The sequence below is a fragment of the Thermobia domestica genome, chromosome 18 (assembly GCF_964235325.1).
Source record: "Thermobia domestica chromosome 18, izTheDome1.hap1.1, whole genome shotgun sequence".
NCBI classification, from domain to species: Eukaryota; Metazoa; Arthropoda; class Insecta; order Zygentoma; family Lepismatidae; genus Thermobia; species Thermobia domestica.
Window position 1 is genome coordinate 90,513,896 of NC_137471.1, and position 72,089 is coordinate 90,585,984.

At 34.6% G+C, this 72,089-nt stretch overlaps 2 protein-coding genes across 3 annotated transcripts in view; one reads left to right on the plus strand and one right to left on the minus strand.

The window, feature by feature from the left end:
* LOC145675168 (uncharacterized) overlaps positions 1 to 1,492 on the minus strand; it is a 3,549-nt gene extending 2,057 nt beyond the window's left edge. Inside the window, exon 1 of the mRNA XM_081745540.1 lies at positions 1 to 1,492. This exon is cut by the window's left edge and continues 2,057 nt beyond it. Within this exon, the coding sequence (XP_081601666.1) occupies positions 1 to 1,492 (1,492 nt within the window).
* Positions 1,493 to 9,512: 8,020 nt separating this feature from the next.
* Positions 9,513 to 54,766, plus strand: HDAC1 (histone deacetylase 1). Of its 2 annotated transcripts, none has more exons than XM_081747090.1 (9): positions 9,513 to 9,669; positions 22,695 to 22,807; positions 26,572 to 26,689; positions 39,067 to 39,422; positions 41,561 to 41,762; positions 44,402 to 44,651; positions 47,572 to 47,630; positions 51,230 to 51,386; positions 53,701 to 54,766. In XM_081747090.1, the coding sequence occupies exons 1-9, from the start codon at positions 9,624 to 9,626 to the stop codon at positions 53,825 to 53,827; spliced, it is 1,428 nt and encodes a 475-aa protein (XP_081603216.1). In that variant the 5' UTR covers positions 9,513 to 9,623; the 3' UTR covers positions 53,828 to 54,766. The 2 variants fall into 2 exon arrangements, with proteins under 2 accessions (XP_081603216.1, XP_081603218.1); XM_081747092.1 differs by lacking the exon at positions 9,513 to 9,669 and adding an exon at positions 10,040 to 10,318.
* The last annotated feature ends 17,323 nt before the right edge of the window (positions 54,767 to 72,089 follow it).

Sequence of the window (72,089 nt, forward strand, 5' to 3'; positions counted from 1 at the left end):
TTACCTTTGGCAACACTAACGCTTCTACAGAAAATTCTAATTTAACATCATAGCTTGATGTAAACACAATATTAACAACACCTTTTGCCCGAGCAACATTACTGGAACTCAGTCCCGAAACATGTACATACACCGGCTGTTTTTGTAAACCGAGTCGTTGTATGCAGTTTTCTGACACGAAGCTTTTTTCACTGGCTGAATCTAACAAGGCTCTCACAGGTTGTAAATTACCATATGAATCCTTCACCATCACTACTGCAGTTTGTAATAACACTGCATGTTGCACATTAGTTTCACTTGAAAAATGAGTCCCCACTGAAACACCTGAGTTCTGTTTATTTGGAAAATGAAGTAAAGTATGATGACGTTTGCCACACTCACGACACGATGCTGATTTGCAACTGGACAGTTTATGATTAGATTGTAAGCAATTAAAGCATAATGCTTTGTTTTTCACTAAGGAATGACGTTCGTCAACTGACAGCGAAAGAAAGTCATCACATTTATGCAAAGGATGATTTTTGCTTTTGCACTGGCAACACGAAAATTGAGCTGAAGCATGATGCGCTATTGTTGATTTTTTATTACTCTTGTTTGGCTCACTGGGTGGGGTTGATCTTGCATTTGAAGTACTACTTGCTAATGCGCGACACCTATGATCTATGAATTTCACCAACTGGTCAAATGTTGGTAGTTCACTGTCTGACAATGAAAGTTCCCACTGCCTCTTTGTTTCACTGTCTAGCTTCTCTGTTATATGAAATATAAGCAAAGGATCCCATTCGTTCACTTTTATGTCCAACACTGATAACGATCGCACACATTCAACACTTGTATCCAACAACCGACGTAATGCGCCAGCTGATTCTTGCTGCACTTGACCTTGACTTACAAACCGCCGCAAGATAGACGTGACTAATTCTCGTTTATTTTGATACCTTAAATTTAACAGGTCCCAAGCTTCTTTATAGTTATCGTCAGTTATTTGTATAGATTGAATAAGTGTTGCTGCTTCACCTTGCAGACTAGTTTTTAAGTACTGAAGTTTTTGTGCACCCGTCAATTTTTCATTATTATGCACTGCTGCGATAAACAAATCACGAAACGAAAGCCAATCATTTAAGTTCCCGCTAAAGCATGGCAACTGCAATTTTGGAAGTCGAATTTCTGTTGTGTTCTTTTGATTATTCTCATCACTAGAAGAAGCGTGAGATATTTTACCCTGCACTTCCACTAATTTCACGTTAAGCTTTGTAAGTCTATCTTCAATAGCAGCAAGCTCTTCTTCTTGCGCCAAATAAATTTCTTCTTCGGCACACAAGTTACTGGCTAGCAATAAAAGCTCATTTGTTTCACGTGACAGTTCACTCACTTTGTTTTTGTAGACCTGAACTACACTAATATCTTCCTGTTCTGTGATATTGTTTATGCAGTTTTCAGCACGATTGACCTTTCCTTTTAAAACACGCTTTCGGGAATTGTAAGCTTCCATTGTCGCCCACACAGTTTTGTCTTTCTTGTTAACACACAAGCCTTAGCACGTAGGTCACATAAAACACATAAACACGTATTAGCATCTAGGTCGGAGGACCAAATCTTTATGATGGACTGTATCACACAAACACTGGTTCGTTCTTTAATAATACGGTTTAATAATATTGTTAATATTTCTTACAATTCCCGAGTTAAATAAAATGCACATTGAACACTACGATGATGCAGCTATAGGCTACGCGCTCACACACACTGCTGCTATACACAGTTTCAACAAGCAACTACCCTTTCTTCTTCTTCTTCTTCTACAGCTAACAAGTTACATTGAACAAACATCTTTAAACAAAACTAAACAATTTAAATAAACAAGTTAGGACTAAACACTGAGGATAGTGCGAAAAACACTTGATGTTGCATAAAATCATATAGGTTAAAGCACGTGTAATATTTTCGCATTTCTAAACATAAAATAAAGGTTTCCTACACTGTGAAAAATTACTCCGGAATATTTATATGGGACAGAATCCTCTTTAATATGTACTCTCATTTTAACTGTAAAACCTAATATTTTTATGATGGACTATTTATTCTTAATTAATGCAATAAAATAAAAGTTACTCGAAAATTAGCTGAATTACGCAAAACTTAAGCATCGGACCAATACATACGATCTAGATTCATACAACATAGATTCATAAAAATAAAGGAGGGAAATGAGACAGAAGTAACAGTAAGTAGTCATTCCATTTATTTCTACAACCTTATTCATTATAGTTACACCAGCAGGCCCCACCATAAAACTACACACATACATTCAAGTAACCTAACAATTCAATCAAGAAATATTAACAAATGAGCAAGAATATTCATCTTTATATTTGATCTGTACGATACACGAATTTTCGATATGAAAATTTCCTTTTTTCTCTTGGATGTCACAAGGAAACGGGAGAGACGAACAGAAATAGCAAAGTCTCCCTTTCTTTTGCCCTTGCTTTCAAGAACCAGTTGCTATGTTAACTCATTACTCCTTCTTTCTGTAATAAGAAATCCGGGGTTGGAAAGCCAACACGTTGCGACTGAACTCTTAGCGCAATTAAAATAAATTGCACTGCCTTTAGAAAATTCTAAGTCCAACCCAATTCCATACTCGGAGACAGATATAGTGTCTAAGGAATGAAAGTAACAATTGTGAACGGAAATGTAGAATATTCAACTTTTGGTACTGTTATGAAAATAGGTTACAAACACATTAAATAGAAACCTTTTCCATAAGTAAGGACTTGTAAATTAGATTTTGTAAACCCGTACTGGTAGAAGCAGCTGTGAGTTAACGAATGACTATTCCTAATGCTTTCTCAGATTTGCCCTTAAAGAGTGTGAAGAATGTAGAATGGTACTAGTTAACATTTGTGTGTAACCCCTGGTAAAAAAAAGTAACTTTAGAATGGAAGAAGAGAGCAGCTGCTTCCTCCCAAACCAAATGTTATGCATTTTGTGTAACACCTGTATAGAAACAGGTATAACCAAATTCCTCTCGTAAAAGTATAGGAACGCTGTGCGCAAAACTAAAAACTCAGAAGAAGCGAATACGCCTTTCTGAAATCCAATGAGAAGAAGAGTAAACTTGAGCAAATATGCAAATTAGCCAACTCCCAATTCTAAGGGTAGTTTAAAACTTCAGAGACGCCCTCCAAACGTCAGTCGACGTTTAGGCATTCAATTTTGTAGGACAGCGTGTGTGTGTGTTTGTTTCATCGTTGAACTTAGCGTTGTTAGGATTGCCTTCCACAGAACTTAATTCCTCGTCTTTCACAAATTTTTCGACTCGCAATTCAAAATTCTTTCAATTGCTCTATCGGAGTGATCGACTCAGTTCAGTTTACGAACTGAAGTTTCAATTCGATATTTTGTAGATATTAGCGATTACATATCATTTTGTATAAGTGAACTTTTCACTACAACAATTTGAATAAGACTCTCTGCTATCTCGTGAAAATTATTATTTATACGATTAAGACGTACAGCGTTCATAAACCGGAAACGACAGTGTTCTTGTATTCAATTTAATCAATAAACTTTATTTATATATTTCTACAAAATAATAACTTTCATTTAAAAAACAAATCTGCCACAAGCTCTAACAATCGGAGTTGAGGAAAGCCTCGAAGATTGCCAGTTTCCGCGATCTCACATACCGTTCGATCGCATGATGCATTCCAGATCGTTCATAACGGATGCGAAAGTTCTAGGCAACTTATATGACCAAATTAACACCAAAGAAAGTTTGATACAATATTTGATGAGAAACTATGACGATGTATAATGGGCTTACTCTTTATCCAAGATCTTAGTCTGGTTGCCACTGTTTGAATTTTGGTTACTCTTTGTAATTGCTCTTTCCTGATGTTACGAAAATGATTCTTTAATCGTTTTATTCTTGCGGGTCAATCATGAAAATTATTATGGGCTGTATTCTCTTTCCTAGCTGAACAGACCTATGGAAGGTTGGTAACAATGTTTTTACACCCTGAATATTATTTTGATCCTTTGCTGACAACTCATGTTCTAAGTAGCACCGATTCTGTGTATGCCCAATGTGACTGCTTTTCTGTGTTTGTTCCAGGTTTATTCATGTTTCCTGTACTTTGGATTTGTCTCGGGCAATCTTCTTGGTCTTAGTTTCAGTTTCACTTTGTACTTTTGCTGCAGCTTTGCTTGAGACCTTGTTTGTACAAACTTAGCCTCATTATGTACGCTGATTCCATTGTCATTGTTAGCGTTTGGATTTTTCCTGTAATCTTGTCTCCTTGTCCCTATATGGGTTTCATGTTTTTGAGGGTTTGTACTAAAACTCGAAAAGCATGACATACAAACACGAGCGAAGTGGTTAAATCCAAAACACCGGAAACATCTACCAAAAGCTGGACAATTCTCTGGTTTATTTGTAAGCCTTATAGAACATGCCTTACATATTTTTAATACTACATTGTAGAATAAGTTTATCCAACATATGAAGTTCATTTGGCAGCCTTTGAATGATCGCATCTCGTCTAGCTAGCTCTTGTGCAATCCAAATTTCGATGTTCACTTTATCTATCTAATTCATCTTTAAGCATATCTTCTATCCTTGATTTGACTGCACGAAACTGTTAGCTTATGAAAATTGTAATACTACAAGCTGTTGCTACTACCAATCCAGAACTCCTATATGCAAAAAAAAACTCAATATCTCATATAACCCTTTATTCTTAATCTTCACCGTATCACTCTTCTAATGCTATTACATCTATAATCTTTATTGAACTCACATTTGTATTTCATATTATCTTAACAAGATACTTGTTCTTATCTTTATAATCTTAAAGCATAATACATCTTGAACGATCTGTCATAAATCTATATCATATCTAGCTCTTATATGCACAGGCTACTCTAATTTACTTGGTAACAGCAAGTATCACGTAAATACAGTAATCACTTTGTGCCCAATAATAATAATAATAATAATAATAATAATAATAATAATAATAATAATAATAATAATAATAATAATAATAATAATAATAATAATAATAAACAACTTTATTTGTTAATGATAATAATGATAATAATAATGAACGTAGCCAAATCAATCTTCATGGAGAATAAAGTTTCTTAAAGGCTGAGATGATTTCATGCTTTTTTGCGGATATTTTCATTCATCGGGGGTGAGTAGGTAGTAGTACTTCAACGGGGAAATCCACATTCAGCACGATCGAAAATCAAATTTCACAATTACTTGGTAGTCTTGGTATCAGAACGAGCTTCGCTCATAGTCACTCATGAATTTATTACTTTTTCTGAAGTCGCGTTTTATCAGTGGTAGAATGCTTACTTATGATGTGTGGGCTCCCTGGTTTGTTACTAGCTTACGTCTAGTATGTTTTTTCGTGAACACTATGTACGTGTATTTGCATTGTATTCTCCGTTGTAATTTAAAAAATCCCCTTCTGAAAGATTTATCCCCTGAGTTTGGTAATCTCTCTTTTTGAATTAAATATTCATTATGTGTCACTGTTGGGCAGGGCATATCCAGTGGTGGTATTCAACCGATTCAATAGAACCGGTTGTTGTTAAAATATTTGGAGTTCGTTGAACCGTTTCTTATATGGAAACATAACAGTAAATTTTAGCCTTTTATACCCAGGAACAGTAAATTTTAGTTCAACTATCTTTGTTTTTGTTAGATGAACTATCTATCAACTAACAAATTCTTACAGCTACAAGGTTGAACATATGGCTTCTCAGAACTAGATATAAGCATTTATTTCTTAATTTCAAATGCTCAGATATCAAGAATGAGAACTGAATCACATAAGTGTAGTGGTGAGGGTTATTTATATCTGAAACGCATAGCCTACATACCATTATCAGCAATTATTAATCCATTGCTAGAGTAAGGTCTTCCCAATACTTTTGGACAAACATCTATCTCCTATAATTCGTTTCCAAGATATTCGCAGCGCTACCTAATTTCGTCACCAGCTTGTATTAGGATGCTGTGTAGCTCTCTAATTGTCACTTTCGGTATATTTTAAAAATCTTGCTTCTATGGCTTTTTCCTAAGATATTTAAATCTATCTATCTACCTATTTGAAGAATAACTATTAGCTTGTATCAAAAAGCTTTCTAATACCCGTTCTGTAGGTATGAAGTTCCATCACTAATTATAGAAACGAGTGTACATTTGATAGTAAAAGAACTATGTTATCTTGTAAATGTATCTTTTGAATAAGGCATTTCCCCCGTCAGATTAAAGACTGCGATAGTTGTACCTCTGCACAAGAAAGGAAATTCTTATGATATTCAAAACAGTAGGCCTGATCCTATTTTATCTGATTTTTCGAAGACTTCTGAATCACTCTTCTTATCGCGCTTGAGAAATTTTATATCCCACCATAACTGATTTCGACTTCTCAGCATGAATTCCAAATTAATAAATCAATCATACAGCATTGTTTCATTTAATTAAAGAAGATCTACAGTACTTGATAAGAGAAAATATGCAGTAGATTTATTGGTTGATTTCTGCAAGGCATTCGACAGTGTTCAACATTCTCTTGTACCGACAAAAATCCAAAAATATGGTATTAGATGTGCAGCACATGATTTTCATCAAAAACTGCTGTTATCTCTGCTGGTGTTCTTCAAGGCTCAATTCTTGGGCCAATTCTTTTTTTATTGTACATAAATAATCTTGTTCAATTTATGTATTCTCAATATATTGTACTATCTGCTAATGATGTAAATGTCCTTATAACAGCGGAGAATACAGAAAGTGAATTAAAATAAACTGTGGATCGTTTGACAAAATGGGCATCTTAGAATGAAGTGATGATAAATGCAAAGAAACAAAAGCGCTAATTCTCATTACTCGTGTACATCTCGAGTAGTACCTCCCATTGTGATAAATTGAACTTTTGTAGATTATTCTAAGTCCACTCAATTTTTAGCAGTTACAATAAGCAATAGTCTTACATGGGATGTGCATATTACTGATTTAAATAACAAATTAAGCCGTATCTGTTTTGTGATTTATAGGCTACGCTGTTCTATGTCAAAAGAAACTCCCTGTTGTTGTACTATTGTAAATTTTAATCCTTGTCAAGTTATGGAATAATTTACTGGGAAGCTTCCTATTTCAGTGCTACTATTTTTCGTTTACAGAAAAAGATCTATTTTTAATCTATCACCAAGAGCCTGATGCAAAAGGATCTTTCAGTCAAATAAAATTTTAACTGTGTCTTGCCTGTGCATATATAAAAGTGAGAAATGATAGTAGTTTTCTAAGTGTTAACGATGTACTACAACACACGAGGAAAAACAACATATTTACATCATATCAAATCTATACGTGCACCAAAAGAAATGTTCTTCCTATTTCCACTAAGTTGTATAATAGGCTCCCGACTTACTTGAAGGATATGAAAACCATGTCGAAATTTAAAAATGAACTGTTCTGTTTTTATGTGTGACATTAATGAATATTTGGGTGATACTTTGTAAAACTAATGTAATATCAATTATATTGAAATATATTAATATTATTTGACATGTCCTATGTACTGGTCTCTGATTAATAATGTACGAAAGGGATGAAAAAAAAGAATGAATGAAAATGAGTTTCCACCTACTCTCTCTCCTCTCTGTATATATATATATATATATATATATATATATATATATATATATATATATATATATATATATATATATATATATATATATATATATATATATATATATAATTATATAGTGGTCGAAGTGAGACAGTATGCGATGGTATGACATACCGTCACTGGAAAGTAGATGCTAATATACATTTAATAAATACATTTTCATACACAGTAATTGACAATAGCGTTCGCAGGAATTATTTTGAGGGGGTCCAAACTCTATATGAGGGTATTTTATATTAAAATTCCTAAAATTGCCCCTAAAATTAGGCTAAATTTACACAAAAGTTGAAATTTTGGGAAGGGGTCCGGACCCCCAGGACCCATCCCCTGCGTACGACCCTGGTAATTGACGAATTGCTTTGAATGTCAAAGATTTTATTTCTTATGTAGAAACAATTTTTAAGTTAGCAAAACCAACATTTTAAAAATATATTTTTCTTTCTTTTGTTTTTAAAATGAGGTGTCTACAAAGAAGTTCACCCCTTGTTCCTATGCAAGAATTCATGTTAGTTGTGTTGGTTGCAGATAAGGGTCACATGACAGAAAGGAATCAATCATGGGCCCAATCCAAATAAAAAGGCAATGTATTGAGGTAACTCGTTTAAACTGAAATCGGAAAGTATTGTTACCAGTTCGCCGGGACTTCTTTTGTGTCTACATTGATAAAGAAACACATAACTGAGTTCGGTATTTACGAGAATATATATATATATATATATATAGTTTACGCAATCAAAAAATATCCCTTCTTTCGCCTAAGTGCACAGTTATTGTGTAATGTGTCACGACAATTAAATTAATGTAGCTTATATACTTTCATTAAAACGATTTTTGTGCCTTTCTAATAACTGGATAAGAACCTTCCAGGAGTCTGGAATACCCCTCAGTCGAATGGGGAGTTTGGCAGTTTACCTGCGAGAAATTCTTTAAAACTTGTTAATATTTTTAAAAAATCTGTTTTAGAAAATTTTCATGCAACAAAGGAGGATATTTGTTAATTATTCGGAGAAAATTGGGGGACGGGGTGCAAAGCCTCTCCATGCCCCACTCGTAACTACAAAAAATTCTCCTATTGTTTTGAGTTATTATGCCAAGAGAGATGCAATCTTTTAGGTAACATACCATCACTGTATTTCAAAATTTTGATAGGCGGTATGTCGAGTGAAAATTGTAATAAGACATACCACCTGTGTTTTTTTGCACTTCGAACACTATATATATATATATAACAAATCGAACCATATTTATGAATGTCCACAATATATTTATTCTAAGTTTAACAACACAATAGGTAAAATCTAGCAAATCCTGAATCTTTTACACTGATTAATGCAGCAAAACAAAATGAAAAACAAACAAATGGAAAATATTTGAATGAACATAAGATAGTAGCCTAACATTAAATAAAACCATAATGGAATACATATATTCTTACAGTAGGAATACATATAAAATCGATTATTAAAAAAAAATAATAACACCACTGGGCATACCCATTAGCAAATGGTGTTCCAGTGCATCCCCCATTCTGTTTTTGCACTCCCAGATAACACTGTGGAAGAAAGCCTGATGGGGATGTATATACAACGGGTCACACCTAAGTTTTTTAATCTTCATTAGGTACAATTTCCAAGAGAAATGAAAATAATTCACAGCAATTTCTGATTGCTGATCCTGGCCAGATGTTCATTGGCACCTGATCTTTCCATTTATATACAGATCGAGTTGATAAATTTCTACTGTCAGTATTGCAATGAAATCTACGACAATAAAAAAAAATCATTATGTCATTCATAATAATTATATATACTTAGTTGGCAACCCTGACTACGCTACCCTCAGTGTACAGATAGACGAATACAATATAAATGTTGTAAGTGGCGAAATTCAGAAAAAATCGTAGGGAAAATGACACAACCACACAGCAAAAAGCGTGTCTGCTACTATTATGACAGTAAGTATAATTGTTTTATTATTCATAATAATGATTCCATATAAATTTATCTTTTTAAAAATAAGTTCTAGACAATTTAAATTTGTCTGCTTACATGCCAATTTAGAACTTTGTTCTTGAGTTTTCTGAATACAGATTTACTCCTAAGTTTTAGAAATATAAATGAATTATCACTTTTTTATATATAAGATTATCAAATAACGTTGTATATCGAATGTAAATTGAGTTTGATAATTTCACTATGCTGTTTGATACTGAAGTATCCGACAAGCGATAAGTTTCTTGGGAATCGTATCTGTTGAGCACCGTACACCAAGAGAGAGCCAAAGGAAATTGCCATTGACTACATTCGTGAATATAATTATACGCTGAATGTAGTTAAGTAGGATTTATATATGACTCAGTGATGATTTATTTTCTCATTTTATATTACTCTAGCTTATTTCGTACGAAATATGCTCATATGATTATCTACATACGTATTTTAAAGTTTATATGAATGTTGTGAAAAGTCCGCGTCTTTATGCCCACCATGACGGTTGCGCGACAGATAAATTGGTGAAGTTCTGTACCCAAATAATAGTTAATGATTATTTTTTATTTATGTAGCTCGATGAGATCCATGTATAAATACACAAAAGTGAAATTGGTAAATATAATTTCTTTTACATAGAGTTTTGATGCGTTTTTATGATTTCTAAGCAATCTAAAGGTATATGTGTATATATCATTCGTAGATATGCTGTATCTTGAATACGATTTTTATTTCGGCGGTCAAGTTTTACCCAATTCGTTCCCATTAATAAAATGATAAACAAAGTTCTAATCAAACTTCTGCTGTTGTGACACTACTAATAATTATTTTTATAGAGATAATAATTTTATATATATACTTACAGGCACATGCGATTTATTTTGGAAGCTAATGACCTTGAGTTATATTGTTATTCAATTGCTTTGATGCTAATAAATATCAGTAATGTGAATCGATTGTTTTTAAACTTGTGATGATCACGAATTTGTAAATGGTACACAAGTTATTCTTTAAAAATATTATTATTTAACATCATTTTGTGTACGTTACTGCTTTTAACGAGAAGTGTAACTACTTAACAGTTAATAATTATTTGTTGCGAAAGAATGTACATAGAATAAAGTTTTTCATAAGATTACCCTTTTCATAGGCATAATATGATGTTATTAACAATATCTTAAAGAATTAAATGCATATTGTTAAAATTATACGACTTCGGAGAACAATTGTAAAACTTAATCTTAACGAACCTAACAGCTGGAAATGTAGTAGTATGAGCTATCCACTTATTTCCAGTGAAAGTGTAACATTTGAGGCAGTTATGTATAGGCTCTATAATCCTTACTAACAAAGTCATAAAATAGAAATAATATACCAAATAACCTTTTTGCTGTATATAGTATATTGCGTATAGATTTACAATACAAATGTAAGGATGAAATTTAGTATCTCCCGTAAATCCATCGATGGCTCCGGAGCTGGTACTGTTACTTATAGTGAGTCGTTAAAAACTTCGTTTATGCGTATACCTACCGTCACTACCGCGCCTGTACCCTACAGATGCAGCCCTCGCTGCCACTCGGCCCCCTGCTTCGCTCCTCCCCAAGCTCTGTTAGATGGCATTTGTGCTTTTTAGTGGCCACCTGGCACAAGTTTGGTCTTGTTTTATGCACTGTACTTTTTATTCCATACGTCCACACTGTATTTATGCTGATTACAGAAATAACGAACCGTAATCACTACCATGGTGCCAGAATCACTTCCAAGTGATTTAGGGGAGAAACTAAATAATGCCAAACATTTTTGTTGTAAATAGTATGTTATATATTCTAAACTAATTTCTTTCGCGACTTCTTTTGTATCTAAGCAGTTAACATATGTGCCTTTGACGTGGAAGGCCCGGGTTCGATTCCCAGCGGGAGTGCATATTTTTCGGATCCCACGTTAAGGTATAAGTTTAGTTCTTGTATAGTCTTGCTGTTGAAAGAAACGCTAAACTGAAAATCAAATAAAGTCAAATCTTTTTGTTAGTGCCTGCCCCCTAGAAAAATAAACTGATCTCTTTGGAAAGCATTAATTCGGCTGTCTACTGGTGAGTATTACGAGCTATACGTGCACAAAGGGAGCAACCCTCAGCGCTATGCTTACGGGATGTTTGGTATTCGAGCCGACGGGAGTAAAATAGCGAGCGGACTCAGACAAGTGGCACAGAGGGCTTATGCGGGTGCTATAGTCCGCGACACCCGAATTGGCGTGTGGCATCAGCCAATAAACTCGCAGTACGCTGTTACTAAACCTTCCAGGGGGGAATCTAATCATTCACGATTATGTTCGTATTTGTGAACAGTTGTGAATGATTAGATTCCCTCCTAAAGGTTTTGTAACAGCGTACTGCGAGCTTATTGGCTGATGCCACACTCCAATTCGGGTGACGCAGCCACTATAAGCGTACAAATCTACATACTTTCCTGATCTTTACATGCGTTCCTTCTTTATCTACAGGAACGCCGCAATGAGATACATTTCTTAGCAAATCTTTACTGTAGGCAATTTATTCATTATTGATTCTTTAGATAAGTTAGATACTTTAGCTGTTGTGTTGTGGAAGGAGCCGGACATTAATTGCATAAAATGTGAAATTTTCACGATATGTTACTATTTTAGTTTAGGTATCCATAGTTGAATTCATGTATTATGACGTCTTTCTACAGCAAATTGAGTACTAGTTCTTTATAAGTTGATTTTTTATGCAGGACTTGTTTTCATGGCTGCATATCCATTGTAGGAGTCCATAAGCGTTATATTCCGCTTGCTGTGCGGACGTATGCCATAAAAAGGATGATCTAGAGAACACGAACCAACTTTCATTCGGTTGCATTTTAAAGCACGAATACTGTGTACTGAGTCAGTGCTGCGCTAATCTGGAGGGCTGCGCGGAAGTGTATTCAGAGGATCCAGGCGCGTCAGCGATAGTGGGTATGCATAAGAGCGAGGATAGTGGATGCATACACTCTTTGATTCATATTATTACTGGTGATAATGCCGTTTTTTTGCTTTCGGACTTAACACTATTACGTTTACCGGTTAGTACAGGTTTGTACAGTTTCAACGCAGCCATAATGCAGTTGTCAACTACTCTTTTCCTGTTTAGTTCTATAAAAGCCCTGCTTTAAAATGCGCATTTTTTGTTGATACGAATAAAAAGGAAACAAATTATTACGTTTCTTCTTAGGCGATTTGGCCCATTTGGTTCCCTGTTTGAGAACAAATTTTTTTTACTCGTGATATGATTATAATCATGCATAAAAATGAAATTATGGATTTGTTTTGGAGTCATTTGGTATCACAGAATTGCTAGTTGTGTATAACACTAGTTAACAAATTTAAACTTTTTGTTTGTTACATGAGAAAAATCACCTGATCTTAAAGGAACTTTTTGCACTGAATTCGAATATGCACTCGGTTTCTCTCCATCACGTACAGTTTTCCCGTAACAGAGGGATTTTCGGGAAATTCCCTCAAAAATTTCCCTTTTTCAGATATTTTATTCCCCTAGCTCCTGTCCCCTTACATATAGTAACATAGAAATTATACCTAAGTATACCTTGATTTATATTTAATAAACCCTAAAAGTTTCGTAAAAATCGCTTTGTTCTTTGTAGAGAAATAAATATATTTGTATGTATACTGTGTGCACTGTTTATTGCACCTGATAGTAATGCTTTCAGATCTCCTGAGTTGGGTAAAAACGATTTGCTTTATTACTACAAACACAGACATAAAAATAAATATTTACAATAGTCAACAACACACTTGTATTGCTCTCTGTAAATTAGAAACGTGTATAAAAATAGAATGTAGATCCATTACGCCATCGGTGAAACTAGCATATTATATATATTTCGGATGTCGTGTGGGAGATCAGGACAAAACTTGGGCACCCAACATAATTTGTGCGTCGTGCTACGTCACTTTACTTGCATGGGCCAAAGGGAAACGGAGGTTCATGAAATTTGCTGTACCAATGGTGTGGAGAGAACCCACCAACCATCTGGATGATTGTTATTTTTGTCTCACAGTAGTTAAGGGACATTCTAAAAAAAGCAAATACACAATAAGTTATCCCAACGTTAAATCCGCAATTAGACCTATTCCGCATGGGGATGAACTTCCACTTCCCGAGCCCCCTACCAACTGGGAAGAGATATGGCCAAAAGACTCTGATGATGATCATGACCTTGATGAACCATCGACATCAACATGTACATCCAAGGATCCAACGTTCATCCCTGACTGTGTTCGCGAGCCACATTTCATCCGGCAATGTGAACTTAATGACCTAGTCCGTGATTTGCACCTGACAAAACAAGAGGCGGCACTTCTGGGATCAAGGCTCCAGCAGTGGAACTTATTGGATGCAGAAACAAACATATAAGTGTACAGAAAAAGGCATGTTCAATTTTCAAGCTATTTCTCAATGCAAGATAATGTGTGCGTAAGTACGGATATAAATGGGTTGATGGCGGAGCTAGGAATTCCTTACGTTCCAGAAGAATGGAGGTTATTTATCGACGCGTCAAAGGTCAGTCTTAAAGCTGTCCTTTTACATAATGGAAATAAAAAACCTTCTATACCATTTGCGCACTCAGTGAAGATTAAGGAATCCTATGACACCGTGTCAACTTTGCTAAATCTTATAAATTACAAGGACCATTGTTGGCAAATATGTTGTGATCTGGTAGTTGGTATCATTATTAGGACTGCAGTGCGGTTACACGAAGTACCAATGTTTTTTATGTTTATGGGATAGCCGAGATGATGACAAACATTATGAAGTGAAGGAATGGGAACCTAGAGTGAATTACGTACCTGGAGAATGCAACGTCAAATACGCTCCTTTGGTAGATCCTAATAAGATATTACTACCGCCACTTCATATCAACTTAGGACTTATGAAAAACTTTGTCAAAGCCATGGACACATTTGGTGAAGGTTTCAAGTATTTGCGAGATAAGTTCCCTAACCTGAGTGATGCTAAGATTTCAGCGGGAGTGTTTATTGGTCCCCAAATTAGGAAATGAATGCTTGATGATAGCTTTGACAGCAAGTTAAACAGTGCTGAGCTAGCTGCCTGGACAGCATTTAAGTGTGTTGTGCGCAACTTTCTGGGCAATAACAAAGCTGAGAGTTACACAGAAATCGTACAGGACATGATACAGAAATACAAAGAGTTGGGTTGTAGGATGTCTTTAAAAATCCACTTTTTGCACTCCCACCTCAGCTTCTTTCCTGCTAACCTAGGTGCTCTTAGCGACGAACAGGGAGAAAGATTCTACCAAGATATAATGGCAATGGAGAAAAGGTACCAGGGACGATGGGATCCTTCAATGATGGGGGACTATTGTTGGGGTCTTGTTAGAGAATGCAACATTTCTTACAAAAGAAGGAAGTAGTGTACGTTTTTGTAACCCAATGGAAGTTTCATATATTGTGGTAGTTTTGATTGTCTTTTCATGACCTTTTGGTACATTTGTATTATTGTTTATTGTAAATTGTCACACTTGTAAATTATATTGTATTATATTTTATATATGTGTTTGTGGTAATACAGCAAAACGTTTTACCTCAACTTAAGAGATCTGAAAGCATTACTATAAGGTTCAATAAACAGTACACACAGTATACATACAAACATATTTATTTCTCTAGAAAGAATAAAGCGATTATTACGAAACTTGGAGGGTTTGTTAAATATGAATCAAAATATACTTAGGTATAATTTCTATGTTAGTATATGCAAGGGGACAAGATCTTGGGGTGTAAAATAAACGAAAAGGGAAATTTTTGAGGGATTTTCCCGGAAATCCCTCTGTTACGGGAAAATCGTACGTGATGGAGAAAAACCGAGTGCATATTCGAATTCAGCGCAAAAAGTTCCTTTAAGAACAGGTATTTCCTTTTATGTAACAAAACCTTTGTTAACTAGTGTAATCTGTCAGGCAGGTGGTGTGGCGTCAGGACTGCGTTAAATATTGTACTTTCTGTAAAAATAGGCCAAATTGTTTTAATTTTTTTGTGGAGATAGTATAGAAGTTTGTTATAAGTATTTGAAGCAGGTGTCGGCGAGAAGTGGGGCATTTGTAAGTAATTCGGGCATAAGTTCCGTTAACTCTTACCAGCTTATAAAAGACACATTAGATTGGATTTAGATTCGTTGAAGGTTAGATTAGTTTCTGTTCGACTTACCATGATGCCTTCCTGAGGCATAACGGAATTTAACTCGTAATTCGAATCTTCAGGTTCCCCTGGACATACAGTAGCTTTTTAACTTAGTTTATTATAACTGTCTTTTAATTGTGGTATATAATAATTGTTGTTGATGGGAAGTTGGGGAAGGGATTACGCCCTCCGTAAGTGTGTAATTTAATATGCAGTTTTCTCTTTACATTAACTGTCCTTCTTTGTGTTTTTATAGTTTGGCTTTCGTGCATTACTTCACTTGATACTGTTAACAGGAATTCCGATATGATGATTAGTTCTAGGTTTTTATAAATTTTGTCCTAGAGCTGTTTCAGATTTTGATGAAATTTGGTACGATTCTTGATATTTCAGGTCGATATGTGGATTTAGGATTTCGAAATTACATGCCAAAAGTACTCTAAATTTACCAAAAGCTGCGTGAGTGATACTTGCTTGATTGGCGTTTGCGGCTGACTTGCGGGACCTAGGACGTTGGTTACGATGTTACTTTAAAGCATATTAAAAGAGCCTGCAGATAGCATATAACACTATAGTAGTTTAATTATTATTATTATTTTTTTTTTCGTTTAACTCAAAATTTTGAACTTGATTTTCTCAAAAAGCCATATTTTAATATATATATATATATATATATATATATATATATATATATATATATATATATATATATATTCGTACTGTTATGAATTTATTCCCGAAGTTTTATTTTGAAAAACTTTCTACATGAATTTTGCACTTCCGAACGTGGAGTAGAAGATTGATTGAAATATAATTGTGAGAAACAGGATTAGGCGCAAAACTGTCATAGTATTAGCGAACAAGCCACTGTTCTTCCTATTATAGACAGTGACGACGATACAGGGGGTTGGGGACAACAGCACGAGCATCCCATGGTGACTACGTCTGCCCCATGTACATGTGCTGTAATGTAGCTCAAATAATACAAGAGTCAGTCGTAAGTCTTGCAATATTTCTACAACCAAAACAGCAGGCGCATGTAGTCGGCCGTAAGTACAAGGTCAAACTGGCCCAAGAGATGTAGCCAGCAGACTATTTGAGACTGAGGCTACCACTTCATCAGTACCTTTAGTTACATTTTAGTGGCAGTGACAATGTCTAATTCGTGAACTGCATGAGTTCGAACTCGGGCAGAAGATGCTGCAATAGTAACCGGAAACATATATCATGCGAAAGGGAAATGTGTATTGAACCACACCATAGCAACTCGTTGATTACAGAAATCGCGTGCAGGTTGTGAAAATATCGGAGATCAAAAAAAGGGCCGGCCTCCCGAGGGTAACATATTCTGACACACCATTGAGGAGAATCGATTCACCAGCACAGCATGACGATTGTCATATTAGCTCGGTATGTCACTGTCCATTGTAATGCATCACCTTCACGAACTCGGTAAAACCGTCAAGAGCTGCGTCATTGCACCGTGAAAACTTGAGCTTTCCAATATGAACAGAAAATTGCTTAGTGTTCTCACTGGTTTTTTTTTTTTTTTTTTTTTTTTTTTTTTTTTTTTTTATATATATATATATATATATGAACCTAAATTAACACTATTTTCTAGTCCATGTTTGGAAGTGTAAACTTTCGTAGCAAATAATCTCACAATAACATTTGGGGAATACACTCATAACAGTCCGAATATTGTCCTATAATTTTTGAAAATGTTGAAGGATGGCTTTTTGAAAAAGTCAACTTCAAATTTTTTTCGAAAATTTTCCTTTTAAATTCTGGTGTTATATAGCATATGAGAGCTGTTTTTGTAAGCTTTAAAATGACCTCTATGACATCTTAACCAACGTACTAGGTTCTTTAGGTCAACCGCAAATGGCAATCGAACAAATGTCACTCACGCAGTTTTTGGTATATTTTGAGAATTTTTGGGACCTGTGATTTAGAAACCAGTTCATAAATCATCTTGAGCTTTCCGCTTCTTCTACATACTGATGATAGTGGTCAGAGTATAAGATATCACTGCAATCTGTAAGGGTCCTACCAAAACCATGTGTTAATTTGACTTGGAATGGCTTGTATGCTTTTCAAGGGTCAGGAAATATGGCGATTTCTAGTTTTTTTTTTTTTTTTTTTTTAACATTGGTATTTTTTAAATTTAGAACTATGCGAAGAGACGGAGTTAGCATGGTACTAAGTTCATCAGGATTTCAAACAAGCAATGTAAAAATAGTTATAAAAAGAATTACAGCTGGAATCTCCATGATTTCTAACCTCTTAATGCTGTTTCTCTTGGTGGTTTTGGCAGCTACATAAATAAGCTGCGTAAAAATTATTCTTTCTTTGTGAATTAAGAGATTTTACATGTAAATTTTCCAGAAGTGGTTCGCCTATTCCTAGTTAGCACCATAATCCGCAAGGGAAGACTTGTATGCTATATAAACTCTAATATCTTCAATGCACTTCCAAAGAGGTTTTTAACTCAGTTGTTTTCAATAGGGCTTGCATCATCCTCTTCAGCGCTCTGAAACTCGAAGATACTCGCATACTTCGCCCTCGGGTTTCCTTGCTTTCTAAGGGATAATGGTCGTATAGTAGTAGAGCAGTCTCAGCCCACGTTGGGCACGGATAATATAGCTTTTTCTTTCCAGCTGTGTGTTCAATTTATATACCACTCCTTATCTTTAAGTATCGGTAACTTTTCGTTCGATTACAGAAGTTACAAATACAGAGGCTAATTCGAGTGATAGTGTAAGAACTGAGCTACCGAGATAGAGAAATGATACCTACTATGTGGTTTAGAGGTGCGTACGCACTTGTAACATTTTGCCCGAACAGAACAACGAACATGTTCGTTGTGATGTTCTGTGCGCTGTCACGATGTTACGGCAGTCCATCAGCCCGCACTGTAACACACACGAACATACGATGTTTTCCATTAGTCGAGTCAGTAGGAGACAATGTCTGCCTCTGTGCAGTTGGCTGCTGCTAGCTACATTTTTATTAGCCTCGCACAAAAAAAAAAAAAAAAAAAAACTACCGCGATGGTCGATAAAGCAAGTGTTTGCAAATCAACCTATCTACAGTGGTTCTAGTTTTCTGTTTTTAACACTCGATCAACTCAATTGCTGCTTCTCGCGACCACTCCGTGGCTCGACACTGAAGAGTCTGTCTGTGTGGCTTGATGTGCGTGCACAATTTACGAAGGGCGTCCACACTAGCACATGTTACAGCACGTAACATTTCTTTGATGTGTCGAGGAAAAACCGACTCTACTCGGAAATCATTCGGAGCGTAACATCGTAACAAAACTTGTTACGTTGTTCTGTGCAGAAAGCCACTAATTGACCGAACATGTTACGCGCACATGTGATGTTCGTTGTTCTGTGCGGACAAAATGTTACAAGTGCGTACGCACCTTAAAGACTAAGCTCCAGCCAAGTAGCAGTTAATATACTGGTTCAGGGAGCACAACCAAAATTAAAAACTACCTCCAGACAGGTAACTCAAGTCTTATCTCTATGCAGGTCGTGGAGGCACAAAAAGGTGCATTTTCGGTTTCCTCTTCTACGTTCTTAATTGACCATAAAGTAATTTCGTTAAGAGAATACCCTAATTGTAATATTTCAGCCAATAAAAAAAGATAGAAGAAAAAAAAAAAGATACTTCAATTTATAAAATTTTTATTAACAACTAGCAGCGTTCACCCCGCTTCGCTGCGGTCACCCCGGAACGCAATAAACTTTGTTACTTAGATAATTTTTACTTTTTCGCTTTCAAGTGATTTATAGCGCCTGTCAGTTATGTTAACCCGCCGAGTCACAGGGTCATGCGGGTTGCATATAAATACGTTTATTTTTATACCTATGATGAACTAATAACAAAGAATTTGTACGTATGGACACCTGAATGGTCAATTATCTCAAGACACTGGTAATTGAAAATTAAAGTGATATGATAAAAACCATCTAGGGTCCACATCCTAACAACCCCCCAAAAATGAAAGAAATCGGTTCACCCGTATTAGCGTGATGAGCGGACAAAGGATTTTTTGTACGTATTCACACCTGATTGGTCAATTATCTCAAGACACTGGTAATTGAAAATTAAAGTGATATGATAAAAACCATCTAGGGTCCAAATCCTAACAACCCCCCAAAAATGAAAGAAATCGGTTCAGCCGTATTAGCGTGATGAGCGGACAAAGGATTTTGTGCGTTCTCTTTTATATATATAGATTAAAAATATTAGCTATTAAGTATCAACCGAAATATTATAACAATAATGCAAATAATATTTAATATTCTCTGAACATATACGCAAATCAGCAGATTTACTAATCATCTTGAGTTTTGTAGCCAAGAGGAGAAAAATTTATTCGAGTGATTTATGACAACACTATCCATGGCTTTGGATTTTATATTGAAACAAAAGAATAGCCAATAGAATTCCAAAGCCAAACGAATAGCCTTCATCTTCAGCCAATAGAATTTAGTCTTTTTCATAAGGATGATTATATATCATTATTTATGTTCTATAGGGTCTGATAAAGAGTCGAAACTGTAACACATGATAGTTTAAAATACAGTGTGTGTTGAAGCTTTGGTCAGTGTTTCGAGTGATTTATATAAATATCTTATATTTCAAAGATAACTAATTTCAAGCAGTTTTTCTAATCTATTTTACACAAAATGAATTTGAACTCAAGTCATATGTGTAGAGGCTTTGATAATCCAACTAAAAATTCTCAAAAGCTAATAGTTGAGTATCATCACATTAGTGAAATTATGCAAAAGTTGAATAAAAATCTTTGAGTGACGTAACTTAAAATCCTTTAACTTACACACCCGTAGAAATTAATGAACGTCAAAAGACAATACCAAGTCAATTAAATTAGGAGTTTCCAATTAGAATAAATGCAAGCAGCAGAAGAATACTTGAGACTATATAAGTAGCAAGGTAATTCATTGGTTGCTTACGTCACTCATCGTTTTGAGAAACGTGGACAGAATTATCTCCTTTTAATCCTCTCAATCCACAGAAAGGTGAGGATATCGACGAAACGATAATGACACCAACATTCTGGTACCAAAGAATGATTGTGTACCATTAAATGTGTATTCTAACAATATTGTCTCATATATTAGCATTTAGTGAGAGGAAACGAATCTCAGTATTGTTCTATTTAAAATTACCACACTACGGCGCCATTATTTACCCATTATATACGGCGCAGTTTAACTAAGTAATTTAAACTCTGCAAACCACAAGTTTAATATAACTGAGTGACCCATCTAATTTAAGTTAAACAGGCAATCAATTACATTTTAATACGTTATATTACAACTATAGTTTAGACAATGATAAAAAAAAGTGTGTTTGAAGTCAAAGTATTTCCATTAAATTACTCCTAGATCAGTCCTAGATTAAATCTTAAAGTGTAACTTATGTAAATAGTTTCTAACTATACGTTATGCACTTTACAGTAATGTATCAATACGTAGATTATTTTAAGAACATCCTTTCTTAGTCCTTAGGGGAGAAAGTTTCTTTTTCTTTAGTTATATGTTCTTTTCTTTCTTCTTTTGAATCCTTACAAGTGTGGAATTTGATATAAATTTTCTGTTTCAGAAAGTACGAATTATTCATTTATTCAAATCCAATAAGGAAAACGTAGTAAAAGAAATGCATTATATTTGTCCGAGGCAATACGTTGTTGATTTTTGCTAGTGGAAGCATTGTTCACGTATGTTACGCATGCAGCCATGACATAAACTTTGATACTGATTCAGTAATCCTCCACTTGCAGTTAGACCATTCTTTATGGATCATTACGTAACTATTACTTTTATTTCGGCCTTTTTGTTGATTTGACGTGCTATTCAAATGTACATAAAGTCTGACTCAATCCGTGAGATTTAGGAAAATTAACTCGATTCTTACGTTGAACAAACAACATAATTTATTGTTGTTCTTTTTGCCTGTGTGTGTCATCCAAAAACTTGAGCGAATCTATATTTCTCTTCTTGTTTAGTATGCTAAAGACTTATTGTTATTATTTTATTTAAAATTTCTTGGAAATATAGATGTTTAAACATTACAGAAAATGTGTAATTTCCAAATTCTTCACGTTATTTTTCTTTAGTCACCTTATGTGTACATTTATATTTATGGAGAAGGAGATGATCATCATAATTTCAATATAGTTAGATGCTATGTTACATGCAATTCATAAGTTTTGGTTCCTCCAAGAAAATAATAATATAAAGAAACTAACACTGTTGTCTTATCAGTAGATTCAAGTAACTCTTTCTAAAAAAATTCGAACAGGAGAAAAAAAAGTTGGCCTAGCAACTAAAATCAGTTCTCTAGTTTAAGGTACCGATGCGTTAAGTGCTAGCTACCCAGTCCTTCCTCATGCCATCTAGCGACACATTCTCACTCTTGAGATCAGATATTGGGCTGTTTGGAGCAAATATGGAATTTTCAGCCACAAAAGATAAGATTTCAAATTACTTTTGTTCTTGTTTTAGCTGAAATTTAGTGTTTTTGTGCACGTAGAAATTGAATTTTTGTCGCAGTTATTTATGCTGCAGGGTTACTAGCGGAAACATGATTTAAAATTATTCTGGAAGCATTTTCTGTTTATGGTAATTTTGGCTCGATTTAGTTACCTTAATCCAGTTGTTGCCGTCTAGAATGTGGCTTGTCATATATTTCTTCTTAATTTCACTGATTACTCTGTTATTTTTGCACATTTCAGGTGATATTGGGAACTACTACTATGGACAAGGACATCCGATGAAACCTCATCGTATACGAATGACCCACAATTTATTACTGAATTATGGGTTATACAGGAAGATGGAAATTTATGTGAGTAAATACTTTTAAATATCATTAGTACCAGTTTTACTTGAATATCGACATTTCTTTTTTCAACTTCTTGTATTTTTTGTTGGAAAAGCTGTTTTAGGATTACAGATGAAATATAACCTGTTTTTTGAAAATTCTCAAGTAGGAAAAAAACAGAACAAAGTAATCCAAAGTACTCGTAGGAGATAAGAAACATTTATTTAAATAAACTTTACCCTCTGCTTGCAAATATCACGGCTAACCGCTTGTTTAGATGGAAGTAGTAGTTTAATCTTTTTTTACTTTGCACAGGATCTAACAAAATAATTAATTAGTGCATGAGCACATAATACAAAGATGGCACTTGTTATAGTATTAGGTATTTTACAAGCTTCGTTGTGTTAAGGTGGATTTGTACCACGTACTAAAATAATAACGCATAATTTCCAACTTCATTACTTACCTTTGTATGTAATTGCACGAGAAGTTGAAAAAATATGAGAATGTGAAAAATTTTTCCATCCATGTTTAATTGGAAGTCTTTGTCTTCTGATGAAGGACAGCAGTGCTGCTTTTCGAAATATTTAGGAGCTGTTAAGTATTTTGGCTACCACAATGAACATGGAGCTGAGTAAATTTAATTTAATCCTTTTGTGATCATATGAAATTCAAAAGGTATTTACGTGATTAGAATACAAATAAACGTAAGCACATAATATAAAGACACGTAACTTTTCATAATTCGAATGGCTTTTCATATAGAGATTAGGTAGGAGAGAAGAAAATAAAGGTAGAAAAAAATACTGATTGTGTATCACTGTTAGTCATTTAAATGCTATAAAATGTAATTTCGTAATATTGTAAAACATGAATTAAATCTCCCTCATCTGGTCGTGAGAGAGCATGTCTTACTTTGTAGTGAAGCATGGTAGGAACAACTGTATATTCAGCGCCGATGTTTGTCCTGACAAAACGAACTATCTGAAACCAACCTCTTTAAACATATCTGAAAAATCATCAATAGAAAATGTACGCCTGTTCAAGAATTGGTATCACAGTAGTTATCGCATCTACGTGATGAGCCGGAGACCTCTGTTCTATTTGCTGTCCAATCCTGTATTATTATTATTATTTTCTTCCACTCTTTGAATTCCTAATTTTTGAACTCCTATGAGTGGATCTGTCTGAAGTTAGAGGTAACAGGGTGTCTATTGGTCACGAAAGTCACGAATGTCACGAAAAAGTTATGAAATCAGAAAACGGTCATGAAAGTCAAGAAATTTAGTTTTTGGGTCACAACATTTTATCTGTTCAAATATAAGTACAGACTGGAAAATTTTATTCTATAAAACATCAAAATTCACCACCAAAAATGTCTATGGTCGGCTTTAGACGTTACCAAATCGCTAGCAAAACACGCTTCTATCGCATGTATGAAAATTCGGCCTAATTCGCACCCAAATTACCTCTTGAGAATGTTACTAAATTTTGTGGTTTGGGAAAGAAAAGGTCACGAAATTTCATTTTGGAATTTTAGTAGACACCCTGGGTAAGGATCTGAAGATAGGGTTATAGAGATAAGTTTACAACAAAACCAGCATTCAATGATTATTTATGGTATTTACAAAAGACAGCATAATATAAGATGGCTATAAATAATTATGAATAAATGTAAATATGTTGTTTTAAAATGTGAGTAGCAAATAAGTACCACTACTTTTGATATATAAATATCATTGCTTTAAAATTAGCAGTCATAAACAGTAAGCATACATACAGAATCTAACGTGTGCTTGATATCTAACAGAGAATTGGTCTTTACTGTCTGTGTGTACTCACCATGCTCTTGGAAGATGTATTTAACGACAAATATTCGCTGTTCTAAAGTAATCATACAATGGGAACTCTTGATTTGAGACAGGTCATTCCACACGAAATCTTGCAGCTCAAATCCAATTGTCAGCGATCCCAGGTTCGATTCCCGGTGGGGACAATCGGTCCAAAAGGTGTAAAAGCTTTTTCAGGCCACCTGATGAGATTTTCCTGGGCTTTATTTATTCACATCCTTCTCTCTTCCCCAATTACCCCAGGCAGTGTGATCGCCGAGAGATATCATACGTAATAGTTTAACAGGGCATAGATGCCGACAGCCCAGAAATCTTATTCAAATACAATTGTCTATCCCACATCTCAAATTCCTATGGAATTCAGTAGATATCTGTAAGAACTTGTATTTTTTTATTTTTCTTCTATTCTGATTACATTCTTAGAGCATTTCGCGATCTCTGGACAATGTCACATTTCAATAAATCCGTACAAGGCCGTGATTGAAGCGAAAAATAGTGAAAGTCACCTCAGTGGAAATCTTATTAGGATCTTTAGAACGATATAAATTAATTCCTAATCCATAAAACTTCTCCAAAGTTATGACTGTACAGTCATTTATTTATCTATTTTCTGTTTGAGATCAAAACGTAGATATTTGCAACAGCACACAAGTTCTTATTAAGAGGCTAAAAACATATCGTTGGGTATTTACTGCAAGCAGTGTAGAGACAATAATGTATAGTGTGAGTCAGAAGTTCAGGACACACGTGTCTCCAAAACGGAGGTGGTTTCAGCTTTTCAGAGTTCATCATTTGTACGTTGAATTAGTGTTTATATATATATATATATATTTATTTTTATTTATTTTACTTCCGTGGGTTAGTGGTAGAGCATTCATCTCTGGTTTGTAGAATCCCTGATTCGATCCCAGCTCGCGCCAAGTGGACCTTGTGGTGGAGAAACACCGTGTGCGTGGGTTTTCTCGAGGTTCTCCCGTCTCCTTTAGCCTACACAACATAATTGTGGGACATAAAACGCCACTGATAACTTTCATTTTATTTTTAACACTCTAAAGAATTGGTGTGCCATTTTAAGTTGTAACTACTTCAGTGCTCAACGTCTTAACAAAAAATTGTGTAAGAAGATGTATATATGTCGGCTATTGTCACTTTTAAGAGACATTTCATAAATTTAGAAGTTCCAGTAAGGTGAATTTTTATACTCTTATTCCAATCACAATTTTAACACACTTGTTTCCAAATTGAAGTGAAACATATCGTTCTATTTTTCACTGCATCTTTACGTCGGGGTAGTCTCAACAGTTTTAAAAAGTAATGATTTACATTTTTGTAACTGTAATTTATTATTAAAATCAGTTGTCATAATAAAAATCCATTAAATAAAGCGAAATAAAAATCTTGTAAAATACCAACAATAACGTTGAAAGAACAGTAAGAGAAGTTTTTTTCATTAGAAACAAAAAAAAAAAAAAAAAAAAAAAAAAAAAAAAAAAAAAGATTAACTTTGGACTATGATTCTTGGAACACAATTTTGAAGTGCATAAAATTGTATGCGGCTCCAAGTATGAAGTAAAAAGCGCAAGAACAAAATTAAGTTCACAGTAGATAGAAGAGATTCGAATAACGCGAGTGTGTAGAGTGGAAAATATATTTTGTACATGATCAATCCAAAGCCAAATCAAAAGGCTCTATTTTCCTTTTACCAGTGTTTATTTTTTTGTTTTGCTCCTGTTTTGAACCTTTCGTTCCTACTTATTCCTTTCACTTGCCGATGAAACCCTCAGTTCTTCTCGAAACATCGTCAATTTATTGGTTAATGTGAATAAAATTTTGAAATTTTTTCTGCAAATTAATTTTGTCAAATATGTTTGTAAAATTAGCAAAAACTTATTACATTTGTTATGATCTAGTAATTGATCTCGAAATGTTACTTTTTAGCGACCACACAAAGCAACGGCCGAGGAGATGACAAAGTTTCATAGTGATGATTACATACGATTTTTGAGAAGCATAAGACCTGACAACATGTCTGAATATAATAAACAAATGCAGAGATGTAAGTAGTCTTACAATTTTAGTTAAGTGTCATTGTCCATATTCTTATTGCACCAGTATTATGAGAGCTGATGTGATTTGATTTATTTAAATGGATGGTATTATTAATTTTATTTTTCACAATTCCAGCTTAATGCAATTATTCTGTTTTGATACGTAAATATATTTGTTTCGGTAACAGAGAAAGCACTGTTCAGTTATTACGGATAAATTTAGTATGTGCTCCGTTCTTGTAGTATTTAAGATTGAATAAATAACAAGGGCCTTTAATGTAATTTCTGTATACGGGTGATCCAAATAACTACCAGGTCTTCCCAAAGTGCTTTCCTTCATGGTTTATGTAGCTTTTGCAACCTTTGAAACCATATCTTAAGCGCACACGCCTGTCTTAAGGTATGTTTGCAGCTTTTTGTCGGTAAACTTCAACGACCTCTTCTGCATACCGAAAATTCTCTTTTCACCTTGGGAATAAAAAGAAGTCACATGATTTGAGACCTGGACTGTAGGCAAGGTGAATAACCAATTAGGCTTATGCGTGAATTCTCCATAAATTTATTATCTACATCACAATGTGTTATCATGGCCCAGAAGAAGACCTTGAAGACCCACCTGTCATTGCGAGCTTCTCAGGAATTTTTTCAGAGGCAAACTGTCATACATCAATTGCGCCTTAACCCTTCTTCCTATTCTCCAAAGAGACGATAGCCACGTGTCTGATTTTTAAAAAATAAGTGGCTACCGTTCAACGATTGATGCAGCAATGGGAAGTTTCTCATGTGGAATGATCCAAACAACCAGCTGACATTTCGTTTTGGAATTATTAGGTAAATTTAGCTCTCATCATCTATTAATAATATCTGATACATATCACGAGATCCTAGAGCTCCTTCGTGGCTAAGCGGTCAAACTTTCGGCTGGGCTTTAAATCGTGCATAGATAGTATGCACAGTACTCACGATACCAAGACTTTATTTTTTGTATCGATATGTCGTTCGTGGATACATGCGAAACATGTGGTCAACAGTTACTACACGCCATAGTTACGAGAGATCGGCCAAGTCTCACATAGTCTTTCAAAGATGCTGTGGTAGCCTTTGAAACTGCCAAATTACCTGTAAATCTGCGTTTTCAGATTAAGCAGAAGCTGGGAATGCTCCCCGAAAAATTTCGAGCAATTGTTTTTAGTTTAATCACTTAAAAAGTGTTTTTGTGATAGTTCCATTGCCCTAAGCCAGCTGGTGGAAACTTTTCGCTCCAGAGGTGCTTGTACTCAGATGCAAGGCAGTATGACATTTGTATACGTGCCAGCCAGCCAAAAGTAGTTCTGCAGAATTTTCGCCTATGTGATATGGATTATCCGGAAATCAAATTAGTCGGTCTCGGATAATGGCGTGATTAAAGTACTGATGATGTAATGCAATTACCAATACAAAGTAAATATTATGTTAGTGGCGAACTTCCATTTGTACAGGGCCGGATTTTCCAATAGGCCCGGGCCTATGGGCGCAAGCTCCCAGGGGGCGCACGGCCGAGAGAAACATATTTAGAAAATATCTAGAAATAAAAATAAATAGCCATAACTTAACATATATATTTTTTTGAATTGATTAAAAAAAATCAGGCTAATAAAGCATTCTGATTTTGAAGTTCATTGGAACAAATAATTGTTGGTAAAGTTAAACTATTTTTTAACATTATGCATCAACTTCGTTACAACATTGATCTCAAACACGGGAGAACTGGCTGTAGGGATGTCGTTGAGCGACAATCTCGTAATCGAACGGAAAAATGTCATTTTTTATACTAGTACAATTTACTGTTTGTACATACAAAATGTCTAGTTTTACTTTAAAACACAGTTTTTGTGTCACGTTATCAAAATACTTCATGTAAGCTGTGTTTCTGATTAAAACTATTTTTTAATGTATTACAGAGTTTTTTAAATTTATTTTCCCAAATGGCTAAATTGAACAAAACCAAAGTTATTCACCAATCTTTTATTAATACATTAACGGTACTTTGTTAAGCCCAGAACCAAGTAAATTCCTCAAAAAACTTGCAATGATAAAATTGCATCGTGGAGTGCTGTTTAACCAATTAACATATAGGCCTGATATAATTTTTTAATAGAGGTTTTTAGGAAAGTAACTTTAACCAGACTAGGGGGCGGAAAAAATTATTCGGCCTAGGGGCGCCAAAATGCTAAATCCGGCCCTGCATTTGTATTAGTTATTCTTTAGAATTGCAGATTCTAAAACTAACAGTTAAGTCTGTCAAGTACTTATCAGTTTAGTTCTCTCACATTTTCAAAGATTAGTAATAAAATTTCTGTGGGTAATTCTCGAGTAATTGCCGAATACCAGTCAGTAAACTAGCAAGTGTTTTTGACATGATATTCATTTTTTTCTCAGTTCCTCGTATAAGCGTGATGTCATAATTAATTTGGTAATGGGGTATTTGACAATCGGGAAGAACTCGAACTAAGTTGCTAAGTATTATCTGTATAGATAAAAATGAAAGTAGTGTTTATAATCGCATCATGGAAAAACAGTTGAAACATTAGAAATGAATGTTTGTCTTAGCACCTGCCTCGAGCTGGTTTTATGTTACTTTCATTAAAATGCGTATTCTAAAGGAGAGAGTAAAATGTACGCCAAAAGCATATGTCACAAGTAGTGTTGTGAAGGCCAGGAAAAAAAGCGGACATTTTGGGTAAAAAACAGTTTTCTTAGTTTTTTTTCCGAGCTTGGAAAGAAACAGAAAGTTTGCGGAAAAATTGAAATTTTCGAATATTTTACTATATTATGCTTTTTAAATGAAAACTTTTATATTTACTAGTTTAGAGTTAAGATAATTGAATACTTATGTTTCTTGTATTAGAATAGGGAAGGGAAATTTTGTGGCAACAAATATATGTGCACCACTCATCCAAACACTTTAAATGTATCACCGTAATAGAGTGGAGTTATGGCTACAAATGAAACTAAAATATAATCCTAGTTAGCTTAATTAATATAGACTTAACATAGACTCATTAAATTATCTTATGAAGTTCCCGCTTGATGGCAGGGAAGTGTTAAAATAACGGGGCCAGTATCATTTTAGTTAATATGTTAAACATGTCTTCCTTGTGCTATGTAAAATTTCCTGAAAATTTTGGAACCTATTAGAAAAAAAATTGTTCGGAAATATTGGCAGAAACCGAAAAATATAATTTAAAAGCTATTTCTTCGCCTGATGCTCGAACCTTTCTATTTCAAGTGTACCCTTGATGGCGCTGCTGTCGATGTGTGTTTTCCCGTACCTCCCTCGAAAGAGGAGAGACAAATTACTGTGGCCGAGATCCTTCAATAGTTGGATGCAGACAGGGTTCTTTCCCCAAATGAAAGGGAAGGATTCCTCTGCAGGAGGTCGGCTTAGTTGAGGCCGAAGAATGTTTCACTTTCTTCCCCAAGGCACACTTAAAATAGAAAGGTTCTAACCTTAGTTGCTGTAACATGTTTGCTGCATATATATATATATATATATATATATATATATATATATATATATATATATATATATATATATATATATATATATATATAATGTATGTCGCTAATAGGAAAAATAATTAAAGCAACATGTTTTAATTTTACTTTCTAGTTTTCTGATTTCTGGTAAAACTCTCTTTATTATTTGTATATTTTTCGAGTAACTCACAGAGACATTATCTTATTTACACATACACCGCACAAGTGACTAAATTTGAGCAGCAAGAAATATATTAAAGGGTTGAATATGTGTAACTTCCGTTCGTTATTATTACAGATTAGCAGAATACCCGTTCTTCGCACTGGGAGAATACGTTTCATTTTGGACACAAAGGGCACCAAAACTGTCACCAATCAACTTATGGATTCCCAAAACTATGAATTCGACACTAATATCAGTCATTTTCAATTATCTTTACATGTAACCACCCCCTTTCGTACTAATGGGGCTGAATTTGGATTTAAACGGCATCGGTGTTCATCTGAGCGACCCCGAAAACTATGGATTCGACACGAATATCGGTCATTTTCAATAATTTATATATATATATCTCCTCCTCCAGTTGCGGGGCTGTATTTAAATTTAAACGGTATCGGAAGTGTTACCGCCCATCCCGGTGACCTCGAAAATTATGGATTCGACAGTAATATTGGTCATTTTGGTTATTTTCCCCTCCTTTTCCCTCAAGTTGCACCTTCAAAGTGAAACGATAAAAAACATCCCGAACCTCATCTACGTTGAAAATTTTATCAAAGTCGGTCGGATGGTTCAAGAGTTATTACGTTACAAACATAGTCACTTTCATTTTGGTAAATATAGATAAACTGTCTACAAGATCATGACGGCCTTAGGGTGGGGTCCAGAAAATTGATCTATTAGCCTTCTTCGCCCACTACATGGTAGTGAAACAGACATTTTCTTCGAAATCCGATGTTGCCAACAAATTCAAACTCCATGACAGTTCTTAGCTAGAATAGGAAGGAGTGAGTAAAAGCTGATACCTGTTATTTAAGTAAGGAATGGAATGTCTTAAATGTTTTGGCGAAAGAAAAAGTAGCTTGGAAGCTGCGAATGTTTGGTGTTGCTTTGTTATTTGACACTTTCAGCAGAACATCTCTCTTCTTCCGTTAAGAAGGAGCGAACCATATGTCCAAACAAATTGGTCAATGTCCATTTCTCTCTTCTCTATATAGAAAGAAAGAAGGCAAGAAATACATTTTAGACTGTGCTTTTTTTCTTTCTTTCTTTTAAACATAAACAGGAATGCATCTATTGAAAAAGAAAGCACCAGAGATATTTTAATCTCTTCAATTCTAGTCGAATAATAATACCTGAAATGCATGACGAAGAAGTAACTAACTTTCTCATTTACATAATAGATAAGGCAACAAGAGATCAAAAATTTATGGGTAGTGTATTTTAATTATATTTTACATTTTATTAAGTTATTACATTATACTTAATTATTGTATTATATTTTACATCGATTATTTTTATAAAATTCTATACGAGGGCATAGGCTGTCTTAATTAATTTTCTTCGACTGATTTTTCCTCATGACATCGGAAGAACATTGGTATAATAATATTATTTCTTCTTTCTCTTAGCTACACGATAAAGATATTAGTCAAGATGCTTAGTGTTGTGTATAGGCCACTGGGTATAGATTGTGTGTATCCAGGATCGAACAGGGCTAGTTATTAGCGGAACACTAATTATTATTATTATTATTATTATTGCAGAGATTATTTAATAGAAATCTAGGTATAGTTTGAATGCATTTTATCATTACAATGAGAAATGGGGAAAATTTTGGAAAGGATTCTGACAAGTAATAAGTAAAAGGTAGTATCTCACTATTTGTTTGATAGGAAAATGAAAATCGTGGAGAATGGAGAATTCTGTCAAGATTTCCCGCTGCATAATTTTGAAAACTTCTCAACTGAGATGTGAATTTTAGCACCAGGAAACGTAGTTTTACTATTATAGTTTTTTTTTTTTTTTTTTTTTTTTTAATATGCTTTGTTTTGGATCGATTTCCGATCAAACATTTTTTCACAGTTTTTAACCTATATCTTTAGACAATTGAATTAAGAAACAGGAACTTTGGCCTAGAACAACAAAGAAAGCAATGTGATGACCACACATGGCACAACTTGCCTTCTTTAGTTCTTGGTGATCACAACAGTAGTAAATTATTATTTTTATGACCGCTAATCATAAAATTATTTGTTAACCGGCGTTCACTGGAAGAGTAGATTATGGAGATTATTTGAAATGGGTATCTATTTGAACCATCGCATTTAGAATAGGTATTTGAATCGAAATTAAATGATAAAAGCTTAGGCGACCCAAGTGCTATTTTCAAAAATTGATTTTAAATTGTTTAGCAACTTTTGAGATATTCTAGTTTTGAACCGTTTCCCTAGGATACACCTTTAATGAAAGTGGCATGAAAGAAACCCGACTCGAGTCAACTGCTACCTTCATTGCAAAAGCCATTTGAAACAGTCTATTCGTTTTTCTCATGACGATGAGATAAATAACATCAGTTTGAGTGTGATGGGAAAACACCTCTAACGATACTCATTATAATGAAGGAGACATGAAAAATGCAGCTTGAGCCAAGTGCTAATGATCCAAAATTCTTTTCAAATGGCTCAGCAGTTTTCTCGTGATGATGAGACAAGACAGTCTCGATTGTCTTCTTTCCGAAATTTTCTTTTTACTTTCGAGCGACGATAGAAGAGAAGAAAGTACAGCAATCATGAAAAAGTCGTGATTTAAACGGATTTGTACATCCGTTTGTGTCTACGTGCCTTAAAACTGAGTTCTGGATATCTATTCATCTGTTCGTCCCAATGAAAATATGTTCCGTCGCCTAGAGGGCATATCTGCGGTTCAGCGTATTGAGACGTAATTTTAAATTTAAGGTTTATATAAGATTCTGTAACGACTTTTTTTCGAATTTTCTTACTACCGCCAAAACTACGAATAGTTTACTGGAAGATGAAAATCAAAATTTGTGATTTTCTCGAAAACGCCCCTAACGATGTTTTCGTGTTTCATAAATCATTGTTTTATAAATACGTGATTAATAACAATCTGATAATATGGGATAACTCATTTGTCCTGAAAATATCCACAAAGGGTAGTGTACTTGCGGAAGTGGCTTTTTCGGACGATTTTTTAAAATATATATTTCATAAATAAATGTTGGATTACTGACCTAACAAAATAACATAACTCATTTATCCTGAAAAATCCACAAAATATTTTTTTTTTTTTTTTTTTTTTTTTTTTTTTTTGCGAACGATTGTTTCAAAAACGAAACAGGCGATACATAATAATTTGATTATACCAGGTATGTGCAGGTTAATAATTCTGAATTTCGTCGCTCGAGGACGCTGGAAGCACAAATTGGTTCACAGTCTCAAGTGATATGTCAGTGTGTTGCTAGTACCGTGCCTGTGAAAACACCGTTGAATCACTACCAAGTTCGAGTTAACGTGGTAGTGTTTTGGTGTGTTGAACATGTCTAGTTTCAAACCAAATAATAAGCATGTGCGACACGTACTGTTCTTCCTGTTCAATCAAAAGAAAAACGCAAGTGAAAGCCATCGTATCCTTGTGGAAACGTATAGTGGCGATGTGCTAACGAAAGACGCGTGCATTCGGAGGTTTCGACGCTTCAGAAGTGGTGACTTTGACCTGAAAGACAAATCTCGCCCGGGGTAACCGAAAAACGCCGAATTGCAATCATTGTTGGACGAAGACACTACGCGGAGTCAATAAGAACTGGCAGAAAAGTTGAATATTGGTCGCTAAACCATATCTGATCGTCTGCATACCATGGGAAAGATCCAGAATGCAGGAAAATGGTTACCACATCATCTCAACGATCGGCAAATGGAAAAGCGAGAAACGGTGTGTGAATTGTTGCTTGCTCGTCATGAACGAAAGTCGTTCTTGCATCGGGTAGTGACAGGAGGAAACATGCATCTACTTCGAGAACCCAGAACCCAAAACGCAAAAAAAAAAAAAAAAAAAAAAAAAAAAAAAAAAAAAAACCAGCATGGGTTGGTCCAGGGCAACCCTCCACATCGACCACAAAACCGAATTGTTTCAGCAGGAAAACAATGCTGTGCGTCTGGTGGGATCAGAAGGCTGTGCTATATCATGAGTTTCTGAAACCAGGTGAAACCGTAAATACCGCTCGCTACCGTCAACAACTGCTCAATTTGCACCAAGCATTACACAAGCGCCCAGAGTAGACTGCAGAGAAGTGATTTTGTACCAAGACAACGCCTCATCACACATCGAAAGACGTCAAAGACACCATTTCTGCGCTGGGCTGGGAAGTATTACCACACCCGCCGTACTCACCGATTTGGCCCCGTCGGACTACCACTTATTTGCATCGATGTCTCACACACTTTCCCAGCAACACTTTCAGAATTACGAAGTTGTTGAAAAATGGCTTGGTGACTGGATCACGTAAAAAAGTGAATGTTTTTTCTGGGAGGGCATCCATACGTTGAAGGATAGATGGGTCATGTTTATAGCTAGCGATGGCGCATACTTTGAATAAAGCATTTGTTAGCTTTCTCCGAAGGTGCAACTGTTTTCTTTCATAGAAAATTAAGAATTATTAACCGGCACACCTGGTATAATATCCCAATAATACGGGTTAAGTAATATGTCGCGAATAAACCCGCAAGAGGTAGTCCTAATAGGAGTGAGTTTATTATTGGATGATATTCTCAAAAGTAACTCAAACGATTTTGTTTATATATCATTAATAATTCTGTAATGTTGCGTAAATGATTTCGCAAGAAAATATCTAATATATGTTTTCTTTCTTTTTTACGATTTCCTTAAATACCAGTCATGTGCTTTTGTTGATACTTCACAAACTAATATTTAAATTAATAACGCTGATATACGAGGGTGCCATTTGTCACTTCTTACGAAAACGTTCATGTAGGTGATTTTCTTTGAACGAAATTTCCTCAAAACATAATGTTGTTCGTATTTCATGTTTAAGCAATAACTGCAGCATAATATGATATAGTTTAAGAAGTTGGGGCGAGAAAATTTAGTAGAGTGGCCTGTATCTTTTACTACATATTGAGAAAATAATTATAGAATTTTAACTATCAAAAGCGGAATTTCAGAAAATGCTGGAGCAAATATTTACTTACTTTTAATAATGAGTTTTTTGTATACTAAACTTCATCTTCCTAACGTGTGAAATGTTCCATTTTGGCATACATTTTAAACCCTATTCCTCCACTTTAGCATTATACATTTTGATGACATAACAAGTGAGTATTGTTTCACTGTAACTAAGACGTCCAAACTATGCGTATTCAAGGAGGAGATTAGGACGTACTCTTGGGACACTAAGTCGTTTGCAAAAAGCCGTTTCTTGTTTTACTAATTTAAAAACAAATATTTTACACATTGTTGGTGTTTTAAAATAAAAAGTGGTGCACGAGTTAAGTGCTTATTTCTTTTAGCGCTTGTGCTAACCCAGAGATTTTGTTAAACAGGACTATAGTGCAATCTGTTTAATTAGTATTCTTTTTTGAAACAAAATTGAACTAAGCAAAATAAGTAAATAAATAATTCATTATTGTTAATAGTTTAAAGTCATGTATATTTAGTATTTTAAAACACAATTTAAGAATAAATTATAATTTATGACATTCGCATTAAATTAAAGTGAAAATTACATATAATATCTTGCTGTGGATAGAACAAGTAATAAAAATATAGTGTACTCTGAAATATTAAAATATTGGTGTGGTAGTATACGTTAAAATCTCTTATTTCTATTTATTTACTTGAAGTAACACGAAAGAAACCGTTTTATCTTTCATTGGCAAGGGGGGGAAAAGAAAGAGAGTAAAAGGGAAAGTAACCCTCTTAAACCCACATGTCTAAGACATTAATCATAGTGGAACGGTGGCCAAAACTATGACAACGTCGTTGGACACACATTAAGTTACGATGTCACTAGTAAGAGGATACGACTGTTAAGACAGTTCCAGTTAACACCCACGAAGGCTTTCTTAATGTTGCGGCCACTTAGTTGCACTAGAAAGCAGGTATTTGTTTACATACAGGACTTTGTACATGAAATTTATATAAAAGTCTATATTAGAATGTTAAATACTAGTAATTATGTGCTTTAGTGTGTTAGTATTAGCGAAATTTGCCTACTGCTTTTTCTTTTAAGAAGTAATACGGTTAAAATTAACAAAACTTCACCACATCAAAGAGCATATTAGGAACTCAGTTTCATGCAAGAGACCTATTTGTTGCGACAGAAACGCTTCATTATGATAGTCTTGTATGTAACTGTTAAAGTTCTGTATTAATGCACATCCACGAATAAACGATTAAAAAGAACATAACGGAAATGAGAGCAGACTATCAATTTTTAAGAATAATTGCAAGTTTTATTTTCGAGTGCTTTTTTCTTCTTTTCGAATATTTGCAATATTGAAATTTCTGAACTTACATTTTTCACGCGCTCGAAAAAGAAAGAAAGAAAAAAAACTGTTCCATTACTAGTAAAATTAACATAATACAAAGATTTTAATTTTTTCCAAATTTTTCGGAAAGGAAACCTGAAAAAACTGTTTTTTTACTAACAGGTTCAAAATTTCCGGAAATTTTAACAACACTAGTCACAAGCCCTTTATATGAGGAAGACGAAGCTTGATATGAGAGCTCATTCTTGAAAATAAGTGGACATGCATCCTAGTTTTTTAAGAAAATTCCACCTTTAAGAAAGGGGGGGAGAAGCAATTTTTATAATGTTTTAATTTATCATTTTCTAATCATAAAATTGCAAATGTGAGGAAACTGTTAAATCGTTTGGAATGAGTACAGTATATGGGTCGAACTGTATTCATAACATTAAACTTGATTGAAATTCGTAACTTAAGTGAGGGGGTAAATTTCTTACATTGTTTGAAATGAATTTTTGAACATAGTCGTAGAGTTTTCACCGCTGGTGCATGGGATCTCTGGTTCGATCCCAACTTCTACGAAATGGGCTTTGTCCTGTTTTTTCTCGCTGTTCTCCTGTTTCCCCCAACTTCTCTTATTTCACCATTTCATTCATTCTTATCACTGTCTTCTTTAGTCTATATGGCATAATCGTGAGAAGTAAAACTGAAAGATTCCATTTTATTTTCGGTCCACCTGGGCTTTTATTATTTCATTTCCAGTCAAATATGCATTATAAGAAGGAGAAAAAGGTTTAAATCTCAGATTTTTCCATTAACCTATTTTTCCATGCGAAGAGCAAGCATTTCAGCTAGTTTTCTATATTCAGATTAATTTTAGTGTTATTTAATTTCCACAAAATTTTAATAGATTGAAGATATGAAAAATATGAAAGAATTTTAAATTTATTTTGTCGAGCTTTTTTTTTCTGCAAAATATAAAATTATTACGTTTGTTTTAAAAATTGGAAAATGACATATGTGGAGACCCAACTTTAAGGAATAAAGGAGTAGAGGAGAATTTGTGACTGAACTGTTTCGACAAATTTATACTATTCTCTTTATCAATAATATTGGGTACTCATCAGGACTTCGTTATACTTCTTAAGACGACATCTTACATTTTTGTGGTGCAAGGGTAGATAAATATTATTTATATATTTTGTTTTATTTTATGCACATTTAACCATAATTGTGACATACATAATGATAATTAAAAAAGTGTGTCCGTTCTTAGAAGTCGGTGCAAAGAGTACCTCGTCAACATAAGAAGTATACTTGTTATGAGTGACACAATGTTGTTGATATTGACATGAATTTGTCGAAGCAGGTCAGAGACAAATTCTTCTCCATGCAAAATAAGTTCACGATGTTTGTTATTTTTCAAATTTTGTATAATTTTCCCTGTAAGTAAATACGTTTGTTTTGTTACGCCTCTAAGGAGGAGTTTTTATTTATCATTTTATTCCTACTATTCTGGTTATAAAATTGATTTTCTATATGGGTAATCTTTTTTTGTTTAAGTATAAACACACAGTGAGTTTTTGCATTTTTTTGCAAAATCTTGGTGTCATCAAAGCTTGATACTGAGTTTAACCCAGTCTAAAATATTAAAATACTCGAAACTTTTGAAATAGACGTAAGGCTTTATTAAGATGGAGAATAAATGTTCATTATGCACGAAGCACACAATAGGAAGCCACGAGAGTCTTTATAAATATCGCTGTCTCTGGGTTTTCGTAATTATTCTAAATTTTAACTTAACTATGGAAGTTCATCGTAATCGGTTGTGCGGAAATGTTTTAACTATTACTGTCTGTAGACTACTTTCTTGTTTCACAGAAGCACGTACGTAGGCTTTAGTTTTCATAATCGAAGTTCCTTGGGAATCAGTGTTACGACTCTTCGTCTCTTCTGGATTCAAAGATCCATCTCTGTTATCTGCACCGTTATGGATGCAGTTTGTTTAAATGACAGTGACTACCAATTTATCAAGGAAAACGGCTGGTCTCTCCTATCGGACAGAGCAGTAGATTTTCGTGACTTCACACAGAGAGTGAGAGAGAAATAAGAGTCTGTGTTGTCAATTCAAATACAGTATTTTCCAGGATTTTTCATATGGTGATTAAATACTAATATAGATAGTTCTATTTCCCAAGGTCTTACAAAGGTCAACAATTGTTTAGAAAACGGTTTAACATATACATATGTTTTATGCACTATGTGTTAAATTTAATGAACGTTTATTCTATTGGGAGGCCATTTATTTTCAATATCATGTTTCTACAACTTCACAAAATTTCCATTTATTCTATCTTTTTAGTCAATGTTGGTGAAGATTGTCCTGTCTTCGATGGTCTGTACGAGTTTTGCCAGTTGTCTGCAGGAGGATCAGTGGCAGCAGCTGTGAAACTGAACAAACAGGCATCGGATATTTGCATTAATTGGGGAGGAGGCTTACATCATGCCAAAAAGTCCGAAGCATCAGGTTTTTGTTATGTGAATGATATTGTGCTTGGAATCCTGGAGCTTCTGAAATACCATCAGCGAGTGTTGTACATAGACATTGACGTTCACCATGGAGATGGTGTGGAGGAAGCGTTTTACACAACAGATAGGGTTATGACAGTGTCTTTCCATAAATATGGTGAATATTTTCCAGGAACCGGAGATTTAAGGGTAAGTAAAAGTACAATTTCACCTACTTGCGAAGTTTATTCATTGTAATTAATTTAGATGAATACTGAAGTGTCCGTTCTTTGCTCTACAACAGGGAAGTGAAATAAAAAACATTCAATATATGTTGAATGTTAGGCTAATAATTCTTTGACTACACGCCTGAAATGAGTTCTTTCATACACTACAGTAGTCTCCTTACTGTGTTATTAAGAGTCAGTGATCATTTAATATAAGTATGACAGTAGATTCGCTCTCCAGCATATATAGTTACAAGTAATATATGCATAAATGTTGAAAGAATCTGCGTGTGTCATTGTTAGGAGTGTGTATATCATCATAGAACATAAACAATATACAGTCTGCTGATTAAGAGTGTACATTTTACATACATACGTCATAAATAAGTAAACAATATTTTCTATCAGAATAAAAAATAACCTGTTAATAAATACAACCCTACCTTTTAGCACCATAAGAAATATATATATGGAGGAGGGAAAGTAACATAGGGAAAATGTAAAAAAAATAGTGGCGTATAGTTACATTATGATATTTTTCTCGACTACAGTTCTTGCCAACAACATGAATCGTTTTAACAACGTCCTCAGCATGGAGTGTAGTATACACTGTTGGCGTAGTGGCAGTGTTTCCGTTCAATAACAGAAGATAATTGTTTTAAAAAAAATAAAGGGAAATTTTTAAATTTTTCCCTCTATTACTTCCCTCCTTTAGGCATACTTGCAATAATCTGTACACTGTTGAAAAGCTTACGTCATTACCTTTCGAATAAGATATAATTTTCGTTTTCATAGGAACTACAGCTGTGCAATACGCAATTAACAAACTCAGCAGGTTTCAGGGGTTGTAAAGGTACCGCCACCCAATCCCGAAAACCAGGGGAAATAGACTATATATTACATTTTTTGGCTCAGTATGACTTACCAAAATATCTACACTTTTTCACCGGACACCCTGTATAATGGGTTTTCTTAAAAACTACTCGTGGAAATTTACTCTCAAGAATATTATTTTGTTCAACCCGACGCCATCTGTCGAGTGACATCTGTATCAACTTAAGACATTATTTTAGTTAAACAGAAATTAGAATTGAAGAGTAAATTGTAATTTGAGTTTATATCTCAACCATACTATGTGCTGCTAGTGCCATAAGGAAGGACCTGATGCAGATATACTGCCATATGAGTTTTACTTGAGTAGGTGGCGTGATTCTCATTAACCATCATCAACTTTTAGGTAATTACAAACAATTTAATATTTTCGAGTTTCGCAGAAACTACTCATGAGCTTTTACACTCATGCTCAGCTCAGCTCAGCTCAAAAACATCTATCGGTTAGTATATGCATCATCGGAAATTTTTTTTTCGCTGAAATGCTAATAATACTGTAGAAAAATAACATATTTCTTTACTTTTAGGTGGGTACATGTTGTGACTCTTTCCACTTCGATAACAGGGAAAACAGTGGGACTTCAAAATTAAACGTTTTATTACATTTTTGTAACACGGATCCTTAGTCTTATCTTGATTACCATGAAAAACATTTTAATTGCTCTTGACTTGTAAGAAACTCGCGTGTTTAACAACCTAGAAACAAATGTTTACTAGTGGATCACCATGAAAAACATTTTAATTGCTCTTGACTTGTAAGAAACTCGCGTGTTTAACAACCTAGAAACAAATGTTTACTAGTGGATCTTGTTCTATTCAAATTCGACTCAGACAAGATTCCATTTACTTTCTTTCTTAAAATCCATTTTTTTTATCCTGTCTTTTTTCGGATGTAACCAAAGGCTTTTGAAGTAACATTGTATGTATCCCCCCCCCCCATGTATTTCGCATCCAGCGAGCTGTGTTTCTGGCCCATCGTGGACGTCACGATTTAATTGCTCTTATTGGTGATAAAACATACCGGACTGGTCGCAGTATGTATCTCCAATCACTCGTTTTGTTAACCTCTTTTTGTACCACATATTTTTCTCAGAACTTCAAAAGTTTTATCAATCTGCTAAAATTAACGTAGATGTAATATGCTGCTACAGCTTTCAGACTTGGATGAACGTGTAATTCTAAAAATAGTAGATCTTTATTTATTTATTTTTTATTTATTTTCTGTTTCAGGATATTGGGGCCGGAAAAGGGAAATACTATGCTGTTAATATTCCCTTACGGGACGGCATGGATGATGAAAGTTACGAATCCATTTTTAACCCTATCATTTCAAAAGTAATGGAAACGTTTCAACCAAGTGCTGTAGTGTTGCAGTGCGGAGCAGATTCTCTTACTGGTGACCGCTTGGGATGTTTCAATTTAACTGTTCGCGGTAAGTGACTAGTGTATAATAAATTGAATTTAAAAATAAATAAATAAATAAAAGTATTTTGAATGTATTAAAATAACATATTCTATTAATATTTTCTCAGGAGTTTGCTTCAGAGCTTAGGATAACTAATTTCCAGGAGTTCATATTGAAGTTATTGATCGTGAATTAGATTTTGTCAACTAAAACTAAGTAGTTAGTAATTTAAGCATCACTTTTAAATTTTAGAGCCTTTGGACTACAGTACAAAATATAGAATAAATGTATTGATACGTATATAAAAATGTATATACAGGATTATTCAGAACTATAGAAAATTAGTAGTAACTTGATCCAATTACTAGTTGATTTTAAAGAAACAAGTCTCGGTGATAGTTCGTACAGTGGAACGTTTAAAATTATAGAAAGTATTAAATTTCCTCACAGCTCCCTTGTGGTCATGTAGGTAGCGGTCGCACCTGTGTGTGGAAGACCTGGCTTCGATTCCCAGTGAGAGATCATGTGGTTTGAATACAGCGTTGAGTTATATATGTTTCAAAACTCAGTCATGTTACATGGATGTTCTATGATAATCTGCGAATGTTAGCGGAAAATAATTACTATTATCTTTCAGTTGATATTTAGTGTTAGCATGTAACATCTGATTTTACTGTATTATTGTTCATTATACAAACTATTCTTAGTGTAGTTGCTGGTTTATGATTTTTTTTCCCCTTTGATGTTGAACTACGATTGCCGTTTGAATTTAGACATATTTACCAGGTCTCGTTAGTGGAAAGTTCTTTCTTTCTTTAAATCCCTCCTCCCGAGTCTACAATGTTGAGTTCGCAGAAGTGAATGATTATTTGTGTTCTAGTATGATAAAAGCCTCTATCTATGTACCAGATTTCGTCCTAAATGATAAAGAAATCGTTCCTTATTCTGTTTAGAATAGAATTTCGAAACAGTTTGAGAACAGTAAAACCTTCTTGACACAATGATGTACCATGTGCCAAAAATAATCCAATCCCTTCTACAAAGCAGTCTCGCGTGTGATGATGTAGTTTTCAAAAGTTTTATTTTACGTATGTATAGTAGGTTCCTTCGCTGTTACTCATTGTCTCCATTTTGAAATGAGGTAAGATGTGTATTTTTTCTGAACTTAGGAAATTTAACATCAGTTAAAAAGGAAAAACATACACACAGTACTTTAGTGTTTTCTTGTACTGAAAATATATAAAGAAAAAACAAGTTTCAACATGGAAAAATAGAAAAAAATTATATGGCAGAGTTCACTGTTGATTATTGCGTAATAAAGTGTCGTATGGACACGGTATTTAGATTCACTGCTTAAAATTGTCGTAGTTTATTATTTCACACTAAATTACTTTGCGTGTGTATCAGCGCTGCCGTCACTAGTAATTTCAGAGACTTGAACACAATGTCGCCTGCACTGAAGGGAAGTATGCTTCCTATATGGCCACAAGGAAGCTTGCTGGTGGCTTTGACTAATTTTAACACTATCCAATTTTGAATATTTACCAATATATACGAAATTAATTCTCTGTTATCCTGTCTGTAAATTTTTTATAAACATACGAATGTATAGAATCTGTATATCATACCATAATTTAAAACAGAAACACAAAAATGTATTCTCTTCTACACACACGATACTTATTGTTTATTACAAGTTCCTTTCGCCGCACTACTTCACGTTCAATGTTCTCTAAACCATGAACAGTTAATACAGTCATTTAAAAAAAAAAAAAATCTTAAAAATTTTAAAAGGTGTTTAGATGTATTGGACATCGATTTTTCGAACGTTTTTATGTAAAAGTAAAGGACTAACTATTAAAATGGGTTCCGAACTACTAATCTGATTTATATTCGAGCCGGCAGGAGGTTCAGTCTGTCATTACACGTCCCGAAAGCAAGAACTTTAGCCATGAGACTACCAGGTACTGTCTCTACTACAACTGTAAGTTTTATTCAGGTAACTTTTTGTTTGTTGCATTTTAACCCTTTCACAGAGGAAGTCGACTTTTGTCGACAGAACCAAATTTCCTTAACATGCGAATGTCGACTATAGTCGACGTGTTAAAATTTGTTTGTCTGTATCTTGGCTTTGTCCAGAGTAGTCGCCACAGTTGTACCGTTCATTTTTGTTTGTGTTCTATTGTTTTCGATAAACAATAGAAATCTCACAGAAAACCTTGGGCGACTACAATCGACAAACCCAAGATACAGACAAATTTTAACACGTCGACTATAATCGACATTCGCAGGTAAGGGAATTTTTTTTCCGTCGCCTTCCACAGTGAAAGGGTTAAAATGATCTTATCAGATTTCCTCGTTGCCTGGGACAGTACCTAGATCTACAAATATACCTCCGAACAAATCTCTTGTTTTAATATTATCTTAGTACTATTGAGTGAAATTGAAAAGTGTTTCTTGATTCATTAAAATAAATAAATAAATAACCTTATTTTAAAAGTATTTCGAAAATAGAAGAATTACCTTTGTGAATAATCCCATTTTGTACATTAAATTATTTTGGCAAAGGAATTATGTACACAGAATATAAAATATATTCATTTATGTCCATATGAAGTGAAGTTTTTTTTTAATGTAATATGTTGTTGGTAATATTCTCTTTCTAGGTCATGGTAAATGTGTAGAATTTGTGAAGAAGTACAATTTGCCTTTCCTCATGGTTGGTGGTGGTGGATATACGATTAGAAATGTGTCTCGATGTTGGACATACGAAACATCAGTAGCTTTAGGTGTAGAAATAGCCAATGAACTTCCGTATAACGATTATTTTGAGTACTTCGGACCAGACTTCAAGTTACATATTAGTCCTTCAAATATGGCAAACCAAAACACACCTGAGTACCTGGAAAAAATTAAGTAAGTGTCCACAATAGTTTCTACAGTTTGTATTGATTAAGTCTAGTATTGTAGATATGGTTAAATTAACCTTTTATTATAAGGTGTAAAAAATGTATTTTGTAAAATAGGTGTAAAAGACCATATACAAATATTACTTAGGAAGAAGATTAATTATTAAAATATCTAAAAGTGTATCTCCTTTAGTCTTTAATGGAGTTCTATAACCTCCTGTTTGGATGGCAACTTAATCGCACGTACATTGAATTTGGCCCATTCCATTATCAAATGATCTCTAAGCAGATTATAGGAATTTTCTCAACGACGGAATTTTCTCAACCCAACTCCAAAAATATACATCACTACTTGAATTGAGATAATAACCTTGATATGATTATAATGTGTTTCTAAGTACGCACCTAGCTTCAGAATTGGCTTGAAAAATGTATTGAGTTTCTCCAGTCTATATATAAGTAAGTTTAGTAACATGTATAACGAATTTTGTTCACACTCCGATCAAATTCGCGGTGTTCGACTATAATCTAGGTGCAACTACGTTCCATTTTTTTGTGTAGTAGATACTCGCGTATTAGTACTAATACTCTCGCCTTCGGTGCGAGCGGTTCCGGGTTCGATTCCCGGTGGGGGCACTCGGTCGAAAAAGTGTGAAACGCTTTTTTAGGCTAGCCACCTTGAATGAGGTTTTCCTGGGTTTTCCTCATTCACACCAGGCAAATGCCGGGGTAGTACCTAATTTATAGGTCACAGGCCGCTTCCTTCCTTCCCTTTCTCCGGATACTGTGCTCGCCGAGGGACGTCATCCCTCAAACGTGACGGGCTAAATGGCCAGAAGATGCCGAGAGCCCAGAAATCTAAATCCTAAATCGCGTATTAGTACAAACAGTCAATAGTCGTTCTCCATGTGTCAAATACAAATCGAAAACGCTTCAGTTAAACGAGGAAATTACAAAAGGCATATCTCTACTTTCTGAACACTACATTTTGATAATTACACTCATACAAGTAATAAAACAGTTGCATTAAAACGATATATATATATATATATATATATATATATATATATAATTTGTTTTCTCTTACAATAATTACTTTTTTTTTTTTTTTAATATCATCATTTGCATCAAAGATACTACAACCGCTTCACTTCAGGGAAGGAAATTACTAAAAGTCTACCTCCTATTTACTCAACATTACACTTGGATAATAATACACATAGAAACGAAAAAGAATTGCTTTAGAAAGGAGATAGAGAAACTTCCGAAATCATCTTACATACCTGGTATTGTATATCACATATGGTATGATTATCGTATGTTACAAAGGTCCTTTAATTGTAAAATCTATTCTTCTTTTCCACTTCAACCATAGGTTGGTGAGCAACATGGAAATTTTAAAACTTTTCCCTCCTTTGGGAGAGCTGTTTTATTCTTTGATAAGGGCTTTTCTTTGTAACTGCGTCTAGATATTCTATCCTTGGTCTTCCTCTTCCTGGTTTTCCTTCTGCCTTTCAAAATCTATTCTAAGAAAGCAGATTGACAACTGGAAATGAGGGTTTTAAAAGAAAAAAGGTTTCCAACATATCAGTTCTTATCTCTTCCCCCTCCCCCAAAGAAAAAATCGTTTTATTTTCAATCTCTCTAATGAAGCAGTTGTTTTCCATCTTCCTCGTGACCTTGAAGCACTATCCCAGTGTTTACGTGTCGTGTTTTGAGATAAACTGAAGGAATTTTCAACGAAATTCTTTATTACACTCAGGACAGCTGGCTCAGGAATTTTGAGTTTAACGTCCCGTCCAGCAACGAGGCTATATGAGACGTGGACCTACTGATAGAACGTGGAATCCGAACCAGATGAGCTCCCGCTGGAAATCGAATCCGGGCCTCCCACGCCAAAGGTGCGTACGCTAACTGCTTAGCTACGGAGGAGTTCCAGGAATTTTGAGTCCTATGAGTGTAATATTTTTTTTTCTTATCCTGTATTGTATAGAATTACCCACCTCGTTCCTCTACAAAATTGTTTACTTCCATCTCTTTAGTACTAAGCGAGGGCCAATGGTCTAAACTGTCCCACGAAACGCGGACGGATTTCTTACAAACATTTTCTTCTGCATTCCGCAACTTTTGTATGGCGTACTGAATTGAAACAAGTAGGAATTGGGGGGGGGGGGGAGTGGGGGAGCCCTAAATTTGTATGTATAGCAACCTACCAGCAGAAAAAGTAATTCGACTTTTCGGTGTATTCCTTACCAATGAGAAACCTATCTCTGCTTTTTGACGACATAATTGATTAGGAAATTTCTTAGGAATAATTGATACTTTGATAGCTCTTTACGGCTGAAGGGCTTGGCAGAAGAGTGTACTCTGTATTTACAAATTTGTAAAGAAAGAAATAAAAGCCGTTTAATTTTTCAAAGGAGACAACAATTTATAATTGTAGAAATTTTAGACAAGATATTAGACAACGTTTGGTATATCCCACAGGAAAGAACTTCAAACCGCGCGTGATAGATGTCATTAGCTTCCACATGATGCACGAAAGAGAATTTCTGTGAAAGAGTTGCGTTAAACTCTTCTTCCACCAGATCCTTCAATTTATTTCGCTGTTATTCAATACTTAAATATTATAAAATAAATATTGAGATGTCCGTTTTAATATCAAGGCAGGCCAGCTTACGTAAATATGTGGATATCTACGTAAGAAAGAAAAGTACTTTATATTGCACAGCTAATTGTGAACAATTGTTTACATATATCTGCATCTGTAATGTAATACATAGATGTGAAAGTATTATTGAATATTTTGTGCTCAAAACTTGTTTTCTTGACCTACCTTGTTATTCCAGAGAACTTCTTTGAATGTGATTGATAATTGTTTTATGTTTTATTGTGTTATATTATATCACTTTTTTCTCTTTTTTAAGAACAAGGTTGTTCGAGAACCTGAGAATGTTACCTCATGCACCGGGAGTACAAGTGCAAGGTAAGTTAATATATCGTCGTTTTGAAAAGTACAGCAAGGTAAATAATTTTGTTTGGCTCCTCGTTTATTATAAAATGAAATTTAAAATTCAGACTAAATACATGTTTTGTGGGTAAATCACTTAACTTATCGTAAAGGAGGAGAAAAAGGAATCTTCTTGCCGTCATAATTTAAGCAATGCAAAATAATAGGCTAAAAATTATCGTGATCAATGGTGGCAATACGAGGAGCAAGAAGGAGCAGTAATATCCCTCAGACTTTCGATTTCTTGTGGCATCGCTCTTCTGCACCCCTCAACTCCCCTTTTTTTTAATGGATATTTTAAACTACTGGCACGCGAGAACTTATTTCGGTAGGGGTCTAAAGCTAGGAGGATACAAATTCGATGATAATAAATTAAAATTTTTAAATCACTTGTAAGATTAGAGTAAATTTGCAAAAAAGTCATAATTTCGGGGGAAGAGAGACTGCCTCTGCGTGCATCCCTAAACAATTATTAGTCTTAAGGAATTTAGGAAGTCGTGCCTGTAGTAAAGTTATACTTCTCTGAAAATACAAACGCTTCTATAATATCTTTACTCGTAATGGAACTGTATTTATTCTTACAAAACAACTTGAAAAGTGAACTACCTGTGGAGCAATCCATTTGTGTACTTTATCAATTATTTCATTATCTTGTGAGTAATGCCAGTTTTACGTTGTTTAACGTGCTTAAAAAAGTTATTTTGGCATGGTATTTATTTTGTATAACGTGGTACTGGACTTCAGATACTCACTTGTAAGTAAAGGTAATGTTTTATACTGAAACTTACCTGGCAACTCTGCGCGAGCAGTTTTAGATCATAAGTGAGCTCAAGAAGGCTTTGCTTTAAAAAAATCAGGTTTGTTCTATATAGTATTTGTATCGGCTGGACTTTTGTGCAGTAAATATTAAACTGCTGAACAAAAATAAACTGACAATATGTTAAAAAGGTCAGGTAGTACTTCAGATACTTTCGTTGGTAGGACAGAAATTTCTTACATTGAGACATACCAAAATCGAACTCCGGACTGTACGAGTGACAAGGATGCCAACTTGGAATCGACAATCGAATCCTGATAATTGGAACGGAACAGAAGATGTGCACAAACTATCTCTGTCTGCACAACTGCCTAATGTACCATTTTGCTGATGTTCACAGCAACATTTAACTAGATTTGATGTCACGAATCACTTTCCGCAGTTTGTGCATATCTTTCTGTTCCGTTCCAGTTGTCAGGATTCGATTGTCATTTCCAAGTTGGCACCCCCCTGTCACTCGTACACGACGCGGAATTCGACAACATGCAAAAGGACCTTGTCTTCTTTTGATGTCACGAATCACCTCCCGGAGTTTGTGCACATCTTTCAGGTTCACCCTTTATATATATATGAAAAAAAAAAAAAAAAATATGAGAATATATATATCACAAAAGAGAAGACGCAGTTTATGTGACAATTCGCAGGTCCTCAAATTTCTGCATTGTATTAAAAATCTCCCGGCCTACTCTGAAACTGTTATATTTTATTATAGCATTATTTACAAAAATTCCGAGAATGTGGGGAGGAGCATAATGGAGATGCACTGCACTTTATGATGAAATAGTTATAATTGTATTAAGCAGTATATTCTCACTTATGTCATTTCTTATGTTTTTCTTGTTTTAATTATATTTCTGTTACTGTCGTGATAACAAAAACATATAACAGATGCTATACAGGCAAGTGCATTGTTAATTCTTCTTTTACTAGATTTTTCTTACTAATAACTACAAGGCTCAGTCATAAGTCTTGTAATATTTTGGTACACAACATTTACTATAATACAAGGAAAGTAGGTTAACATTCGAAGTATAGCCTCACTTTAGACTATATGCAACCACTTTTCTGCCAGTTTCTCGATTCAACATCGATACCATGTCTTATCCTTAGAAGCAATGAAGTCAGTCATTGCTGTTTCCACCTCGTCCTGGTTGGTGAAGCATCGTGATTTGGGGAAGCGTGCCATAGACCGAAACTGATAGTAATCCGAAGGGGGAATTCAGAACTACATGCCGGGTGTAACATCAATTCGATGCCATAAAGTTTCTCCATTTTATGTTGTGTTTTTCGAATTGAGTGTTGGTTTGTGTTATTCTGTTGCAGTAATGTGCGCTTTCGGTTGACCAATGCAGGATATTTTTGGCGTAGTGTAGCATACATCCGCTCCAACTGTTCGGAATAAAGGTCGGCATTAATGATATGAACTTTAGGAACGAAAGTGAATTATCCCCTCGAAGTAGCACCCCACAATTTATACTCAAAACGGCCCAGTTTGATAACCGGTTCTGGAAGTTGGTCTTTGTTCAGTCACTGTTTTTGCACATTCGGATTTCGGGAAAACACCTACTTTTCGCCGCATGTAACAATCCGTTTTAGGAAACATACATCAAATGGATTTTGCAGCAGTTGTTCACACACACCACTCTCCTCTGGGTTGAGCTGAGGTCAGTTCATGTGGCACAATGCGTTAAATCTTGATGGTTTTCCCGAGTTCTAAAGAGACACACTACAGGTGATTGGAAGATGTCGAGTTGATTTGATAATCTTCGTGTACTGGTGGATCGACCGCTCCTGGGTGATCTTCGACATTTTTACAAGCTACACGAAATTTCTGGAACGATCAAATTGCTGTGCTGTGGTTCACTGGACCTTCCCATTCGCATGTTTTGCATTACTGCCGTAGCCCGAGTGCGAACTCTCACAATAACAGTTCACGCATCAGCATCAGAGGTGGTTGAACACTCATCGTCACTGCCAGTAAAAGCTGACTAAAGATACTGACGGAGTGGCGGCCTCCGTTTAAATAATTTACTTGCCATACTACTTCTTGGACCAGTTTAACCTCGTGCTTACGGTCGACCACGGCGTATACACGCGATTACTGATTGGGTTCTGAAACTATTGCAAGATTTATGACTCTTGTACTTAATTGATAGAAGAAATGTATGTTTTTTTAAGCCTACCAAATTTTCAGTACGTAAGTAGTTATTAATTTAATGGAAAGATTTAGGAGGAAAGATATTTTCGATGAAAAAAAAATCGTATTTACAATGCATCTGAAATTATTGTTCAGTCCGAAAATTATGACTGTCTTTATGCCCTTTCCTTGAATAATAATAAACGAACAAATAATAAAGCTACGTGTTATCGTGTTTTTAATTAAGTCATACTTGAAGATGAAAGTAAATTATGTATTATGTATTAAGTTCAATGAAAGAAGGCAAGATATTGTTCATTAAATATTCTTTAATAGATTCTTTTCTGATACACCGCCAGTATAATTGACTCATGACATCTAAATTGAATGCATCACAAATGATAGAACTGTAAAAAGGGAGGTTGTAGGAGAAATTAACATTATTGATTGTTAGTTTTATAAAGAAGCTTTTATCCAGAAATAGCTGCATGTTAAGAACTTTTCGCTTGGGGAATTTGCAAATTTCTTCAGAAAAAATATTTGTACAGCTATTTGCATAGATGAGTTACGAAGTTTATATTTTGTATGTAACATTAAGAGTAAATTTTGCTCTCTGTTCAGCAATTCCTGAAGATGCTGTGAACGATGAATCAGAAGATGAAGACAAAGTTAACCCAGATGAAAGATTATCTCAGCAGTCGCAAGATAAGCGAATAGCTCCCGATAATGAATACAGCGACTCAGAGGACGAAGGCGAAGGAGGTCGCAGGGACAACAGGTAATTATGATTGAGGACTATTCAGTCATTTGGGTTTAAAGTGAAGTGTGCATTGCTGCCTTTATATAACGAAATAATTTAATACAGTAAACCTGTGAATAACGGGCTTTAATAGGAGGTGACCATTTGTCCGAATTCAGAGGTGTTTGTTACAGAGATATACAAATTTAGATTACTCACATATACAGGGTGTTTCAAAACAACAATGACAACGTTTGTTAAGTGATTCCTGACATGTGCCCTATCCAAAACTGCATGTTTCAGAATTCTGAAGTACTTCCATAACAATTTTTATAGAGGGAGTTTGGCTACGGGCATATAATTTGAAGTAATCACGAACTACCTTTTTAAAAATTGTTGCAGAAGTACTGCAGGATTCTGAAACCTGCATTATTGGATAGGACGCGTATTAGTTCCTAAGTGAAGTCTTGACCCGACTACCGTATGTCCCATAGTTTTGGAGCTATGGACCTTTAAAGTTCATTTTTTCATTTTTTTGGCAGCTTATAACTCCGAAAGGAAGCATTTGTGCACCCAAGTTGGTCTATACTTTTCGTCTTATCTTAGTGTCAGGGATCACCTCCCAAACGTTGTCGATGTTGTTTTGAAACACCCTGTATAGTAGTGGTATACTATGCAGTATACAATAAATACATTACTAATATAGTTAATATTCAAGTTGCTGGAGGATTTTCGAAAGGAATTCGATACAACTCGTTGATATTTTATTTAAAATTAACATTGTTCCCTTAATCTCAGTTGCACGGGATGATGCATGCCTCGAAGGAAAAAGGAGTGAATTTGTTAGGGAAGAGAACTTCTGCATAGAGTTTTTAGCGGTACGACTGTCTCTCTATATTATGGGAGAGTCTTCTTTCTGAAAGTAATTTATTGTAGACAAAAGAATTTCAGGTTCTTGGGTTGAAATTCAAGTTCTCTCAATTTCAAGGATTAAAACGCTGGAGAAAAAATAGACTCTTCGTGTCCATAAAAGGGTGTCCGTTAAGGTTTCTCTGTATCAACTGATGGATTTGGATTGAATTAGCTTTTGAACGAATGTAATACTTTCCTTTTCACTGATTTTGTGTCAGCGTTCTTCAGTTGTGTATTGCAGCTTTAACGCACAGGAGTCGCAAGTGTTGTGGCGTTCTATAATGAGCTGTGCACTGTTAAAAGTTCAACTATTCCCACGTCTCATACTCTTGGCTTTACTAGTCTATATTCATGACATGGTTTTAATGATAATGTCTATTCCATTTTCGTGCGGGATGTTTTTATGTTTAAACTCCACCGTTTGTGTTTAAATCGATCATCCTGTCCGGCATGCTTAGTATTGCAGTGCTCGATTATTTTACTTTTTGACTTGTTTGTGAAAGAAAATGAAAATTAATGTATTAAGAAAGTAAAAAAGTAATTCAGTACATTCGTTTTTATCATTATCATTATTATATAAATATACGATCTTCACTAGTCAAGACCAAACGACTGAACGACAAATTGGCACCATAGCTGAGTTCATTCACTTTTTTCCCCTAAGGAAAGGAGGGGGTTCCTCTGTCAGAGGGTAGGTGAGGGTGGAGCCGAAGTACGTTTAGCATATTTTCCGATTGCACACCTGAAATAGACAGGCTCTAGTTAGCGGTTGAGTTAATACTAGCATTATTATTTAATACTAGTAGGTATTCCATCGCCAACATCTTACCAACGAAATTGAAAGGTACAGATTATTAATATTGGTTTTGTTAAAAAAAAATGCACATTATTAATGACTTTAATGCAAAGAAATATTGCTGGAAGATCGTACATAGCAAGATAATTGCTTTTGTGTCTTCAGCAAATTCTTGTCGATATACCTACCCCTTTGTAACTTTGCTTGCGTTTTAGTCTTCCGTAATCTTTGTCATGTCCAGTACAAGTTTGAGAATTCAAATACAAAACATACAAACAATGACATCCATTGTATTGCATATATATCCACCGTATATTTTATTGTTGGATCGAAAGATCCAATATATTTCAGGCAAAATTTTTCTTTTTGTTTTATATCTGGAGAACTTCATATAGTGTAGCCAAGCCCAAACTATCACTTAACTCAATATGATGTGCTTATTCCGTAAAAAGTGCGAAAACTCGATTTAGGGGCCGTTCAAAACTTTCCTGGCCCCTAATCCGAACACTAATTATTGGCTAAGATCGCATTTTTTAAATTGTATTTATTTATTTTTGATTATTCCTAAAATTCTTGGCCAAGATTGCAATCTTTTGATCCATTTTTTTTTTTTGATCATTCCTAAAATTATTTTATTATTTGTAGGTCATACAAGGGAAGGAAACGACCTCGTCTTGATAAAGGAGACATAAAGAACGAGAAGCAAGAACAGGATGAGAAGAGGGTTGAAGATGGTGGAAAGTTAGAAAATAAAGGCAATTCGTTTACTTGAAAGTAGACTCGTCATATTACTTATACAAATTTTAATTGGTAAAAGAACTAGTTCACTGCAATTTGAACTGATGATGCCGTGTTAAAACACCGTGCATTTTTGTAAAATTTTTAAAGAATTCTTGTTTTGTAAAACTAGTAAAAACGTGTAAAAGAGCCAATATGCTAGATAATGGAAACAAAATTACGTTCAAACAGTAGTGTTATTTGGTATTCTTATACGACCTCCAGGATTCTAGTATTTTTTATCGTTGGTGTTCCTTTTCACACTTTTTTTTCCTGTTCAGTAGAATGTAAGCCTGCTTAATTTATAGGTGCCTTAGTTCTGATTGTTTATCAGCAATATTTGTTAAGTATTATTATCATAGTGATGATTAAATAATGAGAAATACTCCCTTTTTGTTGTGTAATGGAAGTTCCTGTTTCTTTGGATAATGTCCATAACATAAATCATTTCATAATGTGTGGCATATATTTTAAATTGCCACTGGTATACTTTTCGTAAATTAGTAGAACCTTTAAGTTAATAGTTCCTTTACTCTGAGTATTACTTGAAACACATATTGAATATGTGTACTATTGTTATTGTCTTACGTAACTTTCGGAAAATTTTAAACGCATATGTAATTGTGTTTCTGTAATGATAAGATAATAGTGTAAGTTGGCTGAAATACGTAGTTTCCCCGTTATCATATCTGTAAAGTCCATTATTTTATAAGCATGGAAAGAAAAATATCATTTCATGAACATTGAAACTTCAACAGGAATTCATTTTCCTGACACATTATTACTTAATACTTAGCAAAGATTGTCTTGCAAGGCGTAAGTTTTTTGGTGTAAGTGGGCTTGCAAATACTGGCAGAGTTTAAGTAAAACATGTATTTTGCAACATCTGTTAAATTATTTTTTTAAATAAGTAAACTTCTTTCTTATTGTGAGATTTGTGTATTTTTCTTGTTAATCCCTTTAGAGAACATAAAAGAGGTTCCTTTTACCTTTTTCCCCATAATGTGATTACCATATCCAGTCTCTCTCTCTCTCTCTCTTTCTCTCTCTTTGCGTGAAGTTTATTCGGAAGCAGCAGCTTGCATTTTGTTTTTTTTTAATGTATGATCTCCTTAAGGAAACTGTATGCTGTATTAATACTTAGTAAGGAGACGTTGGTTGGCAGATGTCCAGATCTGAACTATAAGCTTATTCGTGAAAATTGGCAATTCTTTGCAGTCATTGCTATTTGCTTCAATTATAATTCCGACAAATATGTAGCCTAAGTAGATGCGCTAAATTCATATTGTCACTGTAAAAGTTAGAAACATATATTTACTCACAGTAATAAAAAGTGCAATAAATTCTCCTGGGGTAGGTAATCATCTAAGCATAATTGTTATTAGGTAGTTTTTTTAAAACATGAATTCTATGTTGATAATGAAAACTACTTAGTTTCCCATTATCAAGGACGGTATTTCGTAAGCTGCTGTTTTGGAGCATGGGATGGTTACTACATATTAATTAAAGTGGGTTATTTCTGATTTTATTGTATAATGAAACTCGATTGAGCACTTAAAAAAAGGAAATCACTGTTAACTAAACTAAAATTAGTCGATCATTATTCATAACGTATGTAGAAGTAATGATGATAATATTTTGGAAGTGGTAATTCTTTTGCCATTTTAGTATGTATCAGGTTTCCTTTTTTTGTGTCCATAACTTTGATAGCAATGAAGAAAGGCTTTATTTATGACATTTAGTGTCATGGATTTTACAAGATTATTATTTTAAAGTGTTAAAAGTTTCTAGTTCTTTTGTTCATGAAAACCAAATGAAGAAAACATAATGTAATGACCTACTGTAAACGTGATGTATATGAGTGTCATTTACTTTCAGCATGGCCCTTTTTTAAATAATTCGTTCAGTTATAGAAAAGAATAAATACATTCAACTGTAAAGTTAATATTAGTGGTAATTTTGAAAGAGAAAGCGCTTGCTAGTCAAGGGATTGGTATTTTGGATACAGATGCGAAAAATGGAATAGATAGTTATTTATGTATTTTGCGTTACTAAGATAAGTGTGGTAAGCGTGTGATGAAGAAACAGGAAAAGTATGAATGTAGACGTGTCATCATGTAAAATATTTATATATTTATAAATATGAATTAGTAACATGTAAATTGAATAAACAATTAATTTCCCCTTTCGGCATTTTGAAATAATTAAAGTTTAGTATCTCTAAAAAGAACAAGCTTCCAAACTTAGAGATTCACAAAACCAATACAGAATCAAACCTAATATTTTGTAAAACTTAGTCAGAAAAATATTAATGATAGTTTTCATTGTTTAACGAGCGAACAGTGTGTACAAATGACACAGTATGTTTACGATATGTTTTTAGCAGTTGAATTGGCACAGGAATTCCGAAGTTGTAGTGCAAAGTGAATCGATATATGTATATATATTCTGAAACGGTGTGTGTCTTAGCTAAAGCCAGTGTGAACATGTAACACCAATAATTTCTCAAAATAAAACCCTTATCTCTATCCGTCACACAGTGACGAAATTGCTAAAGCCATCATAAATTGCCAAACTTTGTCTCGTAATCTGTCATACAATACGTATGTTTTGAAGTAAATGAATCAGTACTAAGCAGATGGAAACACTATTCAGACTAAATACGTATGCAACCTGCCTTACTATTTGTTTAAAAATAATATGTAATAATGACTTCCATATCCATATAGATGTTAAGAATTCATATCTAATTTTTTATAAGTTAATTAATCGATAAAATTATCTTTGTTAGGCACTTTCAATGTTATTTTTTAATTAACAGAAACTATACTCATATAGAAATTGTCAAGTGCGAAGCTTCACGTTCAGGGCTATGAAAATAGCAGTTGATTAATTTGAATGGCATAAGTAATTTCTTCTTTATCGTTTGTTATCACCAAACATATACTATAAAATTAAACAGAAATGGAAGATATAACTGCAGTTTGAATGAATTGCAGTATGAATGTGTGAAGTTTGTTTGTTCAACGGTGTGGATCAGTGAACCTTGCGCATGGTGGGGATTTGCATAAAGAGCTGTGTGTGTTAGTTTCATTACCGTTGTACTTGACGTGATAATAAGATTCGCTTGCTAGGAGTGTAAATGAAACAGAAGAACATTAGCCTACACGAGACTGACTGACTTTCTACCCTGGACAAAAAATATATAGAGAATACTATATATATGGGTACCAAAAGACCAGGACCATAGGCCAACTTTGTTATAAGTAAAGATACGAAAGTAATTATAGAGAGGAAACTTACTAAAAATAGATGACATTCGATCTAAAAAGTGGAATTTTTCGATTCGTACCAGCTGTTTGGGCTTCACACTGGAAAGGCTGCCTATCTTAAAAGGGAACGTTGGCAGTTCATTAAGCTGTTCCTTTGGGTCCGTACATACCAACAATACAGCATTATTGGGAAATAAATTCGAGGTATTTTAAGTTTCCTCACATAAGAATGTGCGTTCCCCATGTCATTTTTGTATGTCTTTACCGTTTCGTTTGAACAGTGTGTTGAAATGGAAACAACTTTCTCAATTAACATAGAGCGCTTTACCAGTGTGAACTCCAATTAGCTAATGCGATCAGGAAAATGTCATATTTTAGATTAAAATCCTCTTATTTGGAACATTTATATATATATATATATATATATATATATATATATATACTCCTAACGTGAGTCGGTCTATGCCCCCGAACTTTTGATACACCCGGTATTCGTGTCGTTTGTATTATATGAGAATAAGTGGTAGATAGTCATTAAGATCTATCATTAGCTAAGAAGCAGATTAACTGAACAATTTTGTGTTACGGAAGGTCGGTTCAAAATTTCTTGTTAAAGTGATTGATTGTGTGTAAGGGTTTTCGCTAAGCTTACTCTCAAATTTGTGAACTTAAAAAGACAATAGAGAATATATAAAATGTAGGAAGTGAACCTAGTATCATCTGCAAATGATATTAACGTAACCAATAATTGATTTAAAGACCTTTCGTGTAGTATGGAAAATTGAGTTGTAGACTGCATACCCAAATTCCTAACCTAAAATAAATTTTTTGGAAGTAACTTTTAATTAATTTAATATCATTTTGTAGACACTACCTATAGGGGAGCCATCATAAGATGACCTCAGAAAGTTCTTACTACATGCGAAGGGAAAATGCAGTCCCTACTTTGGTGCTGGTGTTACCAACCACGGTCACTTTGTTTTATACCATTAAAAGAACTGCCATTATAGATACACCGAAAAAGCCTTGACACGTGAGTAGTGACAACGCCGCTGTGAGCTGTCAGAGACTTCTCTTGCTGGTTCCTTTATAGCTCGCTTTTTACGTTCTTGATATCTTGAAGTCATTCACTAATTTTTCTTTAAAGGAGGTGGGGTAAGTTTAGCGCAGATCCCTAAACCAGAAGACAGTGGTGGTAAAATTTAAACGTGTTTATATTTCAGTAATCCACAAAAGAAAGAAAAAAGGGATAGGCGAGGAAACTATTCAAAAATATTAAGATACTCCTTGTAATAGGGTGATCGTCCAGATTTATGAACTAAATTAATATTGCATTAAATTATTTGTTGAAAAGATATTAAATATATATTACGCGTTCTAAATATAAAGGCCTGCTTGCATCAGAAATCTCGAGTATCAAAAGATTTATTCATTTTCGCTTTCAAAACTATAGCTTAAACTACGGGAGTGTAAGTCTGTTTAAAAGCGGTGATGCTATTTACAATACTGCTATGTTGAAGGTAGTTATAGTAAATAAATTTAGTACTTTAAATGAATGTTCCTTGTTGATTGATAAGGAAGACATATTAAGTTGCCAGTAAAAGAATCTAAACATTTCATTCATATTCTTTTGACAATAATTTCGGCATGAATCAACAATTTTGAGCGGCAATGTGCAGATAATTGTCCGGATCGCCAAATATCAATAACAATATTAGAAACTAAAATATTACATTAAAACAAACTTATTGATATACTAACTGTTATATGTATTTGTGCGTAAAAGAAATTTCACCTAAACAAACGCTAAAATTTATATTTAGTTGTAATTTTATGTTTTTTTTTTTTTTTTTTTAATTGAATAGTTAATACTAAACGCATTGTTATTATGCATTATACCCACCTTTTTATTTTAATTTCACAACAATGTGTTTTGAAGATTTTCCATTTCCCCAATTATCCGGATACTCCAGAACTCATTAATTCGGATGATTGGATTTTTATTGCATATTCTCTCAATTTCAAAGAAATTATTCAGTATAAGGTTACTTAATGTATATTGACATTCTTTGCGATTGATTGTTCATTATCGTCATATCCCAGGGTTTGTGTGTAGTGCATGCCATTCATGAATACAGAAATCATCATCATAATTTACTTGCTCAATATTTACTTAAACATAAAAGTATAGGAGTCGAAAATTAGCGTAAGATGTAGTTATTAATTTGTTAACGTAAAATGTTATTACGGGACAGTAAAATATCGTTAGTGTGTTATGTAGTTAGATAAGAAAAAAACTGCTTAGCCAAAGATGTCAGTTTTTTGTAATTTTGAAAATAAATTATGATTGGTAGATGTAAAAATCGAAGAAGCAATAGCCACACGTGGATAAGCTTTCAGATCTGTGCTATAATAATGTCAAGTAGTTTGTTTCTTTTTCATCTGTTCGTTTTTTTAGTGCGTAATATTTTCGCTGACAACTCTTAGTGTTTAAAGTTCAAAGATACGGAGAAAAAGTCAAAACTTCTGCACTTATTGCTGATTTTCTTCCAATTTCATTCGTTTTTGAGGTTTTACTGTTCATTTTTTGTATTTTTTGTTTGTTTTCTTTTTTGTATAAAATGGTAGAACGTTTACCACTGGTGGATAGGGTCGCTGATTTGATCCTCGGTCAAGTACGTTTATAGTGGACAACATCGTGTCCAGGGGTTTTCCCATTCCCGTTTCCTTCCACTTTCTTGTTCCACCAATTCTTCGATCATCATTCACTTGTCTTAATCATCGCCTCCCTTACCCCAAAGGACATAGTTGTGGAGCATTAAACTAAAAGATTTAATTTTCTTTTTGTATAAAATTAATTTCAAATGTTTCCACGTAGCGAAAACGTGTATTTATATGTAATTCATCGCAGTAGTTCAGTTTAAAAAGCAAATAATTTGAAATTCGGGGTTATTATCTTCACTTTAACAATTTGTTTTAGTTGCTTTGAATTTGTTCATTATACATTATTATCGATGTTCGTGTAATTTAGCCTAACAAAAAATCCCAAACGCTATGTTGAAAAACCGGTAACTTTGACGATACCCGCTCATTAGATGAATAAAAAGACGTTAACAGTTTTTTTTCTTTACACGTAATATTAAGCAATGGTGATTTGCTGTAATGTATACTGTGTAATATTTGGTAAGTTGGCAAGGTGAAATTCGATTTCCTATTCCAGTATACATCGCAGTGGCTTACTTCTTAAGTATGCATAATAGAAATTCGTAGTAACGGAATAATTTAGTTTTGTCAAGTTTGGAAGCTTGTACAAAAGAGTATATTTCAGTTATCTCTCTTGAATGACTTTTTAAAAACTCAAAGTTTGGTTTTAAGTTAGTGTTTTGTGTTTTACATGTACTAATAAGATTTAATTCTACATGGGTAGAAATAAGTATGTTAGATACTGGTAAAATTTTGTCTTTAGTCTGGGTATATATATAAAAAATTAAGGTTTCTTTAATGAGGAAGTCTTATGTAAAACACGTGATGTGATATTTGAGTTCTTTCGTTAATGTCGGGTTAAAATTATGATTTCCCTCCTCTTTCTCTCTATTTAGATTAAATAGTAATATCAAATATAACTACTCTATTGCAAATAATTTTTAGCTGTGATTTTGTAGAGTATTGTCTCGAAATATAAAGTTATTTCGTAGAAAAAAGATATTGTGTGATTTACATATTTATTTTAGAAATAGTGAAATATTGGATATTTCTTGTTGATTATACGGAAAGGATTATGTGTGTGTTACGATTAGGAAAATTGAAATAGCAGTTGATTCCATTTGCTAGTTAACAGCGAATTTTGCTGCTATGCTCGTGGGTTTTTTCGGGGTTCTCCCGTTTCCTCCCACTTTCTTCATTCCATCATTTCACTCCTCTCTCATCATCACCGTCTCCTTTAGCCTAACCGGTATAACCGTGGGACGTAAAACTTAAATATGTCATGATGTCATGGCGAATTTTGCTACGTATATGGTACATAAATAAATATTTTCATCCAGCAAAAATTGTCAATTATTACTGGCAAAGGAGGACATAATCGTTAACGTCATAGAAGTACGTTTGTCGATTTTCCTCGAAAACTACGTGAAGATTTACCCTTCTTCTGAGTCTTCATCCCGGCGAAATTAAAATACCGCTAATTTTACAGTAATTATGTGATATCTTCAAATAGATAAAAAATAATCGAAATGTGGAACTAAAGCACCCTAGACAATATTATTTTACATGAGAAACCGTTATCACGACTCACTTATCTGCTTTCGATTTCGAGCCATTTTGAAAATCGGCATTTCGCGTTTCTGAACAGCTGAAAACGGAAAGCCGCTAGGTGACTTGTGATAACTGTCCCTTACGCAAAATAATATTGTCTAGGGCGCTCTTGTTCCATATTTCAATTATCTTTTATCTATTTGAAGATATCACATAATTACTGTAAAATTAGCGGTATTTTAATTTCGCCGGGGTGAAGACTCTTAAGCATGTCGTGTTGTTGAGCTCGATTTGATCTATCCATTGACATACGAGGAGCAGTCAAAAAGTTCTTGGAATGTAGTTTTGCCATTTGTGATGCAGCCCCAATGGATCTTGTACAGTACAGTTTTTAGGTTGCCTAAGGCATCGTCGGAGCACATACACTTCCTTCACTGCTCATGCCATTGCTGGAAACACCGATATAAGTTTTCGTTTGGTATCTTCCGAAGTTGGCCGTCGCGTTGGTTTCGATGTCTTCTATAGTGACGAAACGGGTATCGGTGCTGTTTTCCTTAAAGCATTGTTACCGTAAACTGATGTTAAGGCTATCAATGCAGGTATCTGAAGCCGATTTCCCCAATTTGTAGATGAACTTTGTGCAATCCTCGAACTCCGACATTGTACAATCCGCAGCAAAAAACCTGCAACATGAAGATGTAAGTTTATTGTGAAACTACGCCTAACAGCACAGGCAATGAACATTACGTCTAAGTAGAACGAATCACACCAGGATGAACCTCGGCCTCCTCCCGTGCACACTTACTTTGGAGCAAAAGACTTCATCATTTCACAATAAACTTATATGCTCATGTTGCAGGTTTTTTGCCGCGGATTGTACCAACTCATCACCACATACTTCTCCGTTTAGTTACACTACTCGTAAATTGACTGTTATGACCTTGTTCACACTTGTCCTATTCATAATTAGGCAACCCAAGGATTGTACTATAAAAGATTTATTGTGATTACATCAGAAATGGAAAAACTACAACATTCCCGAAACTTTTTGACTGCCCCTCGTATATCTCATCTTTTCATAATATTTTAATTAAACAGAAATTAAAATTTAAAGTTACTGGTAATTTTAGGTTATATTTCATTGACCATTCTATATACGGTCATCTTGCTAGTGTCAAAATGAAAACCTTAATGAGGGTATATTTCTGTAGCAGATCAGTTTCACCTCAGTAAGTGGCGTGGTTTTGGTGTAGCATCAGTTTTTTTTTTTTTTTTCATTTTCTTGAGAACTACGCTTAAGATATTACACTTACGCATCTCATTTTAGTCAACAGAATTAAATTTTTTATATATCATCTTTGGACACTCTTTTTCCTCGTTAAACGCTAGTAGTAATCTACAATTTGTTTATCTTATGTATTTGATACTTGGATGACTTAGGTGTGGTCAAAAGGCGTGACGAAAGATAATTGTTTCAAATTCGTATGAAAAATAAGCTTCTAACAAACTTGATCATGCGTGAAGATACAGATGTTTTGTTATTTAATCTATACTAACAAAACTAATGGCTGTATATCAACCAACCGGGAAAAAAAAAAAAAGAAAGACACTTACTTTGATGAAAGTGTTGGATTTAATTGTCAGTGCAGGGTATAACCTGCCGACGAAACAAGCATTTCAGTGCTCTTTCGATTAAATGAAACGTCTTAAGAGGCGGAAAACATCTCGTTCTCCAGATCATCGTGAGACGTCGGCAAAATACAGAGGAAGGGCTAATAGTTCTCGGGCGAGATTTCAAATCATCTACAGTCATCCGCGCTGTGTGAGGGTGAGCATTTTGCTGAAAATGAGCTGTTGACCAGGGTGTCTATCAGTCATGAAAGTCACGAATGTCACGAAAAAGTCACGAAATCAGAAAACGGTCATGAAGGTCACCAAATTTAGCTTTTGAGTCACGATTTTTTTTTTTTTTTAACTGTACAAATGTAAGTACAGATTGGAAAATTTTGTTTTATAAAACGTCAAAATTCACCACCAAAAATGTCTATGGTCGGGTTTACACGCTACCAAATCGCAAGCAAAGTACGTTTCTATCGCATGGATGAAAATTCCGACCTAATTCGTACCCAAATTCGCTCAAATATTAGGAAATTTTATGATTTGGTAAAGAAAAAGTCACGAAATTTCATTTTGGAATTCTAGTAGACACCCTGTTGACTGGTGTAGGATGATTTTGGCAGACTATATTTGCAACTTGGGCACAGTATACATTAGCATTGACTTTGACCATTGGACAATCATAGTAGACCATTTTGACGCCTGTCCGTCAAACACGTAACTACTACTTCTTTGGATGCAATCGCTGAAGTCTCGAGTGTCCTGGGATCAACAACTGATATGAATCCTTGAAATTTTTGTACACCTAATTCACAATTACATTAAAAGACATAGTATCGAGAACCATGCCGAGAATTTTAATTTTGTTTTGTGGTGCCAGTTCATAGAATACCTATTTGAATAGGTTTCACACTTCAACAGTTTGGTGTAACTGCGACCAAATCTCTTTACCACTTAACTGAAACTTTCACAAGTTTTTAGCAAGTCTGGCTTAGATCTGTTTCAGTCGTAAGTAGTCATCCAACAACAGGTTTAGCTTTCAAGGACACTTGCGCCAATTAAAATTTCTGTGCTGTTTTTGGATTTAGTGCATTCTTTGCGAACATTCTACACATGTTTCGAGCTGCTATAGCCTTCTTTATAGCTTATTTGTACTTCTAAAACAGGCGTGCCGAAGTAATATATTTTTCCACATTCATAATATGACATTGCAGGCATGCTATTCACACAATTAGCACAGTCAACATTCCTACTAAGGCAGTGGTACTCAAACTTTCCGATAACGCGGACTCCCTGTTCATTCCGAAAGAGATTTGCAGACCCCTTTGCAATGTTACCCGAAATTTTACATGGTGTTAAAAAATATACTAACTAATTAGAATTACTACTGACAAGAAAAATAATTCAATAAGCAATTTATTCTAAAGATACACGATTGTTTTCTAATGAACGAAATTTCAATTGCAAATACACTAACTTTCAAGACTGAAAATCAATATATTTTTTTTAAAAAAAGAAGAAGAAGAAAAAGGAAACTCACTTTGATAATCAATGTTTTCAAATGTGGGGTCACTAATATGAGGAATGAAATTCTTTCTGTTTTTCCATAATGGCATTGAAATCTGGAATAAGTTTTGTCACCATCAATCTCAGTTCCGATTCCACATTAAGACGATTTCGCTTTAAGGTCCTTCAATAGGCATTCACGCATCTGGAGAATTTTGTTGTTAGACGAATGCGCCACGTAGTGGCACTTCGTGTAACTCACACAAATACAGCAAACACAGTAAGGGTGCAGGTCAAAACTCATCCGGCCTTACCCCCTGGAGTCACATATCTTGTCCCTGTGCAGAGAATGGTGGTAAAACAGAAATTCTTGTCCATTATAAACCCTCTGTTCGATGTGTAGCCTTTCTGTCTGGTAAACATCGTTCTCTTGCGATGATTTACACTACAAATTAGATGTTATTGGCTCTATATGTAACACGGGTCATAGGAAAATTTTCAATGCATATAGACTTATTCAATATAAAAACTAATAGCAAAACGCTCATCTTTCAAAACGTAAATCACATTACACAGAGTTATACCTACGTATATGTGCAATTCTTATGTAAAAATGACTAGAGTAGCAAAGGGCCGAAGCACATGAAAGGCTCCAGCCAGTGGCGTAGCCAGAAAACTCGTCAAGGGGAGATTCAGAAAGCATTGCTGGAACGCAATTCTTGTATTCATATGAAATAACCAATAGTTTTTACTTTTACTACAGATAAGCTTTCCATTTTATTTTCGTATGAGTCTCCTTCTTCCCACCTATGTTAACTACATAAAATGCATTACCCAAAGTTTGTATTATTATTATTATTATTATTATTATTATTATTATTATTATTATTATTATTATTCAAGAAAGCGTTGTATGTAATGTCAACCTCCAAATTATCCTTACATACCTTATTCAAAATAGTAGTACCAACTACCAACTCGTAAACTTACCACTGGCGTATTTAGGGGGCTATCGGGCTCCAGTCCTCTCCCCGGCCCGAAAAACGTTAAAATTTGCTGGCACCCATAAGGAAAAATTAAAGTGCTTATTGACATATTGTGCATAGCCCTACGTCTCCTAAACAAAATCCTAAATATGCCACTGAAACTTAACTCAATATTTCTGATAAAATATGCTATTGTATAAAGTATACTCTTTTACTTTATGAGTTTAATATTTCGACTTTTTTCGTTACGTCCCTCTTCTAAAATTCACAACGATGGAATTTGAGTCATAATTGCAACCTGTATGTACAAAATTTAACAAAAGTAACAAATAAACTTATCCGTAATGAAAATAAATTAAAATACAATAAAACTCTGTTCATTTGGCTATATAAACTCTTCTATGTGATGGGAAAATCGTTAGTAAAATAATTCTGGCAATAACAATTTCGTACTTTCAGTGTTCTAGAACTAAGCAGATCATAGTGTCTTATCGATACCAAGAAAATTAATATGAGATCCAAGTATACCTAAAGTTGTTCTTTTCTCCAAGATCATGAACCTTAGAACTCTTTTTCTTTCTTTCCTTTTGTTTTCAAAACGTGACATTTCTAGTAACCAGAAGGAAAAGTACAATCCCAACGTTAGATTTTGTTGTATACACGACTCCAAAAGTGCATTACCACCTGCTATTCTCCTTTTCCTGCAATAGCAGGCAACCCAGAAAGCTCGGCAGTTTGGTTGGTTGTGAATTCGAAAGGCGTTGGACCAAACCTCAATTTTGTAACAAATATATCAGTGTGGCAAACTGCAAATAAAAGAATAAAACAAATTGTTAAGAATGACAATTTTATTATCGTGACGGAATTAAATGACATCAAAACTTACAAAATTATCTTACTTAAGCAGTTCAAACAAGATGAATGGCAAGAAAGAGATACCAGAGGAAAGCATTTCTCTACTTCCGCCAAACAAGAATCTCATAAAAAAGAAAAGTTACATAATGTAAACGTTTAATATAAAAGCCCCACCCAAAATTTATAAAGTTGACACCCGAAAGGCAAGACCAACTGAACCGAAGTAAATGAAATTCTGCACAGATATTGCAGACGTAAAATGAGGAAATACGGTTTCGTATTTCACTTAAAAAAAAAAAAAAAAAACGGTTCGAAGAGCACGGACCCCTCCAAACATTTGATCACGAAATATTAAAATTGCTATTAACAGTATGTCAAGTGTATGTAAAGGACATGAAGAATTGCAACATAACTTTACGTATGGACAATACACAAAAATTAACAAATACGTTTTTTAAAATTTTCTGTGGAAAAACGGATTTTGGGGGCAAACCCCCCACCCAAAATTTTGAAACTTAACGCCCGAGAGGTAAAACTAAATGAACCGATGGGTATGAAATTTTGCACAGATATTTTAGACGTAAAATGAGGGAATACCTGTTTGTTAATTTCCTGGAAAAAACGGCTGGGTGAGGCACGGACCCCTCCAAACCTTTGATCATGAAATATCAAAAGTGCTAGTAACAGTATGTCAGATGTATGTAAATGACATCAAGAATTGCAATAGAACTTTGTGTATGGACAATACGAAAAAAATAAACGAATACAGGTTTTTTATGTTCTGCAGAAAAAGGGTTTTAGGGGGCAAAAGCCCCCACCCAAAATTTTGAATGTTGTTGATCGAAAGGCAAGAAGAAGTGAACCGAAGTGAATGAAATTGTGCACAGATATTGTAGATGTAAAATGAGGGAATACGGGTTTCGTATTTTTCTGAAAAAAAAAACGGCTGGGTGGGCCACGGACCTTCCTAACTTTTCGTCATGAAATATCAAAAGTGCTAGTAACAATGTCAGATATGTGTAAATGACACAAAGAATTGCGACATATCTTGGTGTACGAACAATACGCAAAAAATAAAGGAATACTTTTTTCTATTTTCTGCGGAAAAACGGTTTTAGGGAGCAATAGATCCCACACAAAATTTTCAAAGTTCGCGCCCGAAAGGTAAGAAGATGTGAACCGAAGTGAATGAAATTTTGCACAGATATTTTAAACATAAAATGACGGTATACAGGGCTCGTATTTTCCTGAAAAAAAGGGTTGGGTGGGGCACGAACCTCTCCATACCTTTGATCACGAAATATCAAAAGTGCTAGTAACAGTATTTCAGATATGTCTAGAGGACATGAAAAATTGCAACGAAACTTTATCTATAAACTATAGTATAAAAATAAACGAATACGTTTTTTAATTTTCGGAGGAAAATGATTTTTGTGGGCAAGAGCCCCCGTCCAAAATTTTGGAATTTGACCCAAAAGGCAAGAAGAAGTGGACCGAAGTGAATGAAATGTGCACAAATATTATAGAGGTAAGACGAGAGAATACGTGTTTCGTATTTTCTTGAAAGAATAAAAAACTGTTGAATGGACCATGGCGTTGAGTAGCGAGAGGAGTGGACCGAAGCGAACAAAATTGTATGTAGATATTGGATATGTAATATATGGTTTCGTGTTTCACAAGTGTCTTGTCTCCATCCGATTTTTTCAATTTGGCAGATCGAGTACAAGCAAAAACACTATAGCGTATTTTATAGTATTTCAGGAAGCAGCTTTAACGCTTACAAAGTTTTTGCGCATAAACAAAAACACGTATTGATTTATGTTCAGTTTGCTGTTGATCAGCCAAATTTGAAGCAAAACGGATAGAGGCACTTGAGAAACACGAAATGCCCTATTTTACATAGGGACTATATAATATCTACACACAATTTCACTTGCTTCAGTCCACTCCTTCCTGCGCTATTACGGTAATATTTACTTTTTTCGGATGGGGAATAGGCCCCAACATTGTTTCTCCGCAAATATTAAAACACGTTTCACTTTGTTTGCAAATTGTCCCTATACGAAGCTTCGTTGCTATTCTACATATTATTTACGAACTTCTGACGTATGCTTATTTGCACTTTTGATATTTCGTAATCAACGGTTCAAAAGGTTCGTGACTCACTCAACGGTTTTTAATAGGAAAATACGAAACCTAATTGTCTCATTTTACGTCTACAATATCTGTGCACAATTTCATTCACTTCTGTTCACTTCTTCTTACCTTTTTGGCCCCAAATTTCAAAAATTGAATGAGGGAGCTATTTGTCAAACTCGGCTCGACAGGAAACTCGACATCAATTTATGGAGCTAAAAATAAACAGAACGTGTCCTTGCATTTTTTTTAAATCTCTTTTATGGAAGGAAGGACTTTCTACATATGGGAAATTAGTAGTGGGTTGATTTGTAAAAAATAATCGAAAACGATCGATGTTAGTAGAGAAACAAATTGAGAAACAAAATACAGTGCTTCGCATTATATATCCACTGCTTTCTATTATAATAATTGCTGAAGCTTGTGTTTAGCGTTCAGAGCACAAGGAAATTAAATTGTGGGAAAAAGAGATATACAATTTGTACAGTAAGCTTAATTACATGGAAATTTTAAGTTTCGGTACGCTTAATTATATGAAAAAATTTATACTTTTTTCATTTACGTTGGTCTCCTTTACCTTGATTTTAGATTTCAGATTTTAATCCTTTTTCCAGTGAAAAGTATCTATAATTCAACAAGGCAATAATTATCTATGTAATTGAATTCATTGTAATTTGGTCCATGAGAAACACTACCATTTCGTACTAGCTGTTATGCCCGTTCTTCGCACTGATCAGATAAAGTATCAATGTAAACAAACTGAACAACGGAAGAACAATTAAGAAACATTTCTAAAATTGTATATATTTTGTGTGAATATATACCCAACAACGTACATGTGTTTTCATTGGGAAGGCCGATGGGGTCTGAATTTGAACGTAAACACTATCGGGGATGTCACTATACATCTGAGAAATCCCGATAAATATGGATTCGACACAAATATTGGTCATTTTCTACTACTTTTACATGTCCCGGTAAACGTCCCCTGAGACCACCTTGGTTCCAATTGTGAAAAAATTCCCTCTGGCCTCCAGCCGATACCGCGAAAACGATGAATGTAACACTAACATCTGCCATTTTCTACTACTTTTACATATCCCGGCAAAAGCCCCTATGATCCTCTGGTTCCAGTTTTGAAAAAACAACGCCTCTGGCCCGCAGCCGATGGCGGTTGTATTTGAAAGTCAACGCCTGTGGGAGTATCACCATTCATCTCAGCGACAGTGAAAACTATGGATTTGACACTAATATCGGTCATTTTCCATAATTTTGCATGTCTCGCAATTCACCCCCGGTGACTCCCGGCCCGCATACAATGGTGGCTGAATTAGAAAATAATCGCTAATGACAGTATCGCCATTTATCTCAGCGACCGCGAAAACTATGAATGTGACACTAACATCTGCCATTTTCTACTACTTTTACACATCCCGGTAAAAGCCCCTATGATCCTCTGGTTCCAATGTTGAAAAAACAACGCCTCTGGCCAGCAGCCGATGGCGGCTGTATTTGGAAGTCAACGCCTGTGGGAGTATCGCCATTTATCTCAGCGACCGCGAAAACTATGGATTTTACCCCCGGCCCGCAGCCGAATAAACTGAATTTGGAAGTTAATGCGATCGGAGTTTCACCATTGATCTCAGCGAACGCGAAAACTATCAAATCGACACTCATTTCGGTCATTTTCTACTACTTTTACTTGTCCCGGTAAACGACCCCTGAGACCCCCTGGTTCGAATTTAGTCAAAAACGCTTCGCCTTGGTCTGGGTCCTGAACCAAGGTATTCGTGGCCAAAATTTGGTTACTCTCGGCCAACTTGTCTGGTCCCCAGGCCGATTCCGGTTGAAAAAAAAACACTCTTCGTCTTGATCTGGGGCCTAGACCAAGCTACCCGTGACCAAATTTATAAAACTTTCGTCCACTCGTCTGGTTCACAGGCCGCACACAGATAGACAGACAGGCACTCAAACAAACTATTTTATTTATATTAGAAAGGTCAGATCCACCGTTATTGTAATAGAGCGGTGCTTGAGTGATTGATCGTAGAAATTCAAACTCCAATGAGTGATAATTTCATAGCGTTGTTTTATTACAAGTTTAAACTCTTTAGTCAGTAGAGAAGAGGGCATGAATTATGGGTCAGAGTTGATGATAATGGGTTTCTACGGGTTTGTGGGTCACAGTGGGTGAGAGTGGTTCATGGTGAGTGGTGGGTCAGAGTGGGTCACGGTGGGTCGTGGGTCACGATTGGTGGTAGGTCAACTGGTCGTGGCTAAAGTTTTCATTGCCCCACACCCTCTCTGAACTACAGTGTTGAAAATTAATCAGTGAAAATCAATTGCAATTGATCAATCAATTGAAAGTAATTGCTGTGGAAATCAATTGCAATTGAATTAATTGCCAATTAATTTCAATTGCAGTTGAATGACTGAATTCAATTGCAATTACTTTCCACTGCAATTACTTTCAATCGATTGATTAATTGCAATTGATTGTCCTTTATTAATGGCCAACTGCAATTAACAGTTAACCATTACTTACTTCAGTTGTTAATTGCAATTAACAATTAAATTTACAGATTAATTGTTAATTGTTAATTCAATTGAAATTTGCCTAACACTGTGAATCTTCTCTTCCCCTACCCCGATCCGGCCCTTCAAACTCTTTTTTTCCTTCTATCGAAGCCAGTACTGCCTATTTGGGAAAAGTTTCAATGTAGAGGATTGCTGGTGGTAAAAGCGATGCATCCGCCGTTCTGTTGGAAAGGGGGGAGGGGCTGGTGGAAAGTGCCGTAAAATTTTACCTTGCCCCCATAGGAAAATATTTAGATTCGACACTACTAATATATATATATATTTCAGCGACCGCGAAAACTATGGATTTTACACTAATATCGAAAACTATGGATTTTACACTAATTTCAATATATATAAAATTGAAAAACATTATGTTTTTGAGTCTAAATCTCCCAAACCGCATAACAGATCTTGATCAAACTTGTAACATGGAGAAGTTTCACGGCTGGGCTGGTTAGGCTATTTACTTTGATGGTAGAACTGAGAGGGAGGAATGTAAAAATAAATAAAATTTAATAACTCCTGAACCACTCGACCGTTCTTGATCAAATTTTCCACATAGATGAGCCTCAGACCTGGGATCGTTTTTGTAATTTAAGTTTGACGGAGCAACGTGGGAGCGGAGAAGGAGGGGAGATATATAAATACCAATTTATATAAGACTGAAAGTGACTATTTTTGTAACTTAATAACTATTGAACTATCTGACCGATCGCAACCAAATTTTCAAGATATATGAGGTTCGGATCTGGAAACGTTTTCCTAATTTCACTTTAACGGTACATCCTAGGAGGAGGGGAGGGGGACATATAAATAAAAACTAGTAAAACCTAATAACTTTTGAATCACTCAACCAATCTCGATCTAATTTCTTATATACATGAAGGTCGGGCCTTGAGTGTTTTTTTTACCGTTTCACTTTGACGAGCCAACGTAGGGGAGGGGAAGGGGGAAATATATGTAATTTTTTATATATAAATGACTGCCTTTGTGACTTCAATCTTGAACAACCCGACCGATCTAAATCAAATTTTCAGCATACATGAGTTTA

What these genes read in the sequence shown, in the direction of transcription:
- HDAC1 (XM_081747090.1), top strand. Translation starts at nt 9,624, where the DNA reads ATGACACAACCACACAGCAAAAAGCGTGTCTGCTACTATTATGACA. An exon ending in ACCGGGAGTACAAGTGCAAG is followed by an intron (nt 47,631 to 51,229) that starts GTAAGTTAATAT and finishes CTCTCTGTTCAG; the next exon opens with CAATTCCTGAAGATGCTGTG. An exon ending in GGAGGTCGCAGGGACAACAG is followed by an intron (nt 51,387 to 53,700) that starts GTAATTATGATT and finishes TATTATTTGTAG; the next exon opens with GTCATACAAGGGAAGGAAAC.